We start from the raw sequence: 72,089 nt of genomic DNA, 5'->3' as shown, positions 1-72,089 counted from the left end.
TGATGTCTGCACAGCATAATCATGCGATCCGAGCCAGGCATTACCCGCAGAGGTGCTGTTATATTCCTCTTACTGTACTGACACTGCACTGGTGGGGCCGACAGGCTTCAACCGGGGGGAAGCCATGCCTAGCATCGTAGCACAAAATGGGGAGGAGCAAGCCACCTATAATGGTTTTTCAACCAGGTGGAGGCCACCCCTGGTGCATACTCATTTCCAATCAACCAGGGATCCCCAGCAGGGGTTGCTTATATATATAAGCTATTACCGTCAAGTCCTGTAAGATGAAATTTTGGAACCATTCCCTATCCGGTGTATTGTTATTTTTCGTCACTACCTCTCCGTGTCGGAAATGGGTAATTTGCGCGCCTGCTGCCTTCCTTGGATGTGGTAGCCGTTTCTCAGGCTCCCTCTCCGGAATCGAACTCTGATTCCCCGTTACCCGTGGTCACCATGGTAGGCGCCGAATGTACCATCGAAAGTTGATAGGGCAGACATTCGAATGAGTCGTCGCCGCCGCAGAGGGCGCGCGATCAGCCCGAGGTTATCTAGAGTCACCAAAGCGGCCGGGGCGGCCGGAGCCGACCCCGGATGGGTTTTGGATCTGATAAATGCACGCGTCCCCGACCCCCCGAGGGGAGCCGGGTCGGCGCTCGTTTGCATGTATTAGCTCTGGAATTGCCACAGTTATCCAAGTAGCGGGTGGAGCGATCAAAGGAACCATAACTGATTTAATGAGCCATTCGCAGTTTCACTGTACCGACCGTGTGCACTTAGACCTGCATGGCTTAATCTTTGAGACAAGCATATGCTACTGGCAGGATCAACCAGGTAAGCGCCCTTTGGAAGGAGAACCGCGACGACGCTGGCTTCCTACACACGGGTCTCGCTCCGCTCGGGCCCCCGGGGGGGCTCGAAGACGGCGCGGCCGCTCATAGGGGCGCGTGCAGAACCCTCCTTCGCGGGGGGCAGAGGGGGTGGGTGGCCGCTGGGTCGAGGCCGTAACCGGGAAGGGTGCTTTTCGGGCGGGGAGGCGCGGGGCGGAGGTCGGCTCGAAGACTGGAGAGAGGGTGTCTCCCACCGGTCCGAACCTTCCCACGCACCCACGTCCTCCGCCACCGTGGCGGACATTCGTTTCAGACGGGCCGTCTGAGTCTCCCGAGGTCGACGCGGCCTGCTTTCCCCGGAGGGAGGCCGCGTCTAGAGTCGATGCACAAAACGGGGAGGAGCAAGCTGCCCAGAGCGGTCTTTCGACCGGGCAGGGGCCGTCCCCAGGCGCGTCCGAAGTTCCAATCGACCAGGCAACCCCCTGAGTGACGGGCCCGGAGGAGGGGGTGCGCACCTCCGGGCCCCGCAGGCAACCCGGAGGCGCCTGTTCTGCGGAAGTCCGTTACCTTGTCCGAGCGGGGCGGTTGTCCCCTTCTCGACAAAACCCCGAAGGTCCGTTTTAGGACCGTCTTTGCTCCGACGGGAGCTCCGTCGCACCGACCGACTCGACCGCGCCCGAGTCTGAGGCGCCCTCCCTGGGTGTCGGCCAGGGAGGCGGGTCCCCGTGGGGATCTCGTTCGACCGCACTATTCCGGACTCTGTCCATTTTTTTTCGTAGGATGGATATTTTCCTCCAGGACGCCTTTCTACCCTCTCACCTTGTCCGAGCGGAGCGTTTGTCCCCTCCTCGACAAAACCCCCAAGGTCCGTTTTAGGACCGTCTTTGCTCCGACGGGAGCTCCGTCACGGCAGACGGATTCGATCGTGCCCGACACTGAGGCGCTCTCCCTGGTCGCCAGCCAGGGAGCCGCGTGTTTGTGGGAATCTGTTTGGACCGCATCGTTTCAGACTCTGTCCGTTTTTTCGGAGGTGGACTTTCCTTCCGAGGCGCCTTCGACGCCGCTCACCTCCCCCAGATGAGGCATCCTCCCCAGGATGTAGGTAACCCGAACCGCTCTTTCTCCAGGGGTGTGTGTGAGTGTGTCTCAAGCCCCTGGAGTCGTTTCGCCATTTACCCAGACCGATCGTTCGACAAGCATATGGTTGATTTACCTCGGGGATCGACCGAGGAGCCCCGGGACGGACGAGCGAACCGTCACGCGCCGGCTTCCTACACGCGGGTCTCGCTCCGCTCTGGCCTGGGCTCGAGACGGCACGGCCGCTCATAGGGGCGCGTGAGGAACCCTCCGGCAAGGGGGGGCTGAGGCCTCTGGATCGAGGCCGTAACCGGGAAGGGTGCTTTCGAAAGCGAGGGAGGCGCAGGGCGAAGTTCGGCTCCGAGCCGTGCTGGCGGGGTGGGGGCCCCCAAGGAAACCCCACCAACCGGTCCAAGCCTCCCGACGCACACCGCGGCCGCCCCTGCTGCGGACATCCGTTTCAGACGGGCCGTCTGAGTCTCCCGAGGTCGACGCGGCCTGCTTTCCCCGGAGGGAGGCCGCGTCTAGAGTCGACGCGCAAATCGGGGAGGAGCAAGCTGCCCAGAGCAGTCTCTTGACCGGGCAGGGGCCGTCCCCTGGCGCGTCCGAAGCTCCAATCGACCAGGCACCCCGAGGTGACGGGCCCGGAGGAGAGGGTGCGCTCCTCCGGACCCCGGGCAACCCGGAGGCGCCCGTTTTCCGTTACCTTCTGAGTTTCAACCGGATGATGACGACCCCCACCACCCCCAGGGGGGTACGCGTTTACTGGAAGTCTCTTTGACCGCAACAAAGTGCACTCTTTCTGGGCTGAGTCAGGCCGTTTCCCCCAACCGGCCCGACCACCACGGTGCTCCGGTCTGGATTTTATACCCACTCTGAGTGCCTCCACCGAACACTTCCACCTCCTCCATACAGCCCCGAAGGTCCGTTTTAGGACCGACTCAGCTCCAGGCGGAGCTCCGGTAGGCACGCGCCGAACTGTCTGTGACCGGGACCGAGGCACCCTCCCTGGGCTGGCCAGGGAGGTCTGAGAGCATGGAGCTCTGAACCCATCTCACATTTATGGACTTTGTCATTTCTTCGACTTCGACTCCAGAGTCAATTGGGTGGGTCATTTGAGCTTGATTCGTTTCCCAGGAAGGCTGCACCCTGCCTGGGGAGCACCTTCAGAAAACCAGCCTGTCATTTCCTGGAGGTTTCGTACTTCCAGATATCCACCACGGGTGGAGATTGAACTCTCTACTCTCCCCAGCCAGAGTGCCCCCTGGCTGGGCCGGCTTTCTCCTAGAGGCCCTCTCCCCTCCAGGACTTCCAGAGCTCCACCGCGCGCACGCTGTAAACTGGACTTTATACCCGACCAGGGCAACTCTGAGTGGGACTCACGGCGGTCTGATGAGGGCGGGCGGGTGTGTGCCTCCACCGCACTCCACCTCTTCCATACAGGCCCGAAGGTCCGTTTTGGGACCGTCTTTGCACCAGGCGGAGCACCAGGGGTGGCGGGCAAATCTGACTCTGACCCAGGACGGGCCACCCTCCCTGGGCCGGCCAGGGAGGTCTGAGAGCATGGAGCTTTGAACCCACTGCAAATTTTTGGACTCTGTCATTTTTTTGAAAGCTTGGCACCAGAGTCCCTTTCTCCATGGGCTTTCGGGCTTTATTCGTGCCCAGGAAGGTCGATCCACCCTCCTCCATACATGCCCGAAGGTCCGTTTTAGGACCGTCTTCGCTCCAGGCGGAGCTCCGGGGTGGCGGGCAAATCTGACTCTGACCCAGGACGGGCCACCCTCCCTGGGCCGGCCAGGGAGGTCTGAGAGCATGGAGCTTTGAACCCACTGCAAATTTTTGGACTTTGTGCAATTTTTGAGAGCTTGACACCAGAGTCCCTTCCTCCATGGGCTTTGGGCTTTATTCGTGCCCAGGACAGGTGCGCCATGCCTGGGATGCACTTTTCAGAAAAATCCACCCCCTCTTTTTTCCTGGAGGCTTCATGCTTTTCAGAGCTCCACCACGGCGGAGATTGAACTCACTGCCCAGCCAGAGTGCACCCCACCCTGGCTTGGGTCACTGACTTTAAGGCCCTGGAGATTTGAACCCACTGCAAATTTTTGGACTTTGTGCAATTTTTGAGAGCTTGACACCAGAGTCCCTTTCTCCATGGGCTTTGGGCTTTATTCGTGCCCAGGAGAGGTGCGCCATTGCCTGGGATGCACTTTTCAGAAAAATCCACCCCCTCTTTTTTCCTGGAGGTTTCATGCTTTTCAGAGCTCCACCACGGCGGAGATTGAACTCACTGCCCAGCCAGAGTGCACCCCACCCTGGCTTGGGTCACTGCCTTGAAGGCCCTGGAGCTTTGAACCCTAACTGCAAATTTTTGGACTTTGTCATTTTTTTTTTTTTTTGAGAGCTCGGCACCAGAGTCCCTTTCTCCATGGGCTTTGGGCTTTATTCGTGCCCAGGAGAGGTGCGCCATGCCTGGGATGCACTTTTCAGAAAAATCCACCCCCTCTTTTTTCCTGGAGGTTTCATGCTTTTCAGAGCTCCACCACGGCGGAGATTGAACTCACTGCCCAGCCAGAGTGCATCCCACCCTGGCTTGGGTCACTGCCTTGAAGGCCCTGTAGCTTTGAACCCACTGCAAATTTTTTGGACTTTGTGCAATTTTTGAGAGCTTGACACCAGAGTCCCTTTCTCCATGGGCTTTGGGCTTTATTCGTGCCCAGGAGAGGTGCGCCATGCCTGGGATGCACTTTTCAGAAAAATCCACCCCCTCTTTTTTCCTGGAGGTTACATGCTTTTCAGAGCTCCACCACGGCGGAGATTGAACTCACTGCCCAGCCAGAGTGCACCCCACCCTGGCTTGGGTCACTGCCTTGAAGGCCCTGGAGCTTTGAACCCTAACTGCAAATTTTTGGACTTTGTCATTTTTTTTTTTTTTGAGAGCTCGGCACCAGAGTCCCTTTCTCCATGGGCTTTGGGCTTTATTCGTGCCCAGGAGAGGTGCGCCATGCCTGGGATGCACTTTTCAGAAAAATCCACCCCCTCTTTTTTCCTGGAGGTTTCATGCTTTTCAGAGCTCCACCACGGCGGAGATTGAACTCACTGCCCAGCCAGAGTGCACCCCACCCTGGCTTGGGTCAATGCCTTGAAGGCCCTGGTGCTTTGAACCCTAACTGCAAATTTTTGGACTTTGTCATTTTTTTTTTTTTTTTTTTGAGAGCTCGGCACCAGAGTCACTTTCTCCATGGGCTTTGGGCTTTATTCGTGCCCAGGAGAGGTGCGCCATGCCTGGGATGCACTCTTCAGGAAATTAACCCCCTCTGGAGGTTTCATGTTCTTCAGAGCTCCACCACGGCGGATACTGAACTCACCGCCCAGCCAGAGTGCACCCTCCCCGGCTTGAGTCACTGCCTTGAAGGCCCTGGCGCTTAAGACTCCCAGGTAGATCCATCACGGCCATTTTAGACCTCTCTCTCTCCCCAGCCACAGGTGCCCCCTGGCTGGGCTTGGAATGTCCCTGGAGGCCCTCTCCCTCCAGGACTTCCAGAGCTCCGGGCGCCCTGCTCGCTCTGGGTTTCGTTCCCAGCCACAGGTGCCCCCCTGGCTGGGCTTTGGAACGGTCCCGGAGGCCCTCTCCCTTCCAGAGCTCCGGCTCCCACCACCACCACCACTCTCCTCCTCTTCCATATAAGCCCGAAGGTCCGTTTTAGGACCGTCTCGACTCCAGGCAGAGCTCCAGGGGTGGCGGGGCTGAGCCGCGTCTGACCGGGGACAACACACCCTCCCTGGGTTGGCCGAAGTGCTCCCGGGTGCCTGGAGCTCAGGGTGCACTGCAACATTTAGGACTCTGGGAAGCGGTCACCCCACTTCTCCCAAAACCCAAATGGTCCCTTGCAGGACACCCTTTGCACCAGCAGGCCCACCAGGACCGCGGGGCTAGGCGCTCCAAGCCGGGTATGGAGCGCCCTGGTTCGGCCTGGAGACCCACCTTAGAGCGCACGCAGTTTTGATGGACGGTAACCCACTGCAAACGGATTAAAACGGCCGTAACTCGGCCGAGGTGGGTCCTACTGACGCCAAATTTTTATCGTTTACAGAGCGGGACGAGCCCTTTCCAACGAGCCCGGCCACGTCCTCGGGGGCCCCCGGGGGCCCGAGATACAGCGCCCCGAATGCGAAAAACGCAAATATCTCGGCGAAAACTCAACGGATCCGGCGGGCACTGGGCTCTCTGGAAGCGTCTGGTCGAGACGAAAAGAACGGTACCGGTTTGGTCATTTTTGGTGGAGTTTTCGCGGAGATATGAGCCGAAAACCACCGGGCGCGCTCCAAAATGGCGGCCGCCGATGACGTCACGGCCGCGGGAGAAAATCGCTCTTATCTCGGCAACGCGAAGGCCCAGAGAGCTCAAATTCGGGTGAGGAGGTCCCACAGGGGGCCCTTGCTCGAAGGGGAGAGTGGCGGGCCCCGGGGACGCCCCCTGCCGGATCCCCGCTCGCGGGGGACCCCCGACTTTGAACGGTTATATCTCCGGGACCCTGGCGAATTTCAGCTCGTGGGTGGGCTCATCCGAAAGGACTCGTCCAGCCCTACGATCGAGTGGTGGTTTGGGGAAGATTGCGCGAGGAGTTCCCGAGATATGAGCAAAAAAAAGCCCGAGCCTTTGACCGGCCGTAGCTCCCCGACCCCGGGGCCCTCGGGGACGGGGGTGGGCCCGTTGGATAGGTCCCCTCGAGACCTACAATCGACCCGAGTTTGGGATTTTTTCGCCGGGTACTTTTCGAGATATTCGCAAAAAACCTTCAGTTCTCTGCTCGGTCGCTACCTTAAGAGAGTCCAGGTTACTCCCGCCGTTTACTCTTCCAGGGCCGCGGGGGCGATCTGACCGTGCCCGAGAGCGGCCCCAGAGCGTCCCCGTGCCCGTGCCCGAGTTTGGGGTCGTTTGGCCCAGTGTTGCCAACTTAGCGCCTTTGTCGCTATTTTTAGCGACTTTTCAGACCCCGTTAGCGAAATTTTTCAAAAAAGCGACTAGCGACAAATCTAGCTACTTTTTGGACAAACCTCAGTAACCTCCAAATGTTGCCAGCACAGTCCTGCGAGCGCGAGGTTTGCGTTCTCCTTGCCGTCACACACCTCTCTGCGTCTACCCTGTTCAGTGAATGGCTGAGAGAGGAGCAGCAGCACGGAACAGACGTGAATGAGCAGTGTTGTTTCCACGGACTTATCACTTATCTTTTGTTTTATATTTAAAGAATTTAGTTTGACCATTTTATTTTATTACTTATGCTTATCACTTGTAATACTCACTATCACAGTGCTTTAGTTCACCCAGTTCCCGAACTCTCTCAATTCAGATAAAAAAATTTTTACACATATATGTGTATTATTGTCTGACAAAAAAATATAGTAAATGAGAACAGCTTTATTGGACATACTATAATATAATATAATATAGCCGAATGTTATATTAAAATACAGTATGTGAGCATGATTTTAACGAGAAAAAACATTAGGCAGGCAGAACGCAAGTACGCCGCGATGACGTCACGAATATGCTAATTGACGTATGACGTCATCTAGCGACATTTAGCGACTTTTAGGGGAGGCATTAGCTACTTTCCTTTGAAAATAGTTGGCAACACTGGTTTGGCCCGGTACTTTTCGAGATGTTGGGCCAAATTCGTTCAGTCCCCACCTTAAGAGAGTCGTGGTTAGTCCCGCCGACCGCAGGGGGGTGTGCCATCTGACCGTGCCCCAGAACGGGGAACCCCTGGGCGCCCTTGTATTTTACAAATATGGGAGGGGGCGGGGTAGGCGCAGGGTAGGCACACGCTGATCCACCCATTGTGGCGCGCGTGCAGCCCCGGACAATTACAGACCTGTTATTGCTCCATCTCGTGTGGCTGAACGCCACTTCTCCCTCTAAGAAGTTGGACGCCGACCGCTCGGGCCGCGTAACTAGTTAGCATGCCGGAGTCTCATTCGTTATCGGAATGAACCAGACAAATCGCTCCACCAACTAAGAACAGCCATGCACCATCACCCACATAATCGAGAAAGAGCTATCAATCTGTCAATCCTTTCCGTGTCCGGGCCGGGTGACCTTTCCCGTGTTGAATCAAATTAAGCCGCAGGCTCCACTCCTGGTGGTGCCCTTCCGTCAATTCCTTTAAGTTTCAGCTTTGCAACCATACTCCCCCCAGAACCCAAAGACTCACGGTTTCCCGCACGCTGCCCGGCGGGTCATGACATTTAAAAATCTTTTCACTTAATAAAAAGACCATCCATCATCATCACAGCCTCCAAAGCCCTGCTTTGCCTTCATGACATTCGTTCTTTTTGGCAAAAACTTTCGCCTCTCGCCGGTCCAAGAATTTCATCGCAATACAAATGCCCCCGGCCATCCCTCACAATCATGTCCCCCTCAACCATTGCTGTCAATTAAAAAAAGAGGGAACATCTGTAGCACATTTTATTCCAGGAACACAAAGGAACTATATACAACAAAGCACAGATACATATTAGCTGTGTCCCAATGTGAAGGCTGCATCCTCCGAAGGCCGTAATTGAAGGCCAATTGGCCGTATTTGAAGGCCGATTGCGTCACAGCGGCGCGACGAAGGACATCCCAATTCAAAGGCTGCATCCTTGGAAGGTCGCATTTGAAGGCTGATTGCGTCACCGCGGCGCGATGAAGTCTGTCCCAATTCAATTCTGCATCCTTCGAAGGCCGTATTCGAAGGACGGTTGCGTCACCACGACGCAACGAAGGCTAACCTGATTCAAAAGCGACACCAAATGTGCCCTTCGTTTCCCCATGAAAGAAAGGATACATAAATGGACGCTTAGCGGCCTATCCTACCCTATTCTACCCCACAAGTCATTGCGTGCCATTGACGACAGCATTTATTTATTTATTTTTAAAGGCGGCCGAGACTAGAGATCGGTGGTGGACAGCAAATTCACATTTAAATGTAAGTATTATGTTTTCATTTACTCAAATAACTAGCAAAACCAGAGTTAAACTTTCTTATAAACATCATCTTAACTCCTTCGTCACCATTGCGTGGCTTCATTTGTCAGGTAGTTTTAGGCAAAACTTGTGGTAATAAGGTTATTAGTTTAACAACCTATTTGTAATATTTGCACTAGTCTATCTCACTTGTGTATTATAAGAAATATCACTCACCCAATAAAGCCCAAAACAATAAGAAAAGCAGTAAATAAGGCAATGGGGTTTCACTTTTATGTGTTTTTGTAGTGATATCATGCAAGCTATGTGGTTTTAACCAAATTTGAGTATACAGAAATATGATTTCTTAAGTATTTTGTATGCATGTCTTGATGTGTCATATTTTGCAGTGTTAACAATGCACTTAAGATTGCTCCCCTGTGTTAAGTACCCTTTTCTGCTTTTTTAGAACAATTCAGGATGGGTCTGGGGAGGGTAACTCCCGTACAGAAAAAAAAAATATATATATATATTTGCTGAAATGTATTGTGCTGTTTTTGTTAACAAGCCATGGTTAATTTGCTCTGCCTTTAGGATTGCAAGTGTCCTGGGACAGGTGAGGGTGTGAGTGGGAAACTCACTGCTGAAACTTGGCCCTGGTTTGTCCTCATGGATGAGGTGTTGGGACAGAGGCATTGCACCAACAGAGGCATTGCGTTGGGACAGTCCTCATTGCCTCAATCCCTGAGGACACACCAGGGCCGAGTTCAGTAGTGGGTGCCCACGGTGAGGAGGAGCCAGGGGCAGCAGCACCAGCACCAGCACCAGCAACAGCACCAGCACCAGCACCAGCACCAGCACCAGCACCAGCACCAGCACCAGCACCAGCACTAGCACCACCAGTAGCAGCACTAGCACCTGCACCAGCAGGAGCAGGAGCACCTGCAACAGCAGGAGCACCACCACCAGCACCAGCACGAAGGCGGCGAGACAGGACGAGTTTTTGGACTTGATCAGAGAAGACATGCAACTAGAGAGGGAGGCAGAGGCGAGGAGAGCACAGGAGAGGAGGGAGAGGATGGACAGGCTGTTTTCTCTTCTTGAGAGAATGATTGAAAATATATATATTTTCTACATATTCTTGTTTAACTTTTTTCACTTTTATTTTTTAAAAGAAAAATTATGTACATTATTTTTATGCAACTTTAAATGTGTAAATAAAAGAATGAATTGTTCTGGACATTGTTTATTTTTGTAATGACAGTCATAATTTCTACATGAAACAAATTCTTCTATACCTTTTTTTTTTTTAAATAAAATTGGTAAATGAAAATCATTTGTTCTATAGGCTACATTAAAGTACTTTTTCCAACTATTTACAACATACGTTAAACATATCAAAATCAACATAAACATTTAAATTTACAGTACATAAAATAAGAAAAAAAAAATGATGTAGACTCTTATTGAGCTGAGCAGGGAGACCCTGGAGCTGCTGGACCGGGGTGGGCTGGTAAGACCCTGGTAAGGCCTCCTGCTGGTGGTAGGGGAGAGCGGGGCACAACCTAACGCTTTTTGACTTTCTCAGTTTGTGTAAATCTACTTATGTTTCAGAGTATTTATTTTTTCCCACATTAATTTCCCACATGTCTAGTACAATTATGTGGTTTTGTTTTATTAATACAGTATATACTTTTTTCTTGACACACCCCGAAAGAATGGAAGTGAAATGTGACAACATGCCCCATAGGTGGGGTACATTGTAACATGTGTGGGGCACATTGTAACATAACATATGACAGCTTAAAATGTTATCTGATCTAATAAAAAATATATACAAAACAAACTAAAATATTTTCTAAATAAAATACAATAAAAAAACTTTTTCATATAAAATAATGGCAATTTTTAATAATTAAATATAAACAAATTTTTGAGTTTTGACTACGAACACATGAAAACACAGCTATACAACATAGTTCAAAACAAATAAATAATTAGTCATTTCTGAACATTGACTCTTAGTCTTTATTCACCTTTTTCTCACGGTTTCCCAATAAAATTAATAAAAGTATAGAATATAATAGCATATTTCTAATAGGGGCACATTGTAACGCAGTGTGACAACATGCCCCGCCTGCACAACTGGGATTTAAACCCTGCTAGTGTCTTCTGCTAGTTAGCGAAGCATTAAATAACTATCTCAACTGTTAAATAACATCTTGGAGATTAAAATAATATCAGATTTGTCTTATTTTAAATAAACACAAAAAATAGAGATGAAAAATTAACTTAAGTAAGAAATTTACTTTTTCTATGGTTTAATAAATGTCTATGGATATCTTCCCAAAAAAAAAAGATTTTGGCGGAATTTTTTTTTTCTATACAGTGTTGATATGGCAACTAGTAAATACACAAAGTTTCGTCATCCAAGCATGTGCGGAAGTATTTAAAACAAGCGTGTTACAACTAGCCCCGTGTTAGGTTGTGCCCCGCGCTCCCCTACATCATCTGGGATGGTCATCAGAGTGTTTAAGTGCATATTTCCACTATCCACGAAGTTGTCTACCAACAGGTTTGCAGGGCAGATTCAATCGACGGCTTTCTGAAAAAAGTACTTTTAATAACTACTGCATTTATATTAGGCTACTAGGCCTACTGCATTACTGCGTAGGCTGTTACATTTTACTTCTGTATATTTTCAATATACAGTAATATCTGGTTGTTACATTATATGGCCTACTTTTGTGTAGTTTAATGTAAAATCATATTATGATGTGAGGGGAAAAAAGTAGGCCTACTTAAGTAGGTTACTTCACATTTGTACGTGAATACTTAAAGTATGCAGTTCCGAAAATTAAAGTAACAAAATGTTGGCCTATTGTCACAATATTGACAAATTGTTGCTAACTACAGCTGTGTCCCATATCAAAGGGCACATCTGAGGCGCTCGGACCGGTCTAGCCTACGGAGGATTGTTCTTGTCGCCTGGCAACTGTGACAGCTGCCGATGACGAACGCGAGAAATACTGGACTTTTTTTATATTGAATTAGGTTTTATATTCAAACAGGGCTAAAACGAAAATACATGACCTAGCAGCGCCGTGGCTGAAACATCCTCACCATGTCCTCCAGTAAAATATAAAACATAAAAATGACAATAGCCAATTCTAGCTCCACAGCTGTTTACTCAATTAAGGTTTACTCGTCCTTCGAAGGACGCATAGGCTGCATCCTTGAAGTCTACGTCCTTCGAAGGATGCACCATGTAGCCTTTGTAGGATTTCCTAATTGTGCAACCAGGTGTTCCCGATCACCGCTCCTGGCGCCAAGCAACGGTGCGAGTTCGAATGATGCAGCCTTCACATTGGGACACAGCTAGCGTCAGGACATAGGCAAGGAGACAGAGGTAAGTGAATCCAAACACAGCTTTATTCAAGGTGACAAGAGTGCAAGGTATTCAGTGAGTTCAAGTGCAGATTCAGTGAAGATCACTCGGTGTGGGGCAGACAGCAGGTAAGCACATTAACTTCAGGTTTGTTGATACCAAGCAGTCACAGTTCATTAATACTTGTCTTTTCTCTTTCAGATGCAGTCAAGAGCAAGCAAGCTTGGAGGAAACACAGGTAGCTCGGGAGAACATAGGATCACAGGCAATATTGAATCGAATAGGATTCCTGGAGACAGCAGAACAATGACACAGAGGTTAGTGTTTCACAGGTGAGTATACGTTAGGGATGGCTGACGCGAAACAGTCGTTCCGAAGCTTTGCGAGATCCCGAAGCGCAGATGTTTCGAAACACTGATCCGAAGCGTGATTCAAAACACCCATGTCACGTGACTATGGCCAAACGAAGCCTCGAAGTGTTTCACTAAGTGTTTCATCAGGTGTGGTCCACCGAATCAGCGTTTGATTGACACGGTCGGGAACAGACCACACGATCGCACATCTGTATAAAAGTGAAATCAACGCATATTGACCTTGTGGGTTTTTGTGAGAGGAGTTTGATTTTGAGATAGCGGATTTTTGGTGATATATATATATATAGTGACATAGTGCGATTTGATTAGTTATAGGCTATTTAGGCTTACATTTAAATTTACACAACACATTGACTGATAGGCTAGAGACAGACAGAGTATACATATGACACATTAATAGATACATAGATAAAAATATATATAGACAGCTAGATTAATAGATAGAAACATATATAGATAGATTATAGATACATATATAAATACATAGATAGATTATAGATACATGGATAGATTCATATAGATAGATACATATATAGATTTGGATAGATCGATAAAATGGAGGCTCCCCAGAAGAGATGCCGTTGTGGAGTGCAATAAGTGAGGAGACAAGAGACGGAGATGCGTCGAGTCAGCTTTACTCTCCACTTCAATATCACTAAAATAACTGTACAGCGAGTGAGGTCAAAACAGACACACAACGTTAACCCGGAACCCGTATATCAAAAACAACTCTCCCTTAAAGGTACAGTTGGTGAATGTCTCTTTCAGTCTTATTTGTGGGTCACCACACCGTACATCTGTGGTGTGGGAGCATTTCCGTTTAGAAACCCTAAATAAAGTGAGATGTGTGTATTGTGATCGGCAGATAGCCTACTGCAACAATACATCATCCATGATGCGCCATTTGAGGAGAATTTGAAATTTGCGTATTTGCCCAGAACTCATGATCCACTAACTTACTGGAAAGAGAGAGCAGTAATCTTTCCTCATTTGTATGTTCTAGCTAAAAAATATCTTTGCATGCCAGCAACAAGTGTCTCTTGTGAGAGGATTTTTTCAAAGGCTGGAGAAATTAACTGTAAAAAAAGAAGTAGGCTAAGTCCTTCCACAGCAGAGAAATTAATATTTTTTAATAAAAATCTCTAAAAAAGTGAGACATTGTGGCTTGATTTCTTTTATTAATATTCATTTTGCAGGACCAAAATAACATTATGCACTGTGAGGAGCCTACAGGTTACAAGCTTCACATATTAGAAAATTACAATAATAAAAAAACAACATTTTTTTAATGGCTCGTCAAGGTTGTTTCAGTTCAACACCTGCAAGTGACCACTAGGTGTCACCGTTGGGACGGGTGTCGGATTGATTCGAAGCCTCGAAACAATATGGCCCATTTGGTTCAACTGTTTCATTGCTTCATGAAGCCTCGATCTGCCCATCACTAGTATACGTTACATCTTGGAATCTTGCTGCATCAGCGGTTCAGGAGACAATGGATCATGGTCTGTTCCTGTTGGAGGCTTGACATTGAACTGGGGTTATGGTGTTTTATAGTGCTTGTGATGAGGTTGCTGATGGTGAACAGGTGTGGGTGATTAGTATTCCGGAGAGAGTGATCGTTGTGTGGTGGATGGGACCGAGCTTGATTGGTCCCTGACACATATATAAACAACCATTTCAGTAAACTCTAAATAAAACATACCAACATTAAAAATTTGTTTAAAAACTATGAAAGGCACATAGATGGTACTAAGTTGTGGTCTGTGCTTGACAGCGGGCCTCTGGAAAGAGGCAAATTTAGGCTAATTAATTCTTTTCAGTGTTAATAATTTGACTTTATACTATTTAATTAACAAGATTAATCAAAGGTTACATTACAACTTTATTAAATTGAATATATAGTTAACGTTTTTATACTTGTATTGATTTTCATTTCACCCCCTGTACCTGCTAAGAAAAGACAAAAATGAAGTTAAACCATAAATAAATAAAATAAAAACTTTAGGACATCGTTCTCATTTTGTATATTGACACATGTTGTCATAAAGATGCTTCTTGTTTGTTATAAGACACATAGTTAACTGTTTCAAGAGTTGACCAGGGGCCTGTACCATGAAGGTAGCTGAACAAACTCGGGGTTACAGGATTGGTTTTGAGTTGACAAAACCAAACCGATGCAATCAGGCTTTATTGGTACCATGATGCAGCTCATCAACTTTCTCTGTCAACTCAGGCTTTGATCCTAAAGCTATGATTACTCCACGCACGCGTGCACATAAAAGAGTGACGTCGACACTGAACAACCAATCGCGGGTAGATCGAGAGCGATATATTTTTCCGCGGAGGAGCAAGAGATAATCATTCATAATTACGATGAATTTAAATATGTATTCAAGCTCAAAACAATACGGTCTCTGCTGCCAAAGCAAGAGAAGACTGTTGGAGAAAGACTGTAGATGTGTAGCCTATATGTGTAATATAGCCTATAGCCTATTTTTATAATATATATAAAAAATGTGCATGTATGTAAGAAAGATTAATATTCATTGATTTTTTGATTTTTAGATGAAACCCCAAATCCAAATGTTATTGGCAGCAGATAAAGACAAAATATAAAAATATAATTCAAAGTGGTGATATTTACAACAACCTTTTATTACTTTTGTGAACATTTTATCACAAACACTTGTTTGCAGCAAACAGAAATAAAGAGTTAAATTCAGTAAACCAGAATACACTGTGGCGGAGGAGTTGCCTCTGAGTAGGTAATAAGGGACGGCTGATTATGGATGTGATTACAGGTGCTGTACAATCTGTCCCTGGTGCTGGCTCCTCTAAGCAAGTAAGTATGTGCAATACATTACTACTTTTTTAAAGTTTTAAATATGGCTGACTGTATGTTCTGCAGTAGAGGGAAATACAGTGTCCCTGTTGAAGCCAGAACACATACACACAGTCTATTATTTATTAGTGTGGAGGAAATGATGAAGACACTCTCTCTGTGTGTTCTCAGACAGTTGCTGATGTGAATGCACTGGGCTTTTTATTATTGCAAACATTTGAATGTGTGGCATAAAAAAGGGACTGGCCCTTACACATCTCTTTTATTGTAGGATTTTTCACAACCTGCCCCAGAAACTGAGGCCTCTACCTCAATGTGCTTCAGAAGAAATGTGTAAGGATTTAAAACCCTTGACATAAATTACAGTCAGTCCTGTGTTTGTAGGAAGTCAAGGAACTTTTTGTGATTTGATGAGCCTCCAGAAAACTTGTAATGATAATGTTTGTGGTGGAATTATGTTTCAGGTGGAAACAGACTCAGTCACGGCCCTGTACAAAAGGAGTCTTGAACTAGACTGCACACTAAAGGAGACTTGAACTAGACTGCACACTAAAGGAGACTTGAACTAGACTGTTCACTAAAGGAGCTGGACTGAGCTGAGGAGGCTCCAAAAAAAAAAAAAAAAAAAAAAATTGGAGATCAAACAGCTGGATAAAACTGATCTCAGTATGTGAACTTATTTGACCAAGTAACACTTTAGTATGAATATTTATTAATGCAACTGTGTCTTGCTCTCTTTATCCCTCCCATCCCACAAAACCAATAAAACAGTTTGAGACCTATCTGCAGTTTCAATGTGCTTTTTATTAAGTGTAATATTGTATGGTGATTGCATCTACATCTGCACCAGCTGGGTGGTCCGCTCTGGTGACTCTGAAGCACCTAACAGTTGAAATGTGTCTTTAGGATGCCAAAGGTCATCTCTATCTTCACTCTGGTTTTACTGAGGGCCACATTGAAGCGGTGCTGTGGCCCTGTCTGAGGGTCATGATAGGGGGTTATTGTGTAGGTTTTTCTATCTCAGTTCAAATTAAGTGTTTTGTACTGTACCAAATTTAACTTGCTTTCCTCAAAGCGCTGACACAACAAAGACACACGGAAAATTGAGTCAAGCACTGGAGCCAGGCCATTTGGCATCCAAACTTGTGATCATACGTTCATGACCACCACAAGTCGTCTGCAGATTAAATGTTTAGTAGATCATTGTTAAATCTGTTATGTTACTATTAATTTAAAGATTCATATCACAGAAAATAATCATCTCACATATTCACATCATCTCTACCTGAACATTAAGGCTGTGATAGGACTTCCTATTAACATAATCTGCCTCATGTTCCCCTAGAGCAGTGGAGATTGGAGCAATAGACTGCATACATGTTGCAATGACTCTAGGGAATCCTATCATAAGATTAACAGAATAATAATAAAAAAAGATTTAAAATAATTCTTAATATACATATTACTTAATACATATAATACATATATATTGTGTTGTATACAATACATGTATTGTATAGTACATTTGTGAAATTTGCTTTTTGAAAGAAAAAAAAAATGTGTTCATGTGATGTCACCCTATCAATATATCTTACCGGCAATTTTATAAAAGCCCTCTTTTATGGACATGGTCGATAAATGTCCGGGGAACACTATTAATGAAACTATTCATGTACTCCTGCAGAGCGACCTTGCGAATGGTTCGACAAACCGTGTTTTCCCCTATAGCTTCTGTGCGTCACCCACCGTGCAAAAATGTACCACTTGCAAAAAAAAAAAACGCAACGCAATATTTGCGATACAGTAAGTGCATGATAATAATAATAATAATAATAATAATAATTAATAATAATAATTAATTACATTTATATAGCGCTTTTCTCGGCACTCAAAGCGCTTTACATAGAAGAGGGGAATCTCCTCAACCATGAATTCGACGTGTTAAATTATTTATGTGCGGCTCAAGAAGTTCGCAAAGATAAGACATTGCTTCCGCGGAAAATCTGTATCTTTCATACAAGTAACTATCAGGAAAGGCAAGGGGATTTTGTCTGGCTAAAAACTCTTTCTCTACGAAGTGCTCATCTAACAATTTGCGCTGAGATGTCACAGAATTTGGAAGAAAAGGTGAAGTCATTGCAACAGACACTGGGAATAAGTTACATCACCTATATGTTTCTTTGCTCTCAGCTGATTGGTCAAACTTCAGTCTGAGATCTTGAATCCAGAACATAACCTGCCCCGGAGCAGGCTAGCCGTGCAGCGTAAGATACCATGGCAACGAACACCGATTAAAGCCAAGCTACTTTCATAGTACCTAAAACCCAGGGTTGGCGGAAACTAAACTGAAACATAGCTGGCTAGCCACCTAAACCGGCTTCATGGTACAGGCCCCTGCAATGACCCTTGAGTTGGTATTCAAACTAGCCAATCAGAACTCACCTTACACCTTGCCCCCCACCAGTCCCCTGTAAAGGTTTTAAATTTCAAAACAATTTAAAATTTTGAAAACGGTATCAATGTTTCCCCTGGGCAGAATTTTAACCTGGTCTTAACTTTAAAATAAACGAAACTACGTAAAACATCTCTGTTTTACGTAGTGAAACAAGTGATTTTTTTTTTACCCTCACAAACTACATTTCCCATAAATCACTGCCCGGACTCATCAGCGCATTCACCTGTGTGTCATTACCTTGTTTAACTCACACTATAATAGCCTGGTTTTCACACTCACTCACTGTGAAGTCTTGCTTTATTGGTACTGCATTTCTGAGCGTTCTGTTTACTTGTCTCTCGGTTTTTGGATTTTATGCTCTGTTCACTGGATTACCCTTTTTGCCTCTGACCCTCACCTGTTTTGTTTTCCTGATAGTTTGGACTGCCTTCCTGTGTTTGACTTTTGCCTGTGAATTGGATTACGTTTTTGGATTTCCCTTCTAAATAAAACCACATTTGGATTTAACATGAGGTAAGTTCAGCATTTTGATTGGTCTATTTATTAAGAATTTTTAAAAATGACACTTACAATTCAGAATTTCAAATTGGTTACTCTAGTAATTTTAAGTATCTTAATTTTTTTTTTTTTTTTTTTGACACTCCATTTAACTGACAGTTAAAATATCTTCTATGCAGAGACAGAAGAGCGAAATTCGAAATTCATAATTCTTATTTAAGACTTGTAGTACCAACAATTATATTGTGTATATTTAAACTCATAATGATCAATTTAACAAACGCGAAAAACAATGTTTTACCAGTTATTCTACAGATATTCTACAGACAACTTAAACATTTATTTTTTTATTTTTTTTTAAAGCAAAGTCAACAGTTCACAATCAACCTAGCAGAAAATCCACTACTCAAAAGAAAGGTATGTTTCTGCTCAACCTATTTTGAAATATTTGATTAAAATATATTTTAACACTTGCGTTTAACACACAAATAATGCATGTAGTGGCAATCTCATTTCAAAATACACAAATGTTTAAATGTTGTTGTATGTTCTTTGGATGATTGTAGATGTTTAAATCATGGACCATCCCTAGATTTTAAGATTGTGAGCTTTGGCTATCCATGTTAAAGAGGCCTTGAAATGTATAAAGTTTATTGTGATGCAGCTACTGAATGAGTTAATCATTTGTATTGTAATCTTTTTATCAGGTGTGCACAGTCTGGATTATTGGTGACCGTTACATTAGACGTGGCCAACAGTGAGCAAGAGAGACCATAGGCACCAATCTTGGAGTGGCTTCCCAGGTCCAGTGGTTTGGCAGGGGAGGCATGTGCTGGGGAGACCTCCTTCCCTTCTTCCAACAGTGCCTTAAAGGAAGAACTGCTCCGAATGTGCTAGTGATTCACTGTGGAGGCAATGACCTAGGACACGTGAAAAGTGTGCTGCTTCTCAAAGCGATGAAGGACCTACGTGACCTCAATGAACCGTTTCCCCAGATGAAAATTCTGCGTCTTCCATCAACAAAAAGGCGCCACTGGAGGCATGCTGCCCCGGGAAAGGTGGAAAAAATTTGAAAATTTGTGAACAACATGATGGCTAAGTTTGTTTTCTGTGTTAATGGGGGGACAAACCCTGAACAGGGTTGAACTCAAGCCACTATATTACTTGTAGGTTTGTTAAGATGTTGCTAAACACTAGAGCAGATCTCTGAGTTCCATAAGGCTCTATTTTATTGCAGATTTTAACAGTAAAGACTTTAGATAAAGTGATGTTTCAGTCTAAAAGAGAACCTAGGGGTACACCGTCTAAAACCAGAGTTGGACCAGTAGCATCAAAATCAAACTGCAAAGGTCTGAATGCTTGCTTTATTCTCTTTTTTTTTTAATTAAACTTTTATATAGTATTTCTTATTTTAAATTCATCTGTACTTTATTCTATTTTTATTTTTATTAAACTTGTATATAGTATTTCTTTTATTTTAATTTCATCTATGTAAAGCACTTTGAATTACCATGTGTATAAAATGTGTTATATAAATAAACTAGCCTTGCCTACATACAAATGAAATGCTTGCATTTCTGATTCTCCAGGTATCCATACAACAAATTCTGGGCCCATGAAAGTTGTGGGAAAATTTGTACAATCTGTATTGTAAAAAGCACAATACAAAGGGTATAAAATAAACAAATTATCAAAGTCTGGAACTGCCTGTAATTGCACTGGCACTGATAAAAGAATGAAATGAATCAATAGATTAAGGGAATTTTTATTTTTAAAACAGTAAAGAAATATGTATATCAGCTTTATAGAAAATACATTTCAGAAATGTACATAAAAAAAAAATAAATACAGTTAGTTAATCATGTCAAGTCGTCTCTCGGACATAGATGTAGTCATTCATTTCAATGTTCACACTGATGCACCACTTACATGAACAGCCAATGTTATGACACATCGATAGTCCCAGTATGTGACAAACATCGATAGTCCATATGCAAGCTCCCAGTATTGTGAAATTGTATTTTATTTACAAGGTTAATCAAAGGTTACTGTCAGGGTGAATTCCTCATGGCTCCCCCTGCCTCCCACTACCTCAGAATCTGGGAAGCCTGTGGTAGGTTGGAAGTCCACCCCTACTTCTGGATTCCGGTCCCAGACGGCTGATGCCGACCAAAGTGTTCTATAAAGACAAATCACGAGGAGCATTAGCCAATGTGGTGACATGTTTTATGAGATTTCACTCATTTTCCATCCCTGACACACAATTTTTGTTATAAAACGTGTATATTGATGCTTACCAAGGACACGACGTTCCCGGAGCTTGAGCTGCTCGCTGCGCCAGCGGTCGTAGCAGTGCCGCTCGTGCTCGCCACGCAGCTGGTGTCTCCTTGCCCTTTTAGGAGCCGGCCCGTCCAGAGTCACTGGACCAGCATGTCAAATGCTGTCCGTTCATCCACCCTCTGCTCTCTGCTCGTGGACGCAGCAGATCCAGGTCTACAATATCAATGAATAAACAATAAAGAAAGTGCCAATGAATGACTGCTTTGAGTAGCAACATTACAAATAATAATCATCTCGTTCATTAGATTTCAGATTGCTTACCGTGTTTTTCCAGCAATGTCCTCAACCAGACGCTGCGCCAGGAAAGCGTCCGCCGGAGTCCTCATGCGGTAATGCTTTTCTGCGGTCTCGGGAATGTGTCCCAAGAGCCGAGCCACCGCGTTCCTCTCCACCTCCGGCAGGTTCTCAGCAGCCGTCTCGAAGGCCATCCGGGCGTCACCGCTGGTCACTGCTGGAATGTTGTACCTAGAACACAGGGCAACATTAGAATGCAAAATAACAAGCAGACCATGTGCACATTTGTTTATTTTTTTATTTTTTTATTTATTTATTTATTTAAAAGGGACAATGCATATTAATGAACATCTTAGCTTTTCAGCAATGTAAATATGCCAGAATTAGCCCCAAGGCTATTTTACATCTGCAGTCCCCCGTCAGGTCATCACAATATCAAGTAACAAGGCTAAACATTGAAATTAAATATGATACAACACAATTTAAAAGACACCACAATATTCAACAACATATTATAAGAGATACCACAGTTTTCAGACAGGGCATCTAATACAGGTTACACATAAATATACACATATACAATAAAGTGCTATTCAATGTACTTTAAGTACATTGTAATTATGCTAAAATACTAATAAATACAGTAAAGTGCTGGATCTGGTTTGGTATACATACAAATACTTAAACAGTACCACAGTGATCATATCCATATACCTAAATTACAATAAATATTGTTAGTGGGCACAATTTTGATGTGTCTTGAGCCATTGTTTAAGTTGGTTCTTAAAACTGGGGTAGGTCGGACATTCTCTAACAACAACCAGTAGTTTGTTCCAGATCTCTGACCCCTTAATTGACAATACATATTATCCAAATGTTGTACGCCTGTAAGGCACCATACAATCACCTCTGGTGGAATCCCTGATTACAGCTCTTCCCTCTCCCGTTTTTTTCAATGTAATGTATTCACTTAGTGGGGGTGGGGCAAGTCCATGCAGGATCTTATATATAGCACAGGCATATTTGAGCGTTAGAAAATTTTCAAAACTTAGTAAATTATATTGTAATATTAAGCAGTGATGATATGAAGCGGTTTTCTATCAAATATTTTTAAAGCCCGTTTGAAAAATGATTCCATTGGTTTAAGCGTTGTAGCATTTGTGAGTGACCAGTTTGTAAAACAGTATTCAGTATGAGAAAGGATCATAGAATGAATAAAACATTCTGGCTGCTTTACATGAAAGTGATGGTCTGATATATCTGAAGTTAGCAAGATTAAATTGAACAGTTTTTGAAAGGCATTTGACATGATTTTTAAAGGACAGTGTGGGATCTAACACAATGCCAAGGTATTTAAATTCATTTACAATCTGTAGTTCTTCTTGTTTTAAAAATATATTTGAACGTGTCAATTCAATCTGCCGCTTAGAAAACATTATACAAAAAGTTTTTTTTAGGATTCAATAGTAGACATGATTTTGTGAGCCACTCCTGTACACGAGTCATTGCAGATGTAAGCAACTGAGAGGCATCTTGAACAGTTTTGGCATGTGTAAAAATTACTGCATCGTCTGCATACATTAAAATATTGATGTTTTGGCATACTGTAGGCAAGTCGTTAATGTATAAGGAGACTCAGACCTTGAGGGACTCCTACTGGATATTCGAGGTGAGGAGATTTAATATTGTTGACAGAGACACAGTGCTTTCTGTTGGTTAAGTAGGAGTCCAGCTGATGGCTTGTTTGGAAAAATTGGAAGTTTGTCAATCTAGACAAGAGCATTTGATGATTGACGGTATCAAATGCCCTTTTCAAATCCAGGAAAACAGCACCAACAACAGAATGAGTTTCTAACGAATGTTTGACCTTTTCAATAAATACATTAATAGCTGTTTCAGTAGAATGATGGGCACGAAAGCCAAATTGCATGGGATGCAGAGGAGAGCCACATTTAAATGCTTTACTAATTGTTTTACTATCTATTTACTATTTTTCAATAATTTTTGATATAACAGGCAAAATACTGATTGGTCTATAATTATTGATGTCTAATCTGCTCCCTGATTTAAAAATTGGTGTAATTGTGGCCATCTTCCAATCTGGTGGAACAACAGAGTGTTTAATTGATAGATTAATCATATGTGTAATAGGGCATACTAAAGACTCTTTGTGCAATTTAATGAAATTTGTGTCCAATCCAAACTCATCCTTAGCTTTGGAATTATTTAATTCATCAATGATGGAAGCCACATCTGGTTCCGTAATTTCTTCTATCATAAATATAGGCTGTGTGTAATTAATAGGAGAAGAAACACTTTCAGATGGGATAAATAATTGAGATATTTCTTGAACAGAATTTTTAAAAAACAAGTTTAACTCAGATGCTAGGATGAGTGGATCTTTCACCAATACATTATTAATTTTAAGCTCAGTTAATTTATCTTGTTTATTCTGTTTAACAGTTAGTTTGTTAATGCTTTGCCAGATTTTTTTCCCATTCCCTTTTGCACTATCAATAATAGTCATAAAAAATGTGCTTTGGCCTTCCGCATTATTTGTATAACTTTATTTCTAGCTGATGTAAATAGTTGTCTATCTGAGGTAAGGCCAGTTTTAATCGCCCTTTTAAGTAATTTATCTCTTATCTTCATTTGCAACCTGCAATCATTATGAAGCCATGGTATGTCATTGTCATTTGTTCTTCTGTGCCTCACCTTTCTAATAAATGATGCCATAACCATTTTAACCTTACTGTGGAAAGTGACACTATTATCTATAACATCTTCACATGAGACAAAAGCAGCCCAATCCTGCTCATTCAGGGCTATTTCCAGATTTGAATGTTGACTTTTGGGGATTATGTCATGATACAAAGAATTATTTAAAAAATTGGAGTTACGAGATCGTGTTTTGATTAATTTTCGTGAAAAAAAGATTCCATTATGATCAGACAGACCAGTTAAAAGGTTGTAGGTTTTAGTAATTCTTTCAGGTTTGTTTGTAAAAATTAGGTCTATTCTTGTTTTGGAACGGTTAGTTAGTCGGGCTGGAGTTTTAATTAATTGTTCCAAATTAAAATAATCAGTTTTCTGTTTAAGGTTTTTTCTTTCTTTCTTATTATCCCAGTTAATATTAAAATCACCTATTAAGATTAACTATTTTTTCACATTCGTAAGATTAATAAGGGTTTTAAGATTGCTATAAAAATCTATTTTAGCTGATGGTTTACGATACATGCATATGACTGTGAATGTCATTTCTGTAGAAAGTATAATGTCTACTCCCACACACTCAAGGTTGGTGTCATCAGACCATTCAATCTTAAGTTACTGCATTTAAGGGTATCTTTAACATATAATATAACCCCCCCTCCCTTCCCCTGACCCCTATCCTTTCTAAAAACATTGTAGCCAGGTATTGTTATTGCTGCCTCGGGTGATGAAGAAGTTAACCACGTTTCTGTTAATCCTAGAAAGGAAAAATTTGATTGAATTAGTAAATGCTCTAACTGTTCACGTTTAGGGATCATGCTTCTGATATTTAACCCTCTGGGGACCAAGCTGTTTTTGGGGCCCTTGAGATGTTCTGACATGCTCTGACATTTGTGCTTTTTTCAGTTATTTATAAACATGTTAATGGCAAAGGTGTAAATTCACTCTATATAGCACAAACAGGCCTACCATAATATGCGAGCAACATGTATGTAGATGTTTGTATTTTTAAGAGAATAATGTTTATGCGTGGTTATTTAAAAAAATAAAAATGAAAGTTGCTGAAATAAGACCACAAAACTCATACAAAATATGTGCCCACAAGACTTTTGACTTATGGATGTTGTCCCTTTCAGTTCTAGCTTCAAAATTATGTGAAAATAGTCTTGCTTTATCGTTCACAAAAAAAAATACATTGATTTAAATGGTGTAAAACAGGTTTTGCTTGGAAAGCCAATATGCGAGGGGGAGGAGTAGTTTACACCTTAGTCCCACCCACTCTGCATAATGACTCTGCATAATTAGCCATTCATTCAGGTGTGACACTGACTGAGCCACAATGCAAAGACAAAATATATATTTTGAAGAAGACTTATATTGACCATTTAAGATTTTGCTTACATCTATCTTGTAAATATGTTTTGCTATTTTATTAAAAAGGTTACAATTACAACAATAATTACAATTTCAGCAATATTTCTGCAAAAAAGTACTCTTTCTTTGTAAAAAAAAAAAAAGAAAAAAGATTATAGGCCTACATTTTATCATATGTATTCATTAGTTTGAATATAGCCAACATTGGAACATCTTAGTCTATGACTTTATTTTTGACAAAATAGTATTTTATATATATGAGCAGAAAAGCTTATTTGATGTGACAGTATATTCTACAGTAAAAACTGTACCCAAATCTAGTCAACAAAATGTTGTCTTTCATACTTCGCCTGACTTAACGCAGTAACTGTAACTGTAAAAGCAGTTTATTCTTTCACACACAGACGCGCGATTCATATTTAGGCTAAACACTCTTTACAAATATGTACCCTTCAATCATCTCACAGAAACGCGATTCATATTATAGAAACGCGATTCATCTTTTTGTTTACATAAGCCTACAACGTTATTCCATAACGTTATTCCACATTAACACTTGAGAAAGGATAACTTAGCCTACCTCACTCCTCAGCGGGATCTGCTCCTCATATCAGCACGGAAAATTTTCTCCATAAGGTAGGCTATATTATGCCTCTTTGTTTACAGCTGATGTGGGGGCGTTTCACAGACTGAAATGGTTCTCAGAATTTGCGTTTGAATAGCACGCGCTCTCCGGGGCGTGGTCAAATTACTTTTGAATGGCTCCTAATGAGCTCGACTGGAGTCGCTCTCTTTTTATACAGATTACAGAAGCTGATAATATTTGTTTTTTATATAAATTACTTCATTTAAAAGCTGCGATCTCAAGCTTTATGCCCGTGGGTCTGTTTGCCTGTTTGACTGAATTTTCGCGGAGTTATAGATAATTTTCGAACGCGTTTCAAATGGGAGTTTACTGACAGAGAGAAGGCAGAAATAGCATCATGTTAGTTTTTCTTTATTTGTCAAAAAGCAAAACACTTTATTTGTATTGTGAGTATACAGAAAAAAAATAGAAACTGAACAGGATCGATTGATGTATTACACGAAAATGAAAGATCAAAATTAACAGAGCATTTTGTGTTTATTTTTCATTGCTAAAAAAAAAAACGAGCAAAACGCGCGGGCGCGTTTTTGGTCCCCAGAGGGTTAAGTGTCCACCAAGTAGCCCTTTAGGTTTACAGCATGGGTCCCAGATCATCTTAGCATGATTTATAGTCTGAACATTTTTTGTTACCCTATGTTTCTTAAAAACTGGGTTTTTGGGTTTAGCTGTAGTTATAATTTGTTGATTGTGTTCAATGCTACAGTTTATCCCTAATGAAGTTGATATCAATTGGCACTCACCGCCTAAAGTCTGTGCGGGTTTGCTGGTACCTTGAGCTGGTATTGCCATTTCTGCATTAGTGTCCGGATGTTTCAAATCGATGTGTATGGCCAGTTGTTGGGCATCATGCTGCAGGCTCAGACCCGTAGATGGAGCCGCCGCCGCGCCATCTACCCGGTGCCCCCGGTCCACGCGAGCCAGGCCCAGGCCCAGGCCCGCCCGCGGAGCCGACCGCTCAAGCAGTGCGGCACCACTCCTGCGCCTCCGATCAACATGAGCAGGTCCCGCAAGCCAGGCAAACTGCGGCGATGACCAAGCGCGCCGCGGCGGCAACCAGGTAAGCTGTGCCGGTGGTAGCCATGTTAGCTGCGGTGGGGGACGGATTAGCTGCGATTGTAGCCAGGTGAGTTGCGACGGTGGTATCCAGGTTAGCTGCGATGGTAGCCAGGTGAGCTGCGACGGTGGTATCCAGGTTAGCTGCGATGGTAGCTAGGTGAGCTGACCTGGGACCCTCGAGCATCACCGGCCGAATTTGTTCGAAGTACAGGCCGAACCACTGGGAAAAAGAAATAAATACATTTAAAAACACACAAACACACATACACACACACATACACACAAACAGTTATAGTGTAATTTTGAATACAAACGTACATGTTCCTGGTCAGCGGTCAGAGGAACTTCGGTGACTTGTGATGCGGCCGTTTTATGCTCCTTCACCGCCACAGACGAGCCGTTCTGAGTATGGGTTCTCCCCTGCCATTCCTCAACCTGCAAACACACAGTTGTGCACATTCGATGACAGGTCTCACTAATAATCAAAAGGTACACACACATCTGTGAACCACAAGAGATCAGGAGGCATTGATGAAGTTAAAAAATAAAAAAGGTTACTAAAATACACTTACGGTCATGTTGGTTACGACACCGGGCCGCTGGAGGAGCTTGAGCATAACGATGGCCTCCAAATAATAGAGGACCAGCAGGCGGTCGTTCTTATCAAGGGCCTCCCCAGAAACAGCTTCTGGACCCTGGAGTTTCCCCATAACTGTCAGGAAATCCATGAGAGCCACATCGAGGATCGCCACACAGTCTGCCGGCAGCTTCTCCTTCCCGTAACCCTGGTACCTGAGAAATAAAATAGTAATGATGAGCTCACCTGCGATTTCCGTGCAATAGATAAAAAAGGTGTGAAAAAATCATTAAAAAACATACAGTTTTTGTGTCAACTCTTTGTTGACCTTCTTGGACATACCAGCCCGTATGCCGTCCAGAGGACTGATGAAGTCTCTACAGTCACTGAAGAGACTTTTGTCCTTGCTGTGAAGGCTGGTGGACGAGACGATGTACTTCATGAACGTTAAAGAGAGAGAAAGAAATGATTGTTACAGTCAGAAGACAGCCTATCTGATAATTATCAGTTGACAGTTACATGATGTGTTGTTACGTTACACAGTCCTGACCTCTTGAGACTCTTCCAGTAGTTGAGCACTGTCTGCTTGGAGAGTTGAGTCTGGGTGAGTACATTAAAGTACTCTCGCACCTTCTCCACCTCCCGAACAAATGACAGGCTCGGCTCATTGGGGTCCATGTAGTGCATGAACCGGGAGACAGATTCCACCTGTAATTATACATTACACATTAAAATCTGCAGGGCTGAATGTAAAACAGGTTAACATGTGACCACAACACAGTTTATGGATAAGAACCAAACTACATTTAGGGAACACTTTATTTAACATTTAGTACCAGTAAATTATGCATAATTAAATGCAAATAAACCTCAACTAAATCCTAACCCTACCCTATAGTAAGTACATGTGTTAATATTACACAGTACTTAAATATATAATTACACTGTAACAATGACACATTAAAATAAAATGTAACCTATTTTTTCGTCAAATGTATTTATTGATTTTTCTGTGTGTGTGTGTGTGTGTGTGACATTTAAAGCTATCTTTTCTTTTCAATTACCTCTTGTTTGCTTTTCCTGTTGCCCAAGTTCACACGCAAGTAGAGGAAAAATCCCTCAAGAAGGGGGTGATTGATGGAGTGCTTCTTATAGAGGCCCTTTTTTGCCATCTCCACCCGAACATCAGAGGTCCACCGAGGCCCATTGCTGCAAAAATCAAATAAACCAGGTGGTCAAATGATTGTGTATGTGTTCAAGAGTAATCATGATGTCCAATATCTGCATCTGCTCTCTGTGAAGGATGATGTGAAACTTTACCTCTGATAGTACTCCTCAGAGCTGTCATCAGACACTGGCTCCGGTTCTGGCTCCACAGCTGGCGGCTCGCTCTCAGCTTCCCTCGTGGAGCTCTGAGGAACGGAAGATGGAGCAGGAAGGAGTGGAGGAATGTTCCTCACCACCAAGCCCTTCTTATCCATTTCCTCTAACAAGCTACCTCTGGTACTCCCAGAACCGGCCGGTGTGGGAGAACTCGGCCATCTCCTTCTTGGCCTGAATCACAGTTGCTTGGATGTCCTCCTCAGAGCTTCCCTGCATGCAGGCCGTCCTCAGGTGCCCAGGAAGAGTGTGCGGCGCCTTCCTGCAGATCGGGCAGAGGAAGTAAATCCTGCTGTGGAACGCACTGTATGAACAGACAAACAAAAGGTTATTTTACCACATACAAGTTAAATTAAATGTAGTCAACTTAGTCTGCAGCATAGTAAAGAACAATTGACCTCTCGCCGGCCCCTCCCCCAAAACGGCCATTGTCCAATCACACATCATAGCAACCGTTACTATGTGAGCAGGTCCGACAAACATTGACTCCAAGCAAGATGGTGAAGCGGTGCGCCCACGGCGTTTGTAAATCGGACACTAGATACCCCGAGAGATTGTCTGGAGAAGTTGTGTTCTTTCCATTCCCAAAGCCGAAAACACAACGTGAGCGGTGCCTACAATAGATAAAGCAGTGTGGATGGCCCCACTCCCAGTTAAATGTGTCGAACATTACGAAGCATAAATATGTCTGCTGGCTGTGGTATCGATGGCTCCTTAATTTTTTAAAAAAAAATTTTGTATTTTTTTTTTGATCTGAAAAACTATCCTATCTGTAACTCAAAATATATAATATTGTCTGAACCGCGAGTTTTATGATCCGGTGCCCCACTAATAAATATTATGGTAAATTAATTATGAAAGACAATCAATGAAAGTTATTTAGATGCAAATTAAGGCTATGTTTGGTTAAACAGTTATTGTGTGATTTCGTTTATTGTGCTTTGTCAACTTGAAGCATGAATTTGAGAAAGAAAATCATTTTTGGAAGAAAATGCACCACATACTTTTGTCAATGATATATAGCTAAAAAATTGTAAAAGCTTTCAGTTCACCCTGCCAAATTGTAACGTTAGTTGAAAAGTCAAATTAAGCTTGATTAATGATATATTACTGTGACTGATAAAATAAACTACAGCATCGAGAATATAACTCCCATGTGTTTTGCAGCATTTCAAATTTTAGTCATAGTGTTATGCGAAAAAACACAAATAAGAAATTATTGCTGACAGCACTTTCATTTTCAGAGACAGTTTTTTCTTTCACACAAAAAACACAACAGTGAGTGTCTTTCAATGCTTTTAAACACTTGTTTCCTTGTTCTTTGTCATATCACAATGATGTGTATGAACACCGGTAAGCATTAGCCTCGATAGAGACGTAGATAGTAGTCGTGTCTCCTTCATTGCGTATTTTTATATTTTGAATATATCCCTCCACTGCATACTGTAACCCCTTTTGCCTCGATCTGGAGGATATCGCGGAGGTATTGCTCCAAAAATGGTCACTGACACGCACGGGTATACCTCTACCCGTCGTGGCAATCTGTCGCGCTGGTCGTTTGACCATTTGTTTGTCGGACGTAGCAACAGTAACTAAGGGGGGCGGGGCTCTGCGAAAGGCTAATTGTAAAAAACTAAAAAAAATGTTTTACTAAATGTAAAATAAAATAAATTTTTTTAGAGCCAATATGCAAATATGAATTCTTTCACTTTTTTTTCTAGATCTGCACACCCTGCCTGGCCTTAAACCTTTGTGTAACATACACCACTGATTGAAATTTGATTTATCTCTTCAGAAAATACCAACATACATAATAATTATCTGGTAAATGATTATAGATATTAGATATCTGGACAACAAAATTTATAGACACCAGTATCTCCAATACCGCATTACTGTTAAAGGGATAGTTCACCAAAAAAAAGAAAATGCTATCATAATTTACTCACAGAAAATGTATCTCTTCAGAAAATACCAACATACATAATAATTATCTGGTAAATGATTATAGATATTAGATATCTGGACAACAAAATTTATAGACACCAGTATCTCCAATACCGCATTACTGTTAAAGGGATAGTTCACCAAAAAAAAGAAAATGCTATCATAATTTACTCACCCTCAAGTTATTTCAAACCTGTATGAATTTCTTTCTTCTGCTGAACACAAAGGAAGATATTTTGAAGAATGTCAGTAACCAAACAGTTGACTGGAACCATTGACTTCCATAGTATTTTTTTTCCTAGTATTTGCCCCTCATTTTTCTTTCCTTTATTTTACCATTTTTATAGTTTTATATTTTTCACTAAAATTTGGTCACAGAGTTGAACTAATTTGAAACTTGCAAAAGCACCTTTTGTGATATAGCTAGCTCAATTAAACTTTAAAGTGGCCATTATAACAGGCCAGTGTGGCCCGTTCATGTGAGCGCATGTGAGAATGTGTTTTCTGCCATGCATGATCATTTGACCGCATGTGAGGATGGGCCATTAATGGTTCAACACTGTTCTAATTGCTGCTATTTGTGAGTCAGTTATCTCAGAAAAGGTGCTTTTGCAAGTTCAAATTAGTTCAACTCTGTGGCACAGTTTTACTGAAAAGTGAAAACCTAAAACTGTATAAAAAATGGTAAAATACAGGAAAGAAAAAAGAGGGGCAAATACTGTTATGTATTCCTCTCATTGTAAGAAGGCTCTATTCCTTGGCATCTGAGGATGGAGTGCATGCACTCTTTTTTCTTTTAAAATTTCAAGCTTTTTTTCATGTGTTTCCTATCAAATTGAAGCTCATTATGTTCAGTTTACAAAGATTTTTGTCACATTTACTTATTTTTAACTAATTTGAAACTTATAAAAGCATCTTTTTCTGAGATGGCTGACTCAAAACCAGTTTTTCAGCTTGCCACAGCTCTAGCCAATGCAACGGTGGGCCATTCTCACCTGGCAGGGGCTTTGTAGAATACTGCAACCTCATTGGCTAGTTTGAATACAGACTCATGGTTATCTATGGATAGTTTGGATAGTTTGAGACACTAGTTTGTTTCAAACTATCCAGCTGGAGGACATCTTTGACTTGACTTCATTTGACTTCGTTTGATACTTTTGCAATGGCTGAACAAGCTCAGAAGAGGTAAGGCTTGTGTTTTTGTTTCTTAACTGTATGTGCTTATGTTATTTGTGTTTCATTCAGAGGATGTTTCCTTCATTTAGAGAATTATTAAATTCAAGAATAATCATTTGAGGTCAGAGGTCATTGTGGTGGTTACCATGCTTCTAATGGCGGTCACAAAGATTTCTGTGTGAATACTTTGAACACTCTTTTTCTTTCTGTCAGTGACAAGGATCGTCGCATCATTTCCTGTCTGCAGTGTTTCAAGCCACAGGACATGCTGCCTAACCACCTGTTGAGGGCCTGCATGAAGGACCACACTGATGAGAAGAGGAAAGCAGAGGTGGAGAGAGCCAAAAAGTCCATGAAGGCCTGGACCCTCCGAGGCAGAACCTGGGACTACAACGCCATGGTCAAGCGGTACCCCGATGAGGCATCCAGACAGGATCTTCTGGAAGACCTGCGTGAGAGGCATTTTTTTAACCTAAATGACCCCATGGACGCACAGGCTGAATCCAGTCACAGACCACCAGGCGCTGCAAAGTGAATTGTTATTCACTAGTATTACTTTTCATTTAATGCAGAGTCATTCAATTTAATATTGGAATGCTGCCAGGCACACATACAGAAACATTTCTAACTCGCCTCCTATTATTTGTTTTTTGTTTCATCTAATCATTCTAGGCCTGTTCAGGTCCTACAAGACTGCCAGAGAGTCCTCAGAGTATCACAGGCGGACATGCTGGGCATCTACAGGCAGAGCCGATCCTGACCTCCCTGGGGCCCTAAGCAAAATTCTGTTTAGGGGCCCTCATACCTGACCCGTGAGCCATGAACTATTTGCCATTGCCACACAGTCACACCTGACACCCCAGTGTTCCCACTACAATCCCTCCTTTAACTAGTTCTAGTGAAAATGTAATTCCTGATATCAGAAGACATTGTTACTTGTAAAAAGTTAATTCTTAATATCAAGAATTCACATTTTAAATAGTACAAATTGAATTATTGATATCAAAAATGCATATCCTGTGAATGAATAAAAGCTAAAATGGCGCCATAGCATGTCACTGTGTTTTTAAATGATAAAAGTAATTCTTGATACTCTTGATTCTTGATGGTTATTATTTACTGAGGGATGTGCATCCATATTGACCAGAATCTCCAGCCAATCAACATTTTAAATTCAATGGAGCCTATCAATAGTCAATGTCAATACATTGCTTTCCATATTGCATTAGTGCAGAGTTGTAACTAAACCTTGACTTAGCGACTAGATAATCATCGTCTTGTTTTAAAACTATAATGAGGAGTGCCATCACGCCCATATTGTACTGGTCCCAACTCACAACAGATGTTTCTGCTGGAAAGTGCGCGTTTCATTTCATGCACGTTCATATGATCGCATGTTAACGCGTGACGCGGTTATCTTTTCCGAGCTGCAGTTTATAAACAAACACCGTTGTCCTTTGTCGTTTATTAAACATAATAAATCAACGCACATCAACTTAACTTTAGCCTGCTGTTCTTTGCTGACATCAAACTTTGAGAGGAGAGCACACAAGTCTACCTGATAACTGTTGCCGCAATTAACTCTCATGGTGTTTTTTTTCTCTCTCTTTTCGTGACCAGAAAGATAGTTCCGCTTCATTTTCTCATCGATATTGTAAACATTGATTGACGCGCTTTGACACGAGGGGAGGCGGGGCCTTGAGTAATTTGCGGGGCCCTACGCACCTTGCGTAGTGTGCGTATAGGGCTGATCGGCTCTGTCCACAGGAGGCTCCTGGACCAGCAGCATGTGGAAGAAGACCAAAGGACGCTTTTCCGGTACTTCTGCGAAGCCATCCTGGTCCTGAGATACTTCCAGCGACCAGAAGCAGTGATGGCATTCACAGTAAGTACTTTTACTTTACAGTGTTTCCTCAGTGTGTATAAAGTCAGTCACTCACTGTGTTCTTTATTTGTTTTCCAGGCTTCAGACTGGATCAACAAGAGAAATGTGGATGGACGAATTCAGATGGAGGTGCAATCCACAAAGCAGAGTGCAACATTTTCCCTCACAGAGGAGGACTCTGCTGTAAGTTCTCTAACAGGGATGCAGCACCTTGGGAGAATCTTATCAGGGTCAGAGGTCAGATCTCTTAAAGTTTTCAGTATGCATTAACTTCATATCTGATCTCCACAGATGCTGGACACATACTTCCAGAAGATTCGTCCAGGATGTCTGCAGGACAGTGTGAACGACCAGGGCAGATTTTTCCTGTCCAAACAAGGGCTGCCAGTTGGCAACGTCACGAGCAACCTCAGGCGTCTGCATGAACAGTAAGTTTTAGCAGAATCATGTATAATAGTGTATGCATTTATACGCACTGTACCAAGAAATATAAAATGATTAAGTTGATAGTCTGGGTTATGTACTACATAAAGTTCAAATAATATTATTTTCTGTAAGAAAAATACATTGAAAGAATTGAGGATTAATCTGAGATTTGTTCTTCATTGCAGGTACGATTTGCCAAGCTTTTCGAGCCAGAAAGCCAGAAGAGCCCAAAGTACTATGGCATGGTATGTGTCATCATCTAAAACACACAAGATTCATATATTTTCTGATTGTCAGCTACTTCCAAGGTCTGTCTAGCTTTTTTGTCAGAGTTTGAACATGAAATCTTCTCAAATTTTCAGCTCTTCTTCTGATGAGCCGGCCGACGAGAGGAGAGGTCGGAAACAGAAGAGAGGCAGAGGCGCAGCTGACCAGGATGACAGGGACTTTGGAGCGTTTCTCCAGCAGTTTCCAGCGACGGCGAGTAGCACCCCGCCCACGAAAAAGAAGCGGACCGCTGCGGGGTTTCCACCTGACAGAGTATTTTATGACAGGTGGAGGTCTGTGCAGTTTGCCAAGCGGGAGAAGCACTTCTTGTGTAAGTTGATGTGCTTTATTATAAAAAAAAAATGAATACATATTTCTATAATCCAGTGTTAATTTTGGCAGCCATTTTTGATTTAGTCTTAGTTTTCATCTTGAGACGAAAATACTTATTGGTCTTAGTCACATTTTAGTCATTTTGTCTTTCATAGTTTTAGTCTAGTTTTAGTTGACGAAAAGTCATTGCATTTTTTGTCAACTTTTAGTCAAACTGCAGTTACCGACATTAATTTTGGTAGCTATTTATATGTAGTCTTTAGACAAAAAATGTTTTATCTCTAGGCCAATTCAGTTAAGCTTATGAGAAATGTAAATTAAGGTAACAGGCTGTACTGATATTGCACTCTCTAGCAGTAGCACTTGTGCAATTCTACATACCACTTTTCCTTATTTCAGTGGTTTTTAGAGTGCCCTACCCCCTCTCTTCCACTTAGACTGCAGTCACACCTTTTCCATTAAGGGACAATATTTTTTAAATATTTGTTTTAATTAAACAATGTTCAATAAATATGCAATGATGGTAAAAACAAAGTGATACCGGTACTTTTAAAATATTAAATTAAAGCCAGTAGTAAGTCACTGTCTTTATGAGTGAGTCATGGAGTCATTCATTCATTCAGTAACGAAGCAAGCTGCTAGTTTTATGAACGGGTCATTGAATCTCACGATTCATTCAAAGCCACAGAATCGTTCACGAATCACCGCTGTGTGCAGCAGTTCTGCTGTGGCTTTCGTTGCAAAATAGAGCAATAAGCCTACTGACACAATACTGTTTTAAATGTAGTACATAATTTAATGTTACCCTTCTGTTTGTTGAACTGTTGTATAAAATCAGTGTCACATTTGAAATCGTGTGGATATTCAGGAAACATTGCATTCTTGCTCGTATAAAATGATCAACATTAAAAACACGGCTGGATATCAGCCTATATTTTGATCGCAGATTTAGTAGCACAGATAGCGCAAGCGGCTCGTGGCAGAACACAGACCGACTGAACGACACTTTAATTTAAGTAGAAAATCTCAAATGAAGATCGCTAAATTCCAGCTTACTTGTCTGTGTTTTCAGATCATCCGCGCTTCTTCAGCAGTGTAGAGAGCGCGCGCGCATGGTTGCCAGATACTATTGAAAAGACCGGGTAGAAAACGTGTTCTTTTAACAGAAAAGCTCTGACTGGGGGGTTAAATATTAAAATCTGGCAACCGTAAGCATGAACGCTCGTAAAAACAGTCAATGTGTTGTCGTCTCCTTTATTTGACACAAACAAGTGGTTTTGGTTAAGTTTAAAAAAAGTTTAAACCCATTTCAGTCTCGTCTTTTTTCGTCAACGATATTGCATGTGTTGATATAGTCACAGTTATCGTTTAATGACGTGGGTGTCGTCTCTCATCGTCTTGTCTTAGTCAGGGGAAAAAAGGTCGTCAACGAACATTTTTCGTCATAGTTTTCGTTAACGAAATTAACACTGCTATAATCAAAGTAACATAATTCACATTTTGGACAAGAATATTAATTTAACATTTGTCTTTGACAGCCCAGTGTTCAAGGCGCCCCCCGACTGTCAGCAAGGTGTCACTGCTGATCCAAAAAGAGGGTTGGACTGGCAACTGTCCTCGCCCCGAGGACGTAGTGGCAAAGTGGAGACCCATCACTAGGGTGCAGCTGGAGTCGGATCCATGGATCATCACTACGATTCGGAACCAAAAGTGGACAGGCCTGGCCCTCAAGGACTTTGGCATAAAAGGAGGACAAGGTATGTAAACATAATACATAAAAATAAATACAATTTTTGTCTTGTGAGCAGATATTTGTACTCCTGGAGTGAATACTAATTGCACCTTCTTTTGACCAAAGGAGTTGTTGCCACCAAAGCCTTTGCCATGGGCTCCATTGTTTGTGATTACCATGGCAAGGTAATCACAGGAGCAGAGGGCCGGAAGTTGGTCGAGTCCATCAAGGGTGACATGGGCTACCTTTTCTTTTTTCACGCTGCTGGTCGGGACCTCTGTGTGGACGCTGAGACTTTCCCCTGCGAGTGTCACCCAACAGAAAACACCATGGGCCGGAAGATCAACCATTCCTCCAAGAGAGCAAACCTGAGGCTGGTCCACTGCATGATGAACTTCCCTGAAGGACAGAGGGATGTCATCCTGTTCCAGGCAAAGAGAGACATTCGTTTGTGCGAGGAGCTGCTGTTTGACTACGGCGTCAAGCGCAAGTCTTTTCCAGGAGAAGGACTGATCCTCAACTGGCTGGATGAGTGAACACATCAGGCCATTCATTCACCAGAAGATTCTTGTTTTATATCACATACTGTGAGCTTGCGTATGGACTATCGATGTTTATGTCACATACTGTGAGCTTGCGTATGGACTATCGATGTTTATGTCACATACTGGGAGCTTGCCTTATGGACTATCATTGTTTATGTCACATACTGGGAGCTTGCGTATGGACTATCGATGTTTATGTCACATACTGAGAGCTTGCATATGGACTATCGATGTTTATGTCACATACTGAGAGCTTGCATATGGACTATCGATGTTTATGTCACATACTGAGAGCTTGCATATGGACTATCGATGTTTATGTCACATTGAACATTGAAATGATTGACTACATCTATGTCCTGGAGCTGGAGTGGCTGGATGTTTTTTTTTTGTAAATAAAAATAAATATTTTAGACATACCTTTAATGTGATTTTTGATTTTATTGCAAAACAAAACACCAGTGAAAGGCCTGAATCTAGGCTATACCCTTAGTCAGCATCAAATCTGCCCTCTTTGTTGAGACCAGGGTAAACAATGAATCACCTGGGCAGAATAAATTTAACTATAAATTATACTAATTAATTATTTTGAAGAATATTTCTGACCAGTATTTTCAAATATATGGTTAATGATACACACATACACACACACAGGCCCACAATTCTAACGGCGCTGATCCACTTGTCCGACACGACTGTCGTGTGGTGTCGCGACGCCTCCCCACATTGGTACGTTGATGGGCGTTTACCGCTATGGGCGTGGTTTTGACCGAGCGGGAAATGTAGCGTATGAGAACAGAGGACCTGCGAGAGACTTCCCTCCGTCTCCATATGCTCTATTTCTATTGGCTAGCCGCGTCGCGTTCAACGGAATTCATTTGCATAAAGATGGGCAACGCCCAGCTTTTTGACGCGCAGCATTTTTTCAAACGAAGCGCCGCCTTCCCGGAATGCTTTGCGGGCGCGACAAAGTCGCTTGACGTCACCCATAGGAATATAGTGGAGAGCGGTGCGACAGAAGTGTCGCACGGACAAGTGGATCAGCGCCGTAAGACTCAAATGTTACTGTCAGGGACCAATCAAGCTCGGTTCCATCCACCACACAGAGATCGCTCTCTCCAGAGTACTAATCACCCACACCTGATCACTATCACCAACCTCATTAACCAACACTTAAAACACTAACGATAGCTCCAGTCTACGTCAAGCCTCCAACAGGAACTGACCTTATCCCGTTGTATCCTGAACCATTGCTTCCCTTGAGTTTCCTAGATGTAACGTATACCCTCTGGAGAAACACTAACCTTTGTGACTTTGTTCTGCTGTCTCCAGATCTGATCTCTGATGTCTGTGATCCAGCGTTCTCCTGAGTTTCCTAATCCTCGTCGAAACCGATTGACTCCGATCACATCTGATAGAAAGAAGATAAGGATTAATGAACTGAGACTGTGTTGTTTCAACATTCCTGAAGTTATCTGGCTTACCTGCTGTTATCCCCGCGCCGAGAGATTTTCACAGAATCTGCACCTGAATTCACATAATACTCACCTTGCACTTTTGTCACCTGTAAATAAAGTTGTGTTTGAAATTCACTTACCTCGATCTCCGTGCCTGAATCCTGACAGTTACATTACAACTTTATTAACTTGAATATAATTACTTGTATTGATCTTTCAACCCCATCTGTTCACTTTGTCTCTTTCTTAACATTTTATCACATGTAATTTATTCAGAGTTTACAGTTAAAGACTCAGAATTAATCAGACTGTTATAAATATCTATATGTTTGCCTAAAAATCTAAAAATCCTAAAAACTATATGATGTATTTCTGATATTTCTGTATTTCCTGCTGTACACCACACAAACAATACAACACACTGATGTACATACCATTAAGTATGCAAAGTTATATAATTTGTGAGAATATTTATTTGTATTTAACATTTGTTCTCTTTCAACCATATGCAAAGCATGCTGGGAATCTCGCGTTCAGGCGTGAGGCTTTCTAGGTGCTATTTCTGTTGGATTAGAAAGATTACATAGAGAGGCAGCCCTCTCGCGTTCTGAAGTGCGGCTGAAAACAGCACCAGAAATCATGAACAATGTACCGTTCTTTTCAGCTAGATTAGTCGTTTACAAAGAGCTAAGCAAACAACGGATACGTCGTGTATCCAACGAGATATTTCGCCGTGAGTTACCGTCGCGTCCAGGCCGAGGGCATTGTTTGTAACACACCGGTTTGTGTTTGTTATGCAACAATTGTTTGTTTAGGGAGAAGGTGAGTGCCTTTTTTTAATTTGTAATGAACATTAATAACTGAAAACAGCTAGGTGATACAGATGATGATGATGATAACTTTGGAGATAAGAGTTTGTAAAACATTTTTGTGGTTGTTTTTGCAAAGTCTGTATTACATTAACCATTTTATTTATTTTTTCCCTTTAGAATTCTCTTCCTGGGCATCTGAGAATGTGTGTTTATAGGAATATTCAAGAGTATATTTGGTATAAGGCATTATTGTAGCCATTTTTAGCAAGATTGCGTGCGCAACGCACACGGTTAACGCACTTTCCTGAAGTCTCTTCCCATCTTCATCCACACGTTTGTTTCTCGTGCTCACTCACTCAATCTCTGTCGGAATATATAAAATGTCTATGATAACCGTCCACACAGCTTGTGTCCAGCATCTGTGGAGATCAGATATGAAGTTGCATACTGAAAACTTTCTTTTGAGTAGTGGATTTTCTGCTAGGTTGAATGTGAACTGTTGACTTGACGTTGCTAAAAAAAAAAAAAAAAAGAAAAAAAAAAGAAAGTAAAAAAATAATAATGTTTAACAGTTGCAACATCTGTAGAATAACTGGTAAAACATTGTTTTTCATGTTTGTTAAATTGATCATTATGAGTTTAAATATACACAATATAATTGTTGTTACTACAAGTCTTAAGAATTATGAATTTCGAATTTCGCTCTTCTGTCTCTGCATAGAAGATATTTTAACTGTCAGTTAAATGGAGTATCAAAAAGAAAAAAAAATATTAAGATACTTAAATTACTAGAGTAATTACATCAAGGCACAGGTCTCTCAGTCCAGCTTTGAAGAAGAACAGGTACCCGGCCTCGTCATGCAGGCCCTGCATCATGGCCCTCCCTTCAGCAGCTGGGATGACCCTGCCGTGGTAGTCGCAGACGATGTCGTGCGTGGAGAATGTCCGGGTTGCGACAACTCCTATAATAAAGAGAACATTACATTTTTGAGTTAATGAATAAACATTACATGTAGACAAACAGTTCAGAATCTAATTTCAGTTCTTGCTGCAGTTCATGGCTGCTGAAATGTACATTTTACATTATTGTTTTTTTCTGCCCTTACAAGACAAATGAAAGGTTTTCTTAGCTAAACCTTGCTTGGCACCAAAGTCTTTGATGGCCAGGCCCGACCAGGTCTACTCAGACACACAGCGAAGGATGAACTTGTCATCTTCAAGTGCTCCCTTCGAAGGTGGTGTCCACAGGCACTTGATGTCCTCTGGCTTAGGACAGTTGACCTTCCAGCCCTCCTGCGCGATAAGCCGTGCCACCTTTGCGGCCGAAGGCTTGCGGACTGTGAAGTGTGCTGAAAGACAGAATTAAATAACGTTACTCATGCGAGTCACTTGTCACTGTAAATAAATGGCCTAGTTTTTGTGTTGAGTTAATGAGTGTCAATGCTCTATTGATGGATTCTGAGACTTACACAGCAGATATTCCTCTCTCTGGGCATACTGGGTCGTCCGCCACTTGTTGTAGAAAACGCGGTCATCTGGAAAACCTGATTCGACCCACTTCCTCTTGGATGGCGGCTGACCCTCCAGCGAAACAGGAAATCACAAACTCAACAAAGTCCTTCCGAGCTGTACCGCTTGTGGCCAAGGATGTCTCGTCCGCAGAAGTGCTGTATAAGTGAGGAATACAAGGTTTATAATATACGAAAAAATGATGAATGACAACTTGATAATTTTCCTGTGTAAATTGTTTGTGATGAGTTATGCCGTGGTTGGATGAAGAGACGTACCTGGTCAATGATTCCAGCAGCAGAGCTGCGTCGACGACATCCTGAGGCCGGACCGCACCAGCGCTGAGGGCCAGGTAATGGTGCAGTGCCCCCTGTTGTTGCGCCGGGAGCTTTTCTGCAGCCACCTCAACCGCCCTCCACACACACTGGGCAGAGAAAGGAGCCAGCTTGTAGCTGCAGAAAGAAAATGAAAAAGGAAATGTTAATTGTGATGTGACTGTGATAAGGCAAGATGCAATTAAGTGTATCCATTCACACACATGCACATGGACCTGTGTTAGGCACTTACAATTTATGGAGCCGATTCATGTCCCGCGAGACACTGTGAACATCCACGCCGGACGACGAGACAAAGAAACTCTTGCAGAGTTTTTCCGGCTGAATGTTCTCAGGCCTGATGGATGTGAAGTACAGCTCCAAGCACTGTGAAAAAAGACCAATGAGTTATTAAATGTTAAACACTGGTGGTAAGCAATCAACAGTTTGTATCATAGTAAAACTTACAGCTTGCTCCTTGCTCCTCTTGCTCCACAACCAGAGCATACTCGAGGTTGTATCCCTTTGTATGCCGATCTCAACCCTGTCACCCAGCTCGGTCCTGTTCACCCACTCTGCATCCTGGAAAATATTGAAAAGGTGTTATTTACAAATGCATAAGTGTGCCAATATTAAAGCATATCACAAGTGTAAACTCGTTAAGATAGATGAACTTACCGTCAAGGCTTCCACGGCTCTTGGACGCTGCATGTGGACGAACACCAAGAGCTCCTCGCAGTAATAAAGGTAGAGCGTCTTGTTGGTGTTGGAGAGTTCTCTGCCCACCTGCAGGTCCCTCTGGATCCTGAGCACGTCCGACTTTGCCACTCTCAAAATCTTCTGGCAGTCTTTAATGCCAGGAGCCCTCTGAACGACCCGGCTGTTTGGAACATAACAGACAAGACTATTAAAGTTATTGATAAAAATACTAAGTAAGAAAGCATTTACATTTAAGCATTTCAGCTTAAAGGAACACAGCGACTTTTTGGGACTTTAGCTTATTCACCGCATCCCCCAGAGTTAGATAAGTCCACACAAACCCTTATCATCTCCATGCATGCCGTAACTCTGTCTGACGCACCCACTGCTAGCCTAGCTTAGCACAAAGACTGGAGGTAAACGGCTCCAGCTAGCATACTGCCTAGAGCCCCTCACGGGGCAAAACATCCAGCCCTAACCGAGACCTGGCCCGTGGTGTTCAAGCCCTAATCCGGCCCCAGCCCGAAAACGTCTGCAATTTTTCAGCCCGAACCCGACCCGAGACCAACATCAATATCATGCGCGCTGTCTCTGCTAGACGCACACACAAGACGCACACACATACACACACACGCTACTAGGTAACATTTTATTATAGGCCTCAAACATAACTACCACCACCGACAATTATGGCCACAAATATTAATACAGACTGTCCATTACAGAGAAGCATAAGCATGCAGTAGAGAATATTATATTGCCAAATGTGATCCAGCAGTAAATAAAGATTTACGGCCGACCTTTCTTTGATAACTTTACTGAAGAACTAGCCTGACTAATACAGACTTCGTACTTCCGCTCAATTTCATTTCGCTTCTGTACTCAGTCTGAGATAGCGACCGTTTTCCCCGTTTTCCTCCGGCCTCAAAACAGCCGGCCAATCAACGGACAGAGGGCGGGCTGAGAGCCGTGACGTAGACGCTGATTGTACCGTGGATGCGTAGATTTACTTCACATAATCTGCAAAAGTCATTCACAGCCATGTTCACTCCAGTATTTTGCTCGATGGTTTTGTTTTCGCATCATACATGTGTTTTACAGTGGAAGTTAGATGCGGCTGAGCATGCGCATAACACACGCCATAACCAAACGTTATGTGATTGGCTTACGGGTAACCAATGATTTTAAACTTCAGACAAGCGCCCCCCCCCCGCGAGAAAGAAAACGCTTTTCAATTATGCCATGCCAGACTCTGTCTACAAAGCAAAGCGAAGTAGCAGAGTATGGTATTACCAGGCTACTGAAGAACAACCTTTCAAAGAACTCTTCGCCAACTGGCTAACGTTAAATAATAATACAAATAATACAAATAACAAGGTCACATCATGAGACACAGCCATCTTCTAACCGTACACACACTGGGAACTATATTCTCAGAAGGCGAAGCACTGCTACTTCTGTGGAGTGATTTACTCGCAGCACTGAGAAGCCCCGTGGTGAGGAGCAGAGTTCCTCAGAGTTGGAGTAAATCACTCCACAGAAGTAGCAGTGCTTCGCCTTCTGAGAATATAGTTCCCAGTGTGTGTACGGTTAGAAGATGGCTGTGTCTCATGATGTGACCTTGTTATTTGTACACACTGTGACTATACACATCACAACATGTAAATAGAAAAATGTTGGCGTTATTTTGTCACTTATTGGGAGCGCTATGCTAGCTGGAGCCGTTTACCTCCTCTTTGTGCTAAGCTAGGCTAGCGGTGGGTGTGTCAGACAGAGTTACAGCACGCACGGAGATGAAAAAGGTATGTATGGATTTATCTAACTCTGGAGGATATGTTGAATAAGCTAAAGTCCCAAAAAGTCGGCGTGTTCCTTTAAGCATTTAAGTATTGCCCTTACGTTTGAGGAAGATCAGACAGAGCAGCAGCAGCTTCTTCGTCCAGGTCACTTTCAGACTCAGACTCCCGGGGCTGGTTCGTGATAAAAAAAAAAAACACGTCGAAGAAGCTCCTTGACCATGGTGACCCGAGAGCGTCTGTCAGGCAGGAGCACACAGAGCTGGGTGTAGTCCCAGGTCCTGTTGCTGCGGACCCACTCTCTGCCCCAAGCCTTGGCTTTCTGGACCTCGGCTGCTCTTTCCTCAGGCGTGCTTTTCTTCATGTACACCCTGGCCAGATGAACAGAGAGGTTGTCCTGGGGCTTTTGGCACAGCAAGCAGTGCACAACGGTGCAATCAGCAGACCTTCAAGACAAAATGACATGATATAGAATAAATTATTTAAACAATGATCTGAAAGAATGAGACATGATTAAAAAAAAGAGATTAAAAAACTCTAAATATGCAGCAGAACAGGTCCTGTCCTATTAACATTTCCATGGGGCTCAGGTTCAACTTTTAAAACTTTAAAACCCCAATTACTTTACTTTGAAACTTTGTTAACATAGGTTTGTTCTTTTGATGAGATAAAAACCCCAATTCAAATGTAACTGGCCTGTTCTAATGGTATAAAAAATGTAAAATAAAGAAAAGAAAAAAGAGTGGCAAATACTGTTATGTATCTCTGAGGGTGGTGTGCATGCAGTCTTTTTTCTTTTCTAATCAAAATAAAGCTCAGTTTACAAAGATACTAATGACATTGTTCATTCAAAAAAGTGTTCAAAGTATTCACACAGAAATCTTTGTGACCGCCATAGAAGCATGGTTAACCACCACAATGACCTCTGACCTCAAATGATTATTCTTGAATATAATAATTCTCTAAATGAAGGAAACATCCTCTGAATGAAACACAAATAACATTTAAGAAACAAAAACACAAGCCTTACCTCTTCTGAGCTTGTTCAGCCATTGCAACTATCAAACGAAGTGAAATTAAGTCCAAGTCAAAGCAAAGATGTCCTCCAGCAGGATAGTTTGAAACAAACTAGTGTCTCTCTATAACCATAGATAACCCAGAGTCTGTATTCAAACTAGCCAATGAGGTTGCAGCATTCCACAAAGCCCCTGCCAGGTGAGAATGGCCCATCATGGCATTGGCTAGAGCCATGGCAAGCTGAAAAACTGGTTTGAGTCAGCTAGCTCAGAAAAGATGTTTTCATAAGTTTCAAATTAGTTAAAAATAAGTAAATGTGACCAAATCTTTGTAAACTGAACATAATGAGCTTCATTTTGATAGGAAACACATTAAAAAAAGCTTGAGATTTTAAAAGAAAAAAGAGTGCATGCACTCCATCCTCCAAATGCCAAAGAAGAGAGCCAAAGAAGAGAGCCTTCTTACAATGAGACCAATGCATAACAGTATTTGCCCCTCTTTTTTCTTTCCTTTATTTTATCATTTTTTTATACAGTTTTATGTTTTGCAGTAAAACTGTGCCACAGTTTAACTAATTTGAAACTTGCAAAAGCACCTTTTCTGAGATAGCTGACTCAGAGATAGCAGCAATTAGAAGAGTGTTTCACCTTGCCCTAACCATTTATGCCCCATTAGGCAAGGCAAGGCAAGGCAAGTTTATTTATATAGCACATTTCATACACAATGGCAATTCAAAGTGCTTTACATAGAAGAAATTAAAATAATGAAAAGAAATAAGAATAATTAAAACAGTTTAGAAAAAAATAAATAAAATACAGTACTTTTAAAAAATAAAAAAGAATATTTATTATAGATCTTTCTTTCAAAGGATTCCCTTAAGACTTAAATCTTTCAACCTTCTTTTAACCTTCAATCTTCTTACGACTTCCATCTATCAACTTTCCTTTAACTTTCTTTTCTCCCTCATTTACTCACACGTTCTTTTCACTTTCTTTAGCACTTTAGCACTGCGTTCACATTTTTTTTTTTTTTTTTGAAAACTTTAATATCGTCATTTAAATACTGTTCTACTTTCAAACCCACATTAATCACTTTCACATTATCACCTTCTGAGTGGGCATTTACAGTTTCGGGCTAAATGCCCTGCTGACATAGGAGAAATTAAAATAATTAAAAGAAATAAGAATAATTAAAACAGTTTAGAAAAATAGAGTAAAATACAGTACAGTACAAACAGTCGGACGAACAGCGGCACAGTGCTCATTCAGTAAATGCACAGCTAAACAGAAGTGTTTTGAGTCTGGATTTGAATGTGACTACAGTAGGAGCACATCTGATCTCTTCTGGAAGCTGGTTCCAGCTGCGGCTGGCATAATAGCTAAAAGCAGACTCACCATGTTTAGAATGAACCCTTGGTATTTCTAGCTGATATGATCCTAATGATCTGAGTGATCTGTTGGGTTTATATTCAGTGAGCATATCTGCAATGTATTGAGGTCCTAGGCCATTGAATGATTTATATACCAGTAATAATACTTTAAAATCAATCCTAAATCTAACTGGGAGCCAGTGTAAAGACCTGAGGACTGGTGTGATATGTTCATATTTTCTGGTTCTGCTCAGAATCCTAGCGGCAGCGTTCTGTATGAGCTGCAACTGTCTTATGGTCTTTTTGGGAAGGCCAGTGAGGAGTCCATTACAATAATCCACCCTGCTGGTGATGAAAGCATGCACAAGTTTCTCTAAGTCTTGTCTGGAAACAAAGCATCTGATTCTTGCAATATTTTTCAGATGATAGTATGCTGATTTAGTTATTGCTTTGACATGACTACTGAAACTAAGGTCTGACTCTAGTGTCACACCAAGATTCCTGACTTGATGTTTAGTTGTTTTACCCCTAGAGTGAAGGTATGCGTTCACCTTGAGAACTTCATCTTTGTTTCCAAACGCAATAACTTCAGTTTTGTCTTTGTTTAATTGAAGAAAGTTTTGACACATCCAACTGTTGACTTCGTCAATGCATCGGCACAGGGAGTCAATGGGGCTGTAATCGTTAGGCGATAGGGCTAAGTACAGCTGTGTGTCGTCTGCATAGCTGTGGTAAGCAATTTGGTTATTTCTCATTATTTGGCTCATTGGGAGCATATACAGGTTGAACAGGAGTGGCGCAAGAATTGAGCCTTGAGGGACTCCGCATGTCATGGATGTCCACTCAGACTTATGGTCTCCTATACTCACATAATAACCTCTCCCATCTAAGTATGACCTGAACCATTTTAGGACTATCCCAGAAAGCCCCACCCAGTTTTCCAGCCTGTCAAGAAGTATGTTGTGATCGACAGTGTCAAATGCAGCACTGAGGTCGAGTAGTACCAGCACTGATAATTTTCCTGAATCAGTATTTAAGCGAATATCGTTTATTATCTTTATGAGCGCTGTCTCTGTGCTGTGGTGCGGTCGGAAACCAGATTGAAAATTGTCAAAGTATCCATTCGAGCTTAAGAATTTGTTCAGCTGATTGAAGACAACTTTTTCAATGATCTTGCCTATGAAAGGAAGATTTGAGATCGGTCTATAGTTGCTTAATATGGTCTTATCCAGATTGCTCTTTTTCAGGAGGGGCTTGACAACTGCAGTTTTCAGGGAGTTTGGAAAACTCCCAGAGAGAAGTGAGGCATTTACCACTTCTAGAAGATCTGCTTCTAAACTGTTTAGCACAATTTTGAAGAAAGATGTGGGAAGTGTGTCAAGAGCGCATGTTGATGTTTTAAGGTGTTGTACGGTTTCTTCCAAAATTTTGCCATCAATTTCTTTGAAGTCAGACATAGTAACTACTTTCTCAGGTGGTCTGATCTGTCTGACCCCAGTGCAACTCAAGGATGTGCTGATCACCTTTCTGATATTATTGATTTTCTCAGAGAAGAAAGAAGCAAACTCACTGCACTTGCTGTTTGAGAGCATTTCACTCGGAATCTGGCTTGGGGGGTTTGTCAGTCTCTCTACAGTAGCAAAAAGAGTGCGTGTGTTGTTTAAATTGCTGTTTATAATATTTGAGAAGAAAGTCTGTCTAGCTTTGCCTAGTTCCATATTGAAAGCATGCAGGCTGTCTTTGTAGATGTTATAATGGACTACAAGTTTTGTCTTCCGCCACATGCGCTCTGCTTTTCTGCATTGTCTTTTCATATGTTGCACTGCTGTTGAGTTTCTCCAAGGTGCTTTTTGTCTGCCACTCTTCTTCCTGACTTTAACAGGAGCAATATCATCAATTATATTTTTAACTTTTGAGTTAAAAGAATCAAGGAGAAAATCAACAGAGTCAGCAGATATGCTTGGTGTTAAGGATATAGCCTTCATAAATAGGACACTAGTGTTCTCATTTAAGCATCTCTTCTTGACAGACACAGATCCAGCTTCAGTGGCAGGAGAGATCAATATATCAAAGAAAATACAGAAATGATCAGACAGTGCTACATCCTTTATAAAAATCGATGAAATGTTTAGACCCTTACTGATAAGTAAATCTAGAGTGTGTCCATGATTGTGTGTGGGTCCATGTACATGCTGAGTCAGATCAAAAGTTTTTAAAACAGTTTTGATTTCTTTTGTCATATTGTTTTCTGCATTATCTATGTGAATGTTAAAATCTCCAGCAATGGCAAAACAGTCAAACTCTGAGGTAATTGTTGATAACAGTTCTGTAAAGTCCTCAGCAAAGGCTGGAGAATATTTTGGAGGCCTGTAAATAATGATAAGTAAAATGCGAGGAGCACCTTTTAACACAGTACCCAGATATTCGAAAGACGGGTAATTCCCAAATGATATTTGCTTACATTGATAGATATCTTTAAAAAGAGCAGCTAGACCCCCACCTCTCTTTACAGCTCTGCAGACACTCATAAAAGTAAAGTTAGGAGGGGCTGTTTCATTGAGGATTGTTGCACTGCAGCTGTCTTCTAGCCAGGTCTCATTTAGAAGCATAAAATCCAGGTTGTTTGTGGTTATTAAGTCGTTGACTAGAAGTGATTTATTTTTAAGTGAGCGAATGTTTAAAAGTGCTAACTTAACAGTCTTACTTTTTGTCCCCACAGCAATCTTAGTTTGACATGTAATAGGCACCAGATTAGTTGGGTTTGCTGTACGGCTATTGAAGGCCTTAGACTTTCTATCTTGTAATAGAACAGCAATAGAGAAAGATACAGGCACACTGGGTTCCCGCTTGTTCTGTAAACATTTGAGAAAGTTACTGTTATCATAACAGGAACCCAAAACACATCACTGAGAGCTGGTATCAGTTGTTTTTGGTTCACCTCGAGCAGATGGAGGAGGGTGTGGGCCCTGGCGTTTTGGCCGAAGAGGCCGAAGAGCTCTCACAGGAGGAGGGGGCGGGCGAGCTCGGCGCGCAGGCTTCGGTGTTTGAGGTGCCTGACGATTTTTGGTTGGTATCTGGGGGCTTGCAGCAAAAGAGTGGGATAGTCTGGTTCCAGCATGCACTAATTCTTCCATTTTCTGTGAGAAGCACAGGAGTGGAGTCGCTGGCGAGAGTGAGAAAGTATCTGGTGAAAGGGGCTGTTGCTCAGGTGTTATAGGAGGCTGTGATATGCTGTCCTGGCTTCCCTGGCTGTTTTCCAGGAAGTCGTCCTTGGGTGCTGAATCTTGGAGCAGTTCTAATATGTCTGTCTGTGGTGAGCTCTGTGGGCATGGCTCAGCTGAGATTGTGTCCGTGAGCAGAGGTTGTTGTGGCTCAGTGGTGTTATCATTGTCCTTGTGTGATATGTCAACCGCATGTCCATCTTGTTGCTGAAGTGAAGTCCCGTGTTCATTCATACTGTTTCCAGGTGTGTGTGTGTCGTTCAGATTGACACACACTGCAGAAGGATGATTGAGGGAGAAGTCGATATTGTCCTTTAACACTCTTGAACCAAGTTTGTTTGGGTGATGGCCATCCCGATGAAATAGTTGTCTCTGACTCCAGAAAAGATTGAAGTTGTCAATGAAGTTTACTCCTTTTATATTGCAGGTTTTTTGCAGCCATGTATTAATCCCAAGCAGCCGAGAAAACCTGTTTGTTCCTCTTGCTGGGAGTGGTCCACTGATGAATGTTTGAACTTTCAGTCTTTTAAGTGTTTCAAAAAGTTCATTGAAATCCTTCTTAAGGAGTTCTGACTGCTCTTTATGAATATCATTCTTCCCCACATGAATTATGAGTCGATTTGCAGTCTTATGTTTCATCAGAATGTTCTGAAGTTCTCTGTTTATATCAGAAGTTGTTGCTTGTGAAAGGCAGCATGTAGTTGTATCCCTGCTGCTAATGTTTCTGATTATGGAGTCTCCCACTATCAGAGTCCTGGGCTCGGCTGTGCTCTGAGCTGAGTGCCGCTGTCTGCTCGACCTTGAGCGCCAGTTAGCATCAGTGTTAGTTACTGGCTGATACAGTCTGTGTTCGATCACATTCATCACGTTTGGGGATTCCTCATTTACATTCATTAGTACTTCAAATCTGTTCTCAAGATGTATAGGTGTTGGTGGGAGACCAGTGTTTGCCATCCTTGTCAGAGCTGTATCTGGGGTAGAGGATGCTACTGCGGTAATATGTGGGGCTCGTGACAATCTGATGTCTCGAGTGCCTTTGGGTCTCGCTCCCTGTTTGTGCCATCGATTTGTAAGTCGATCGGCTTGTTTCTCTACCTGTCGAGGAGCACTAGTTTCATGGGACTCACCGGCTATATGCTGAGGGTGTCCATGACGAAGCTCTATTGTGTGTTCCGTCTGGTTTGGTGGTCCCGTAAATAACTTTGTTTCAAGAACTGCAATCCTTTGTAAAAGTCTGTGGCAGTTAGTGCAGCAAGTAGATTCCAGAAGAGGCATTTTCTCTCTTATCCTTGTAGGCAGTTGTGTTTTCCTTTCCCCGGAATGTAAGCTGGTCGGGTAGAAGAATTCTGCGTTTTTGTGGTAATCCAAACTTTGTCGTTTGAGCACTGTGCTGATTTGCTGAAGTTAAAATTAGGTGATAAAAGGAGCTAAAATATAAAAATATAGAAGATAATATATAAAAGCGATAGAGCAAAGCGCGGAGCAGTAAGCAAGAGCGTCCGAACGGTAGCTGAGCTGAGCAGGAAGTCATTATCACATGCGCTCACATGAACGGGCCACACTGGCCTGTTATAATGGCTACTTTAAAGTTTAATTGAGCTAGCTATATAACAAAAGGTGCTTTTGCAAGTTTCAAATTAGTTCAACTCTGTGACCAAGTTTTATTGAAAAAAAAAAAAATCTGTATAAAAAAAATTGTAAAATAAAGACAAGAAAAAAGAGTGGCAAATACTGTTATGTATTCCTCTCATTGTTAAGCCCCATTCACACCGCCAGCGACTTTGTCGCTATATGTCGCTAGTCTCTGTACTCTAATGTGACTGGTAGACTGCATGTCTGGCCATATCTATACAAAATACCATCACAAGTCATATATACAACTATATCATTTTAATTTGACTAGGAGTTAGGCTCAAAAGAAACAGTATGCTGTTGGGAGAGTGTTTTTATATTACCACAGCAGTGTTCAGTGGATTAAATCATTTACTAGATTAACGATCGATCAATCAACAAATGAAACTCACTCATACTGTCAATCAATGACCTAAATGTCATTCGAATTTGACAAATATTCAATTTTATTGTCCCTAATAGTCAACATAATGCAGGGGAAACTGTAAAATGAACTGCAGCAGTGCTAAACTTGCATCATAAAACTACAACACTCGAACTATAAATGTGTGAATTAAACTCACTGAGACTGTCGACAGTTTCTTTTCCATGAATCATTTTATTATATCCATGTTTGTGGTTACAGTCAAATCATATAAAACAGTGAAATCGCCCTCGAACTCTTCTGTCTTGCTTGCACTCGAGACGGTGACGTGAGCTGAGCTCCACTGAAAGGCTTCTTTCCTATTGGTTGTCGCTCGCGAAAGTTGAAATTTCTGAACTTTTGTTGCGGGTCTCGCGTGGCTTGACACGCCCACATTCTGTCGCCAACGGTCAGTGTCGCCAGAAGTCGCCAGCGCTCCATTGAAATGAATGGGATCGTGTCGCTTTGTCACTGTGTGTCGCTGGTGGTGTGAACGGGGCTTCAGAAGGCTCTCTTCCTTGCGTGCAGTGTCAGTATCAAAATGAAGCTCATTATGTTCAGTTTACAAAGATTTGGTCACATTTACTTATTTTTAACTAATTTGAAACTGATAAAAACATATTTTTCTGAGATAGCTGACTCAAAACAGTTTTTCAGCTGGCCCATACCCTGATGGGCCATTCTCACCGGGCAGGGGCTTGTGTGTAATACTGCGACCTCACATTTGTAAAGAGGGGAAAAAACAAAAACTTCTCAATACTCAGCTCAACAAATAATCCATTCTGAGTGATTCACTCATTGAACAAATCATTCTTCAGCGTCAATAGACGTCCTTTCAGTGGTTTGTTGTCCTCAAGACACATCACAACTTTTTGGATAAATGTGAATGTCAAGTCAAGTCAAGTCAAGTCATCTTCATTTATATAGCGCTTTTAACAATGTAGATTGTTTCAATGCAGCTTTACAGAGATAAACGTATAATTTAAGGTAACAGAGATTGTTTTGGCTTTATAGCGGTTCTTTAATAAAGTTATTTTCCAGCTAAAGTTAGTTTTGATTGATTCGCTTCCGTCGCAACAATCATTTATTATTAAATTAGGGGCCGCTAAGACGACACCATTCTCTCTACATAGACTTTAACCCTCTGAGGTCGGCAAACGTGCCCCCGCGTTTTGCTGGATTTTCTTCACATTGTAGCACAATAAACTTAAATTACTCCGTCATTTATGGTCATACAGAAAAAAGAAATATAAAAAAAGAATCTGTGATATTTCTACTTTTGTATGTGTCCACTTACAATCAAATCAAAACATTGTACTTTTGTAAAATAAAGAAAATAAACAGGGTGTGCGTTCTGCCTCTCCATCGCGGTAAACTTTTTTTTCTTGAGCACGTCTATAAACTGAAACAAAACTCAGCGAATACTTGTCACACATTTATGAGCCATATACCTTTATACACATTTAAGTGTGTACTTTTAAATGATTGGATTCAAACTGAAAACAAATATTCTCTGTTTAAGTAATTTGTATAAAACCAACAGGATGTCCAGTATCTCAAACGCTTGCTAATTACTTTTAATTCGACCACGCCCACTCGCGCAAAAGTGATTCACATGCAAATCGTCCACATGGAACGCGAACGCCCTCCTTACCTCAAACACAAAACACCAAAAAACTTCACAAGTCTCTGCTTTTCGTTGAGTTTGGAAGACACGTCTGAGCTTACATTGGATTTACCTCAGAAGAAGAAGAACGCGATTTGAAGACAAGAAAGATGTAAGGTAAGAAATTCTTACTTATTAGTTTATGGTATTGTTGCATAAACTTCACATTGCAGTTGAACTGTTGCTAGATATATGGTGAATATTATACTATTTAGACCCGTGTTTACTGTTAAATACTGTTTGTGGATATCTGCTCAAACATAGATATGTATAACCATAATGTTTAATATTTTGGAGCGCGATCGCGTTTGAATGTATCATATTTTGGAGCGCGATCGCGTTTGAATGTATCATATTTTGGAGCGCGCTGTGGGTTTGAATGTATCATATTTTGGAGCGCGATCGCGTTTGAATGTATCATATTTTGGAGCGCGATTGCGTTTGAAAGGAAAAATGCACCAAACATCAGGCTTTATGTTTTTACTATTATCTCATTTCATATCATAATAACGAATGGAAACACTTGAAGTAACATAAGATAATCAATATATTTTTCTCTAGCATTGTTACTGAAATCTTTTGGAAGATTTATAGGCTGCTATAGGTTATTGTTATTATTATTATTTTATGCAGTACTGCACATAGCTTGTGCCTAAAAGGCACAACAAACATGGTGTTCATTATATTATATATTGTTGGAAACATTTGTGTGTGTGTGTGTGTATTCTGTGAATTTTAAAAAGCAATTTTAACCAGAAAAATCAAAAATTTATTCCCAAAATCGTGCAGGCCTAGTTTCTCTTGATACCAGTATGTTCACTTTTTTTCTTTTCTTTCAGGGACCAGATGCAACTGAGTCCTGCTGACTTCAACATTCACATGAGTCTCTGTACATGAACATGGTAAAGTAAAAATCAAACACCTTGGAAATGAAAGGTATGTACAATGTTTTTAGGAATGGCACAAAGGTCTCTGTCTTTGGATCATTGTTTTCAATGTGCTCTTTTGTCATTTGTTGTGTATCTTTGGATTATGTTGTGTTGTAAATAAATCCAAACAATCTAAAAGCCATTATTTTTTAAATCTCCTCATTCTTTGTGCAAGGTTGCTCTGAATGACAGGGCCTGATCGCTCCTAATAGGGCCGTTAGGGGAGTGTCTTTGTCTTTCTCAGGTGTTAAAGCCTTACATATTAATGAGATGATCACGCCTCTTCGCATAAGGCTTTTTCACACAAAACACGTCTTAGAAATTTTAAATCAATATATTGTCTTATGTGAATGAGCGGTCAGGGTGATTTTCACATAGTTTTGGAGCAAATATTCTAGGCTACGTGATACAATTTTCAAAAGTCTTGTGAAGAAATAATCAGTATGGGTTTCATGGCCTTATTTCAGTGACAATTTTTTTTTGTATTTTCACAAACCACGCATAAATGTCATTATCTCAAAACTACAAACTTTTACACACATGCTGCTGATATATTATTGTAGCAGAGTTTGTGCTAAATACAGTGTAATAAGACTATAGCCATGACAATGTCACAAGTAACAGAAATAAGCACAAATGTCAGAGCATGTCAGAACACCTCCAGGGCCAGAAAACAGCTCAGACCCCAGAGGGTTAAGAGAGGTCTAAACTCTCTTTTGGAAATGGGAATTGACATTGAAGTGATGACTACAGACAAATCCCCATCCTTTCTCCACAATGAACATTATCAAAACTAAATATCGTTCCAGGCTCACGAATGAGCACCTTCACATGTGTATGAGAATGGCCCTGACTCCATTCAAGCCCAGGTTTAAAATCCTGGCAAGACAAGCTAGAGCTCAATTCTCTCACTGAGGTAAAAAGTGGGGGAGTGGGATATAAGATGGGAAGAAAGTGATACTCTAAAACTGTTCAATTGTTAAGATGTGTTGAGATTTATTATCTGTAAAATTGGTTGAGACGGTTGAGTCAAGGTGTGAAACAGAAAATGGGACATTTTTCCATTCCATTTTCTTATTTTGAAATGCAGCCCTACTTTTGTATAGTTAATGAGAGAACATTATACATATCTACAGTCATTCATATATGTTCAGTTCTATGTTTATAGAATATTGTCAAAAAGTTTTTGAATTTTACTAAATTAATTTGATTTGTCAGTGTAACAGTTATAGACTAGGCAGTTGACTGTGGATGCTATCTGGCAACAGAAGATGGATCGTCACAGAGCCTGGGTTGTGAATGAGTACACCGGAGTCATAGATTTCAGTCTGAGTGTGTGTATTCAGTAAATAACAAAACATAAACAACATAAACAAAACATAAACAACAAAAGTACCTTCAATGACACATACAAAACACAATTCTACGTAAAGTTCAATTCAATGGCAGATTAATGCACTGCCAACGAATGGGAAAGAAAAACAGGAAAAGAAGGAAAAAAAATAACCCCGACGCAATGTGTTCCACGGCCGAGACAAAGTCTGGTGAAATGTCAGTTAATTACGGATTGAGCCATAGATAATCCAAATAGGGAAAGGTTCAGTCGCGGTGGATGTGTGGTTCGCTTATCCTACCACGTATAAGTCCGAGTTCTTTTGGCTCGCCATCTCGATCGGAGTCCTTAAGTTGGGACAGTCGAGAATTCAAAAGTCCATAAATGAAGAATGGGGATTGGTTGGTCCAGAAAAAAAACCTGACCTAAGAAGGCCAAAAATACAAATTAAGAAAAATAACATGGTTACTCAAGTAACTAACCGTAACAAATACTAAAGTAAATCAATGTATGCATAACCATACCCGCTTAATGCAAGGCATTTCCATAAATTCAATTCAATTCAATTCAAATTTATTTGTATAGCGCTTTTCACAATACATATTGTCTCAAAGCAGCTTTACAGAAAGTGCATTTCAAAAATGTACATAGAAAAATACAGTTAGTTAATCATGCATTAATTTAGGGCATAACATATCGCCGGCGTCGAGTCGTCTCCTCACGGGCGTGGAGTCGTCTCCTCACGTGCTTCGAGTCGTCTCTGCATGGGTGTTGGGGCATCTGAAGTTTCCATGAGAGGCTGGATACAAACTGGAGCTGACGTACTCTATTTACCTCGGGACTAGCGTCCCGAGATAACAACAGAAAAGCAGATGGGAAATAATTAGCGTAGCTGCTGTTCCTAATATTAATGCATTCAATCTGATTCAACTGTAGTATAAAAGGTAAGTATTATGTGAATGCTTGGCTAAAGAGATGCGTCTTTAATCTAGTTTTAAACTGGGACAGCGAATCTGAGCCTCGAACAATATCCGGAAGGCCATTCCAGAGTTTAGGAGCTAAATGTGAAAATGCCCTCCCTCCTTTAGTGGTCTTAGATATCCTAGGAATGACCAGAAGCCTCGAATTTAGTGATCTTAAAGAGCGCGATGGATTGTAGGGCGATAGAAGTTCCGTTAAATACCCAGGAGCTAAACCATTTAGGGCTTTATAAGTCATTAGTAATACTTTGTAATTGATACGGAACTTAATAGGTAACCAGTGTAGAGATGATAGAATTGGTGTTATATGATCATATTTTCTTGACCTAGTAAGAACTCTAGCAGCTGCATTTTGGACTAACTGTAGCTTGTTTATTGAGGATGCAGGACAACCAGCTAATAAAGCATTACAGTAATCTAGTCTCGAGGTCATGAATGCATGAACTAACTTTTCAGCATCAGAGACAGATAGCATATTACGTAGCTTAGTAATGTTTCTAAGGTGGAAAAAGGCTGTTCTTGTAACATATGAAATATGATTTTCGAAAGACAAGTTGCGATCTAGTATAACCCCCAGGTCTTTTACTGTAGTGGATAAAGTAACAGGACATCCTTCTAAATTGAAGTTGCATTGTAAGAGGTTTTGTGGGCAGTTTTTTGGACCCATAAGTAATACCTCCGTTTTATTTGAGTTTAATAGCAGAAAATTACACGTCATCCAGTATTTTATATCTTTAACACACTCTGTCAATTTAGATAATTTATTGTTTTCATCCGGTCGTGATGAAATATATAATTGAGTGTCATCAGCATAACAGTGGAAATTAATTCCATGTTTTCTTATAATATTACCAAGCGGCAGCATGTATATTGAGAATAGCAGAGGGCCTAATACAGATCCCTGCGGCACTCCATAGTTTACTGACGATATCTTCGATTTTTCCCCATTTAAACAGACAAAATGGTAGCGGTCTGATAAGTACGATCTAAACCAGCTTAATGCCTGTCCATGAACACCAGTGTAGTTTTGCAGTCGATCTAAGAGTATTTTGTGATCTATAGTATCGAACGCAGCACTAAGATCAAGTAAAACTAGTATTGAGATACAGCCTTGGTCAGAAGCTAAAAGTAAATCATTTGCAATTTTAACGAGCGCAGTTTCAGTGCTATGATGCGGTCTGAATCCTGACTGAAATTTTTCATAGATATCATTTTCTTGCAAGAAAGAGCACAATTGAGCGGACACCACTTTTTCTAGTATTTTAGACATAAATGGTAGGTTTGAAATGGGTCTATAATTTGCTAGATCATTATGATCTAATTGTGGTTTCTTAATGAGAGGTTTTATAACTGCCAGTTTAAATGTTCTTGGAACATGACCTAAAGATAAAGACGAGTTAATAATATTGAGAAGAGGCTCTTCCACTACAGGTAACACTTCTTTCAGTAGTTTAGTGGGTATTGGGTCTAATAAACATGTTGTTGGTTTAGATGCAATGATAAGTTTATTTAGCTCTTCCTGTCCTATAGTTGTAAAGCGGCGTAGTTGTTCTTGAGGGGCGATAATTGAGGCTGAATCATAAGACACCATTAAAGATTGTACATTTACAATTGTGTTTCTGATGCTTTCTATTTTCTCAGTGAAGAAGTTCATGAAATCATTACTACTGAACTGTAACGGTATATTTTGCTCAGGTGACGTCTGTTTATTTGTTAGTCTAGCCACGGTGTTAAATAAAAACCTTGGATTACTTTGGTTATTTTCTATTAGTTTGTGGAGATGCTCAGCCCTGGCTGCTTTTAGGGCCTTTTTATAATGTGACATACTGTCTTTCCACGCGATTCTAAAGACCTCTAAATTAGTTTGTTTCCATTTACGCTCTAAATTTCGAGTTTCTCTCTTGATAACATGCGTAGCACTGTTATACCATGGTGCTTTAGTTTTCTCTCTAACCTTTTTTAATCTAATTGGTGCAACGATGTCTAATGTACTAGAGAAAATGGTGCTCATAGTGCTAGTCATTTCCTCTAGTTCATCCGTTTGTTTGGGTTCACTGAGCAGCTGAGATAGATCAGGTAAGCTATTTGAGAATCTATCTATAGTGGTTGGAAGGATTGTTCTGCCTGGTCGATAACGTGGCGCAACATGACAAATTTCAGCAGTACGTATTATGCAAGTTACCATGTAATGATCAGTGACATCATCACTTTGCCGTATAATATCTATATCGCTTGGATTGGTTCCATGTGATATAATTAAATCTAGCGTATGATTAAGACGATGAGTGGGACCACTAACGTTTTGCTTGACCCCAAAGGAGTTTAATAAATCTGTGAACGCAGCCCCTAACGCATCATTTGGATTGTCTACGTGTATGTTAAAATCTCCAACAATTAATGCTTTATCGACATTGACTAATAGGTCTGATAGAAAATCTGCAAACTCTTTTAGGAAATCAGCGTAAGGCCCAGGCGGTCTATATACGGTAGCCAAGGCTAGAGATAATAGGGATTTATTTCTTACATCTAAGAGTGTAACATTTAGTACAAGTACTTCAAACGAATTAAACCTGTGACCTGTTTTTTGAGTAACATTAAAAATGTCTTTATAGATTGTTGCAACACCGCCACCACGACCAATCAGACGGGGCTCATGCTTATAACAGTATCCAGGAGGAGTAGACTCATTAATACCGAAATAATCATTTGGTTTAAGCCAGGTTTCAGTAAGGCAAAGTACATCGAAACTATTATCTGTGACCATTTCATTTACAATAACTGCCTTAGGTGTGAGCGATCTAATGTTTAGAAGACCCAGCTTTATAAATTGTTTTTGTTCACTAATATTGAGATTTTCTGGTTTAATTACAATTAGATTTTTCCTAGATCCTACAGTAGATTTAATGTTTGACCTCACTAAACGAGGAATAGACACAGTTTCAATATAATGTTCTACATTGGTACTTATATCAATTAAGTTTGGACAGCAAAGAGTGTGATTTGGACTTTGACTTACTAGTCATATGGTGTGCAACGCCTTGGAGATGTTGTCCGACAGAAGAGCCGCTCCGATTCTGCTGGGGTGAAGTCCATCAGCACGGAAGAGCCTAGGTCGCTCCCAGAACAGATTCCAATTATTTACAAAGAGCAGTCTCTGTTCATTACACCATGACATTAACCATTCATTTAGAGCAAATAATCTACTGAACCTTTCATGTCCTATTCGGTACGTGGGAAGCGGTCCAGACACGATGATCGTTGTGCGCACCTTACCTTTACCTGAGGTAGCGTGTACATGCCGGACGATGGAAGTGCCGATGATCACAGCGTCGCGTCCCGTCTCGCGAAGAGGGGAGAAGCGGTTCCGGGTGGAGATCTCGAAGGCCGGGAGGGGCGGAGAGGTCCTTGCTCTGGTCCTGGCTCGCGTCTTCCGCTGTGGAATCACCCAGGGTCCGTGGTGTTGTGTCGGTGCCGGAGTGAATGAAACCAGGGATGATCGCGTCCTGGTTGCTCGCGTCCTGTGCAGAGAAACACACGGAGTAGACGAGGTCGGAGTCAAAAGGTTACTAACCACTGACTTGTGAGCATCAGCGCGTGATGTTTCAAGCGCTGATCGCCGATCTCGCAGCTCGGCTTGTCTCTCTAGTAGGTCGCGGATCTGCTTTTCCACCGAGTCCAACTCTAGCTGCACAGAATGCAGCTCGAACGTGTCCTCACCTGCACTCAAAGGTAACGTTAGACACACATCCGATATATTCGCCATTATAGCAGATGTGCTATAATGGCGAATTATAGCTTTAAGTGATACAGGTGTAAAAAAGACGATCAATAGGCGCGGCCACGCGTGTAATGCTAGCGGGCTAAGGCTAGTAGCGGAAGTTCGGAAAGTTGGATATAAGTAGCGATATCAGAGCAATCCAATTGTTTTTTAAATAGAATAGTATTCCAGATATGTTCACACGCTGTAAAAATGAAAGTGTTCGTTTGTAAAAGAGTGTAAAGAAGAAAATCACGGTTTATGAATGAATTCGACGGAGCTCCAAACACAACAACGCACTCAATCGCAACGCCGATTATATTAATGATAAATAAATATCATTAATATAAAAATCAAAAATACATCTAACTATACCGTACAATAATTGTATTATACTTATATGGAATAAGTATAATAAAGTAAAGTAACTAATCTCATGTTCTGTGATATTTCACCATAACTTGAATTTCATAGTCAACTAATCTAAATGTAGTCATTTTCAGAATCAAAACACGTACTCAAAGTTGACATTCAAAATAATAATACAAAGTGCACCTTCAAATTCCAATAAACAAAAGTATTAGTCTCCAAATTACCCAAAACACTAAAACAGAATTTAGTATTCATGAAAGGTATTGCGCAATATCAAAAAAGTAAATACGTAGCTACGTTAAAATCAATAAGCTTCAATGACCGCCAATACATACAATACAACACGCTCAAAACAGCAATAATGCTCTAAACTAGCAACCGTGCTAACCTATTAAATCAATGCCTTCATAATATAACAGGTAAAACGTTTACCTTTGAGATCGGAATGACTAACGCGGGTCTCCAGGCGCAGCCTGACGTCTAAACAGAGCGGAATCAAACAGCCCTGGTTGGGAAGCGGCAGCAACTATAGTCAAAATAATGCTTCGGTGATCAATCACACGGCTGAACTGAACATATTACAGTTGAAAAAAAAGACTCATCGAGTATTCAGAGCTTGAATCGCTAAAGTTGGAGCACTTTATAGATGTGTTTGGGGACGCCGAACAGACCATGCCACATCCACAGTGGAGACAGAGAGGAAGTGAACTCCGTGACGCGTAACTTTGAGGAAGTTGGGAGTTCGGGGAAAGCGCAGGAAGTGGGCCCGCCAAAATAAAAGACTTACTACATGGGGGTTACATCAGTCAGGTATTGATTACATGCAGATGTTGATACAACTACTAGGCTACTTGAATATATATCACACTAAATAGTTAGACATTATTATCTTCTGGACCTTTGCTTCAAGACATTTTCTCTAACTGGACCTCTTTAAATTTTAGTTGAATACCCCTGGTCTAGTGCATAGACGTACCCAAAGAGCAGGAGAAATGAGTCAGCCAGATTTGTGGGACCACTCACAAGTATTTCATCCTCCACGACAATACAGATGCTCTCAGGGCCGCATCAGTAGTGTCATCCGTGATGGCTGTCAGGAGAGCCACCGGAGTGTCAGTGAGGTCTGGAACATCTGCTGACTATACAACACAAATAATACAAGAATGAGTTCAGCCCCTCAAGGATACAAATCATGCTAATGATGTCTAGACATTACTGTCACTTAGCACTTAAACTGCAACTAAGCTACATGTTTAAACTATTTTCTTTACATATGCTTATATCCTATGTTAGTTTCACCCCTATCTGTTAGCATACTTTTAGTTTAGTGGAATGCTTTATACTTACATTTTCATTTATGTTAGGTAAGATTGCAGAATAACAACTCAAGTAAACTTCATAAACAGGTCCTGGGGGGTGTTCCAGAAAGTAGGTTCAACAAACTCTGAGCCTAACCCTGAACTCTGAGTTGACTTACCCTGTGAAGTGAAACTCTTCCAGTTCCAGAACAGCTGATCTGAGTTAGGTAAGTCGACTCTGAGTATGTTAACTCTGAGATGAGCTCGTGCCTTACGACTAATAGAAAGCCATCATCAATGGAGCTCTGATACTGTGATTCACCATGGCAACAGGGGAGAAATGATGCCCTCGCGAGTGCTGAGGGAACGCTGGCGTGTTTTGGCTGCCGCTCCTCTCTCTCCCGTTTTGTTTGTCTGTTTCGAAATATTAGACAACGGTTTAGGAGCATAAACAGACGTCACCCAAATAAATAATCCCGTTACAGTTCAGTAGTAATGATTTCATGAACTTCTTCACTGAGAAAATAGAAAGCATCAGAACCACAATTGTAAACGTTCAATCTTCAATTGCGCCTTATAATTCAGCTTCAATTATCACCCCGCAAGAAAAATTACAGTGCTTTACAACTATAGAACAAAAAGAGTTAAATAAACTTATCACTTCATCTAAAACAACAACATGTTTATTAGATCCTATACCAACTAAACTACTGAAAGAAGTGTTACCTGTAGTGGAAGAGCCTCTCCTCAATATTATTAACTCGTCTTTATCTTTAGGTCATGTTCCAAGAACATTTAAACTGGCAGTTATAAAACCTCTCATTAAGAAACCACAATTAGATCATAATAACCTAGCAAATTATAGACCCATTTCAAATCTTCCATTTATGTCTAAAATATTAGAAAAAGTGGTGTCCGCACAACTGGGCTCTTTCTTGCAACAAAATGATATCTATGAAAAGTTTCAGTCTGGATTCAGACCGCACCATAGCACTGAAACTGCGCTCGTTAAAATCACAAATGATTTACTTTTAGCTTCTGACAAAGGCTGTATCTCAATACTAGTTTTACTTGATCTTAGTGCTGCGTTCGATACTATAGATCACAAAATACTCTTAGATCGACTACAAAATTATACTGGTGTTCAAGGACAAGCATTAAGCTGGTTCAAATCATACCTATCTGACCGCTACCATTTTGTCTATTTAAATGGAGAAAAATCGACCATAACTCCAGTAAACTATGGAGTGCCGCAGGGATCTGTGTTGAGTCCTCTGTTATTCTCAATATATATGATGCCACTTGGAAATATTATAAGGAAACATGGAATTAGTTTCCATTGTTATGCTGATGACACTCAAATATATATTTCATCACGGCCGGATGAAAACGCTAAATTTTCCAAATTGACAGAGTGTGTTAAAGATATAAAATACTGGATGACGCGTAATTTTCTTTTATTAAATCCAGACAAGACAGAGGTAATACTTATTGGTTAAAAAAACCGCCCACAAAACCTCGCACAATACAACTTTAACATCATAGGATGTCCTGTTACTTTATCCTCTACAGTAAAAGACCTGGGTGTTATACTCAATTGCAACCTGTCTTTTGAAAATCATATTTCATATGTTACAAAAACAGCCTTTTTCCACCTTAGAAACATTGCTAAGCTACGTAATATGCTATCAGTTTCTGATGCAGAAAAGTTAGTTCATGCATTCATGACCTCGAGACTGGATTACTGTAATGCTTTATTAGCTGGTTGTCCTGCATCCTCAATAAACAAGCTACAGTTAGTCCAAAATGCCGCCGCTAGAGTTCTTACTAGATCAAGAAAATATGATCATATAACACCGATTTTATCATCACTGCATTGGTTACCTATAAAGTTCCGTATTAATTACAAGGTATTGCTACTGACTTATAAAGCCCTAAACGGCTTAGCTCCAGTCTATTTAACGGATCTTCTATCGCCCTATAATCCATCGCGCTCTTTAAGATCACTAAATTCAAGGCTTTTGGTCATACCTAGGATATCCAGAACCACCAAAGGAGGGAGAGCATTTTCGCATTTGGCTCCAAAACTCTGGAATAGTCTTCCTGATACTGTTCGTTGCTCAGACTCGCTCTCCCAGTTTAAAACTAGATTAAAGTCGCATCTCTTCAGCCAGGCATTCATATAATATTTTTTATCTTACAGTTCAAACTACAATCGGGCCTCTAGCTCATAAATGCCAGAGGAGAACTGGCCCCCGACTGAGCCTGGGTTCTCCCAAGGTTTTTTTTTCTCCATTAGGTCACCTGATGGAGTTTTAGGACACCATTAGGTCACTTGATGGAGTTTTTCGGTTCCTTGCCACTGTTGCCTTTGGCTTGCTCAGTTGGGGATATTTTGGGGATATTTTATTTTATTTTATCAATCAATAAATTCCACTTGAAACAAACCTTGTTGTATTATTTTAATTTAATACTGTGAAGCTGCTTTGATACAATCTGTATTGTGAAAAGCGCTATACAAATATACTTGACTTGACTTGACTTGACATTTGAAGTTTGAAGAAGTTTGAAGATTGAATAACCTTTCGAACTATTGAACTACGATGTGCGTTTTAGTTTCACCTGTTGGCCTATTGTTCCTAAATTTAAACGTCTGTTGCTGGAACAAACTTTCCTGGTGCCCTCCTCTGGATCTACACTTCTGCGAGGTTGCTATTAGTGTGGATTCCTCCCGCATGGCGCTAAGGTACACTGTTTGCCAACTGTTGAAATTGAAAAGGAACTTTTATTTAGCACACGATACTTATGCTAACTGTGATGATGTTGGAATACTTCGGCGTAAGCGCTACTTACATCGCTCCTCAAGGCGCAATGTTATATGTTCTCCATCTGATGCTGTTTCCTATCCTACATTTCTTCGTAAACACCAAAGGTCGGTGTATAAACCTGTTGGGATTAACAATAACAACTTGACTGTGCTAACATACAAAGAGCATTCACGGGAGGTTTCGGAGTCCCCGTGCCTGTTGAAATCTGCGAGTTTTAATGCTCGCTCTGTCAACAATAAAGCGGTGGCTTTATCTGACATCATTCTGGAAGAAAAACTTGACTTTTTAAGTATAGTAGAGACATGGCACAAACATTCGGACGGTCTTCTTTTTAATGAACTCACTCCTGCTGGCTATGGGTTATTAGATCTCCCGCGATCTACTGGCAGAGGTGGTGGCATTATTGTTCTGTACAATCAGAAATTCAATTTAAGACCCGTTGCTGTTCCACTGTTCTCTTCATTCGAATGTCTTGTTTTAACTGTTTCCGAGTGTCATTCAACTGCCATAACTACAGTCTACCGGCCTCCTAAAGCAAACAAAGACTTTCTATCTGAGTTTGCGGATCTGTTGTCGCATCTGTGCCTTAAATTTGAGAGAACTCTTTTTTTGGGGGATTTTAATATCCAGATGGACAAAAAAGACTCTGCATTAACAAAGGACTTCTTGTCCTTGCTGGAGTGCTTTGGTTTAAATCAATTTGTTGACTGTATTACACATAACAAAGGACATATTTTAGATCTAGTGCTATCAAATGGGTCTTTTGTGTCTGGGATGTCTGCTACTGACTTAGGATTGTCTGATCATCTGGCAGTCTTTTTTGATATGCATATACCTGTTGCTAACACTGCCTCCTCTCGTAGTTTGACTTATCGGAAGTGGTTGATCCTTCTGATTTCTCTGTTTTTATTGACTCTTCATTAAGTTGTTTTACTCCATCTGACCCTCTGGAGAAAAGGGTTTCTATGTTAAATTCAGCTCTCCTATCTGGCCTGGATTTATTTGCTCCTCAGAAGTCATGCTCTGTTTCATTTGTACGTCCTGCTCCTTGGTAAAATGAGGACTTGCGTATGATGAAAACATCTTGTCGCAGAGTGGCGCGTAGGTGGCGTATCTCAGGTCTGACTGTCCATTATTAAATGTGGAAAGACTGCTTACAAGCATATAAGTCTGGAATTGTTTCTGCCAGATCTGACTATTTTTCTAAAATGATTGATGACAATCAGGGTAATTCTACACAACTTTTTAATTCAATTAACAAATTGTTGAATCATAAAACTGTCTCTCATGTTACTGCTTCTGATCATCTCTGTAATAAGTTTCTGGATTTTTTTGTCACCAAAGTTGAAAATGTTCGTAGAGGTTTTTGTACTTCTACTTTACTGTATTCTACTGCTGTTTATATTCCTTCTTATTCTGGTCCTAACAGAGGTTTCAAAAATGAAAGCAGCCACTTCTTTACTAGATCCCATACCATTTGGTCTGTTTAAATCATGTTTTGCTTCTTTGTGTCCCTTTGTTCTGAGCATTATAAATGACTCTCTGTGTACTGGGGTTGTACCAACAACTTTCAAAACCGCTGCAATTACCCCGGTGCCTAAAAAGTCAAGCATTGACTATGAGAACTTCACTAATTTCCGTCCCATATCTAATCTCCCCTTTTTTGCTAAACTTTTGGAACGAGTGGTTGCTTCTCAGTTGATTTCTCATTTAACTGAGAACAATCTCTTTGAGCGTCTGCAATCAGGCTTTCGTAAATTACATAGTACAGAAACAGCTCTGGTTAGGGTCACCAATGACCTTTTAATCACCTTAGATTCTGGCTGTCTTTCAGTTTTGATCCTACTTGATCTCAGTGCCGCTTTTGACACTGTTGATCACTCAATTTTAATTACTCGTCTTGAAACTGTTTTTGGGGTTTCAAATACTGTTCTTAATTGGTTTAAGTCCTACCTTTTTGATCGGAAGCAGTTCGTTGCCATGGGTGGATTTAGATCTGAGGTTAATGTTGTGCAGTCTGGCGTCCCCCCAGGGGTCAATTTTGGGCCCTCTTCTTTTTAATATTTATGTTTATCCTCTTGGCCAGCTTTTGAGATCACTTGGTCTAAAATTTCACTTCTATGCAGATGATACCCAGATCTATATTCATTTTAGACCTAATGAAATTGTGCCTGTTAATTTTCTTTCTGAGTGTATTTCTAAGATAAAGGAATGGATGACGGATAATTTTCTTTGTCTTAACAGTGAAAAGACTGAGATTATGCTTGTTGGTTCACCCTACCATCTATGCAAAGCAGAGCCGGTCGCTCTAACTCTTGATGGCTCAAATGTGGAGTTTCAAACAAAATTGAGGAATCTAGGAGTAATTTTTTATGCCAATCTAACGTTTGAGCCACATGTTCTGAATACTGTTAAAATTTCATTCTTCCATCTTAGAAATATTGTCAGATTGCGTCCAATGCTGTCGTTTACTGTTGCTGAGAGACTGATAAACACTTTTGTGTTCTCCCGTATTGATTACTGTAATGCCTTGTTAGCTGGCGTGTCAAAAGCTACCTTAAACAAAATTCGGCTGCCAGAATCCTTACTAGAACTAATATATGTGACCATATTACTCCCGTTTTGGAGTCTTTGCACTGGCTTCCCATTAGGTTTAGGGTGGACTTCAAAATTTTGATGCTTACTTACAAAGACCTGCATGGTTTAACACCTCAATACTTGACCGAGCTTTTAACTCCATATATTCCAAAACGTGATCTTCGTTCTTCGGAATCTGGTCTTTTAACTGTTCCCTCAACTCGTTTAAAATTAATGGGAGACAGGGCTTTTTCTTCATTAGCTCCAAAACTTTGGAATTCTCTACCGATTGAGATTAGGCAAGCTAAATCTTTTGGTATTTTCAAATCACAGCTTAAAACTCATTTTTTTAGGTTTGCTTTTAATTGATTTATTGTCTTTTATGTTTATTTTACAGTGTATTATGTATCTTTGTGTGCTGTATCGTTGTTGTTTTAATTGTTTCTGTACAGCGCTTTGAGATGTACATTTAAAGGCGCTATAGAAAATAAGGTTATTATTATTATTATTATAAAACAGGAAGCAGACATTTTCTGGCTGCGGCCGTAATAAAAATCACTGACAGAGTTTTAGATGTGGCGGTTATGAAGCATCAGAGTCTGGGGGATCCATTCGCAGCGTGATTTATTAATAAGAGTAGTCAAACAGGCAAAGGTCAGAACCAGCAGATACAGCAGTGAAGACAAGGCTTAATCGTAGTACAAAACCAGGCAGAAGATCAGGGCAGGCAGCAAACAATCAAAGTCAGAGATCCAAGCAGAGGTAACGTAGGCAGGCAGCAGACAGGGAGAAATCCAGAAACGGGCAAGGTCAAAAATACAAACAGGCAGTCACAGGAATAAACACTCAGTAGAGTTCACAACAGTAAAACAAGACTTCGCAGTGAGGGTGAGAATGTGTGAGACATAAATAGTCCATAGAATGAGGATCAGGTGTGACTGTAATCAGGAACAGTGCAGGTGAATAATGCAGTGCAGGTGTATGAAGTAATCAGTCCAGGTAGATGCAGGATGGGAAATGTAGTCTGTGAGTGAATATGATAGTCTTATGTGGAGTGCCCTCTGGTGGCTCTCAAGGGCACTCCAGCTGGTGACCGTTACAGTGGCCGTCTTTTCATTTTGAATTTAACATCACTTTCCTTTATATTAGCCTTTGAGGAAGTGGTTGAATGTTGTTCAATGTTTTATTTTATTTTATTTCAAGCAATTTTTTTTATTTAAATCGGCTGAAAATGAAATATAAAAACAGTCTCATGATGGCTCCTCACTTTGGTTTTATTTCACAAGTTAAACAAAGTAAAAGATTATTCAGTGGATATTTTAACTTGTAGTAGCTTTACCACCAACAGATGCTGTTTAACACACATCTGTGTCCTAACATCCTGCTGAGTAGATGAACATGTGTGGTGCTCACCTCCACCTCCACCACGTCCGACAGAGGGTCCTGAACTGGAAACTCAGAGTTTCACTTCACAGGGTAAGTTCAGGGTTCAGAGTTCAGGGTTAGGCTCAGAGTTTGTTGAACCTGCTTTCTGGAATAGCCCTCTGGAATGGATAACTCAGAGTTTCCCTCATCTCAGGGCTCACTCTGAGTTTTCACATAACCTGCTTTCTGGAATAGCCCTCTGGGTCTCCAAGAGATCTTTGAGTGATGTCATATGTTTAAGCTGACTGAATAGCTAGGCAAAGGGATTGATAGTGAGGCCAGTACACTTACATTCCAGGTCCCGAAGAACTTGGAGGCATCTTCACGCAGGAAGTGCATGGAGGACGAGGGCCCGTCTCATATTTACATCACGTTGTTCCTAGATGGACAAAAAATATCCATTACAATAGAAATTACACAAATGCAGAGCAAACACTTAAAAAAATCAAAGTGTTAAATAGCTCCATATTCTGATGGTGGTCATTGCTATAGATGGTAGATTCATTATTTTGGGTCACCATTTCTTCAGTAAAACATTTTTCAAATTAATAACTTTCTATTGTAAATACTTTAATAACTCACAAAAGAAAGAAATTTAAATTGTAAATCAAATTTTATGAAAACAATAGTTATTTAGACTTCTTCAAATTGAAGCTGATAAAGTGTTTTTTTAAAGTGACAATGTTGTGTTCATGGCATAATCAATTAAAGGGCACCTATTATGCAAAATTCACTTTTACATGGTGTTTGACCATAAATGTGTGTTGGCAGTGTGTGTACACAACCACCCTAGAATGATAAAAATCCACCAAGTGCTTTTTTTAAAATCCCCATAAATCATAAGCACTGTCTCAGAATGAGCTGTTCTCAGATTCGGGGCAATGTGATGTCACTTTGCACAGGCCCCTCCCACGACTGTTGATTGACACTGCAGTTTTAGTATAGACCCGCCCTGAGTGAGCTGGACACAGAGTCTGCCATTGTTTCCACGCCGGAGCAGCTGTAGACAAGAATGTCTCCTAAGCGATTGAGGTGTGTTGTTGTTGGATGTAAGAATGAACATAGCAGTCTTAATTTACTCCCGTTGTTACTCGAGGATGGATCTGTACTGTTCGTGATCAAGCTTACACTCTCCGGAGCGACAGTCCTAATGTTACTGACCACGGCAGAAATGAAAGTGAGAGCGCGCACTTTATCACAGCTCATCGAGTCGTTTACAGATATACAGTTTACCAGTTTATTAAGCACCCACTGAAAAGGTGTGTATATATTTGTTTACTGTTAGTTGTAACAAGTGTTTTGTGTACTTCGCTGTGTATGTTCCATGATAATGAAAGGGAGAGAGAGAGAGTTTATGGATAAGACTTTAATGCGCACTTATACTGTGTTTATTCGGCTCTTACTGTGATTTACTGGAATAAAACTAACGCTTCATCTTTTGTGTGATGTACAATAAACTTCACTGAACTCATCAGTATATTTTGGTCATCATTCGGATGGCGTCTGCTACAGCAGGCTTGTATTAATAGTGGATAAAAGCAGATGACAAATAACCATAATTAAACTAAACTATTCCTGTTCTATCTCCATACAGCATATAGTCTCTGGCTCTGTGGGCATTATTGTCCGACTCCGAGTCGAAATGAACACCACTACTGAGAGTTTCTGTTCTGATATTATATCAGATGAGATTGTCCTGGTTCTGAGCGCGAGCTCGTGAGGCTCCGCCCCCTGGGCCGGCAGCAGCAGTTAATTTGCATTTAAAGGGATACACACTAAAACGGCATGTTTTTCTGAGCCCCAAAAAATGACAATTGAAACATGCTGTAAAACATTATCTGTTGGGTATTTCGAGCTAAAACTTAACATACACACTCTGGGGACATCAGAGACTTATTTTACATCTTGTGAAAAGGGGCATAATAGGTGCCCTTTAACCTCAGGGCACAGTCGAGGCAATTCACACTATGGCTTCTTACAGTTGTCGGCAAACAATCTGTTAATAATCGTTGAATCATGCAAAGTTAAAAATTCACCTGAAGGTCATAAATCCTCATGAGCTTGGCTAGCTCCTCCGCTATCTTGGTGGCCTTGTCTCAAGGTGATGAGTTTAGGCGCGTGTCTGTCCAGCTTCTTGTAGAATTGATTGCGCAGGTTAACGTTGTTGATTCGGTGGAACTCTGCAAACACCTGTACATGGACAGAATTACACAGAAATGTACAAAGATGAATTAGGAACAGAATTGTGAATGTATTTTAAGTTTTCAGTTGGCAGGTAGCAAAACCAAGGGCAATTCTTTTAGGGATGAGTCTGAACCAAGGTCAAAATAGAAAGTTAATCGTCATTCTTTAATTTAAAACAGGCTGTATAATGTTATCTAAAGGAAATTTAAATAATAAACCTCTGTATAATTTGTTTAGTGTGAATGGCAAAAATGTGTCACAGCGTGTGTGTTGTCAACTTTTACATCTGCCATTGTTGGAGAATTTTCCCTTGATTCATGTCTAAGTTAGCCTGGTTAAAACCAGACCATTCTCAGTAGTAACTGAGTTATGGTCTGGCAAAGCTTCATTAATAACTCATTTCCAAAGGGGCGTCACCAACGGACGTCGCTCAAATGCCTCTGGGCGCAATTGGATAGACCTAAAACCAATCAGAGCGATCGTCATCGTGTAAAGCCCGCCTCAACGTTTCTGATTGGTGCCGCGATTTCGACGGATTAGAAATGGGCTTGAATGAGCTCTTTGCCAGACTACTTGCTGAGCAAATCTAAATTTGCCGGAAGTTGTCTGGGTTTTCCCAGGCTATGTCTAAGTATGATGCAATGAAAATGACAAGCATGAAAAAATAGGTCTGAAAAGGATGAGAGAATAGAAAATACCCAGTATGCATAAGAAATGCAAAGTGTCAAAATACTGTACGAAACAAAGCACCATTATGTGAGGTTTGACCAATAGAGAAGACATTTCTAACTGTGTCAAGGTCACCAGGCGTGACAGAGGGGAAGAGATAGATTTGAGGGTATCCATTGGAGACTTGATGATATGAAAAAGGTAAAAAAAATGTGTGCTGGATATTGTAACCTCAGATGTCCGGATGGCCAGCCGGCGTCTCACTTTGTTGCTTGTCAATAAAGTTCATTCTTCTGACCTGGAACCTCGACTCTGAGAAACTTCTTTGAGACCTGAACCAAAAAGAACTATGAATTTGCCACAACACCATTTGCTTTTTGGTGAATTTTTTGAAAATTTTGATTTTCAGTCATTTAAATATAGGAAAAATCAATCATGTTCAAAGTGGGCATGCTAAAGAGTCATGTTGATGAATTGCTCTCAACAGGGAGAACAGTAAAATAATAAAAGATCATAAGTAGGGCTGGCCATTTGTCCACGACGTCTCTCACCCGTGGAGCTACAAGAGCTCCAACGATTTCGTGGCGACGAAGGGCATAGGATGTGTCCATGAGCTTGCCTATGACTAACTGGTTTCTCTCAGTCTTTTCAACTTCATGTATGATTTCTTCTCTCATTGTTTCCACAGTGGCTGGGGTTTGATCCTTCGGCAGGTTGATGATGTAGTTGACCTCAGCTTTTCGAGCTTTCTTTATTTTTTTATGGGGGTGATCATTGTCGGGGTTGTTTCAGCTCCGCCTCC

The 72,089-nt window shown here is 41.4% G+C and overlaps 2 protein-coding genes across 2 annotated transcripts; both read right to left on the bottom strand.

Moving 5' to 3' along the window:
• Positions 1–26,273: 26,273 nt before the first annotated feature.
• LOC309497130 (uncharacterized protein) lies at positions 26,274–27,950 on the bottom strand. Its single transcript, XM_082167355.1, has 5 exons — positions 27,900–27,950; positions 27,652–27,785; positions 27,345–27,564; positions 27,091–27,207; positions 26,274–26,992 (listed from the first exon to the last, which is right to left on the bottom strand). Exons 2-5 carry the CDS (start codon positions 27,687–27,689, stop codon positions 26,705–26,707), a joined length of 663 nt encoding a protein of 220 aa, XP_082023481.1. The 5' UTR covers positions 27,690–27,785; positions 27,900–27,950; the 3' UTR covers positions 26,274–26,704.
• Positions 27,951–39,985: 12,035 nt separating this feature from the next.
• On the bottom strand, positions 39,986–61,067 carry LOC309497133 (uncharacterized protein). Its single transcript, XM_082167360.1, has 8 exons — positions 60,739–61,067; positions 43,731–44,073; positions 41,811–42,012; positions 41,386–41,714; positions 41,097–41,270; positions 40,779–40,976; positions 40,446–40,658; positions 39,986–40,271 (listed from the first exon to the last, which is right to left on the bottom strand). Exons 4-6 carry the CDS (start codon positions 41,403–41,405, stop codon positions 40,841–40,843), a joined length of 330 nt encoding a protein of 109 aa, XP_082023486.1. The 5' UTR covers positions 41,406–41,714; positions 41,811–42,012; positions 43,731–44,073; positions 60,739–61,067; the 3' UTR covers positions 39,986–40,271; positions 40,446–40,658; positions 40,779–40,840.
• Positions 61,068–72,089: the final 11,022 nt, after the last annotated feature.

The sequence above is a fragment of the Leuciscus leuciscus genome (genome assembly GCF_965113295.1).
Source record: "Leuciscus leuciscus genome assembly, chromosome: 4".
In the NCBI taxonomy this organism is placed as follows: domain Eukaryota; kingdom Metazoa; phylum Chordata; class Actinopteri; order Cypriniformes; family Leuciscidae; genus Leuciscus; species Leuciscus leuciscus.
This window is presented reverse-complemented; position numbering and strand designations above follow the sequence as displayed.

Bases quoted from the DNA above. Each gene is read 5' to 3' on its own strand.
- LOC309497130 (XM_082167355.1), bottom strand. From the start codon at position 27,689: ATGTCCAAGAAGGTCAACAAAGAGTTGACACAAAAACT. The intron at 27,565-27,651 runs GTATGTTTTTTA...TTTATTTCTCAG, and splicing joins AAAGAGTTGACACAAAAACT to GTACCAGGGTTACGGGAAGG. The intron at 27,208-27,344 runs GTAAGTGTATTT...GTGTGTTTGCAG, and splicing joins GTGTCGTAACCAACATGACC to GTTGAGGAATGGCAGGGGAG.
- LOC309497133 (XM_082167360.1), bottom strand. From the start codon at position 41,405: ATGAATCGGCTCCATAAATT. The intron at 41,271-41,385 runs GTAAGTGCCTAA...TTCTTTCTGCAG, and splicing joins ATGAATCGGCTCCATAAATT to CTACAAGCTGGCTCCTTTCT. The intron at 40,977-41,096 runs GTACGTCTCTTC...TCACTTATACAG, and splicing joins CTGCTGGAATCATTGACCAG to CACTTCTGCGGACGAGACAT.